The 65760-nt window shown below is 37.9% G+C and overlaps 1 protein-coding gene across 1 annotated transcript; it reads right to left on the bottom strand.

Annotated features, from left to right (window-relative positions):
* Positions 1 to 7856: 7856 nt before the first annotated feature.
* Positions 7857 to 64366, bottom strand: RHBDD1 (rhomboid domain containing 1). Its single transcript, XM_086618466.1, has 7 exons — positions 64318 to 64366; positions 54553 to 55071; positions 49181 to 49313; positions 38726 to 38814; positions 37048 to 37098; positions 32998 to 33117; positions 7857 to 8894 (listed from the first exon to the last, which is right to left on the bottom strand). The coding sequence occupies exons 2-7, from the start codon at positions 54983 to 54985 to the stop codon at positions 8776 to 8778; spliced, it is 945 nt and encodes a 314-aa protein (XP_086474592.1). The 5' UTR covers positions 54986 to 55071; positions 64318 to 64366; the 3' UTR covers positions 7857 to 8775.
* Between the last annotated feature and the right edge of the window lie 1394 nt (positions 64367 to 65760).

Below are 65760 nucleotides of genomic sequence, written 5' to 3'. Positions count from 1 at the left end.
TCTTTTGAACTGAATTTCATCTTTTGGTGTATACAGAGCATGTTAAAAGGGAGAGACTAAAGTGAAACTGAAAACGGTGATCACTCATTTTATCACAATGGTGCTGGATTGTAAAAATGGTATTTTTAAAGTGTAATTTAAATTCATTTGTGTGCAGTAGAATTTCTGGATTTTAAGTCCACAATGGACATGCTAAAATGAGGCATCAGAATGAGGTAACAGAAAAGATGCTTAAACTCCAGATATCTTCAGCTGGGGCCTGTGAGCAGACCCAGACTTGCAACTTCCTACAAAAGAAGCGCACCTGCCATGGGCCAGAGCTGCTGTTCCGAGTCCCCTGTGCGTCACATGCTGCCATATCAGCAACACCACATGCCTCGGAGCTGCTGAACCCCTGTAGTGAGTTGGCCCTGGCTGGCGGCCAAGCTCCTACCCAGCTGCTTCCCTCACCCCAAGCAGGACAGGAAGGAAGACAGGAGGAAAAAGAGCAAGAAAACTCATGGGTCGAAATACAGACAGGGAAGTCACTTACCAAGTACTTGTATGGCCTAAACAGACTCAACTCAGGGAATTCAGCTTAATTTATTGCCAGTCACCATAAATATTTAATTACTGATTCAGGTTTTGGGAAACGTGTTGATAGATCTTAACACGTTTCCTCCCATTTTCCAAGCCTCAACTCCACTCCGGACTCCTCTCCGCCCCCTCGTTATTGCTGCAGGTTACACTCTACCTTCAGTGAGGCAAGAGCTGGCGCGAAGCTTCTGGGTGGGCGGGGAGTTGTTCCAGGTACAAAGTGGCTTCCCTGTGCTGCACCTTCTTGCTTTTTTCCTCTGCTCTGACATTGGTTCTCCATCGGCTGCAGTCCTGTGGAGCGTGTACCTGCTCTGGCATGGGTCCTCCAAGGGCTCCAGTCCCTTCAGGGGTGTGCCTCTTCTGCCATGGAGCACCTCCACCTCCTCCTGACCTTGGATTTCTCAGATCAGAAAACTGCTTAAGGACTCATTACCAGAACCACATTGTGTGCAACAAGTTTAAGCAAAACTGTTCCAGGAATTCTTCCAGAGTAAACTCTTAACTAAGAAACTCTTTGCTACTTTGGCTCGTTTGTAAGCACCAAACAAACAAACAAAGCATCAAAACAGTGAAAACCCATAGAATTCTTATACCCCATACATTTTTTGCCTGTGTTTAAAGCAAATTAAAAACCTCTTTTAACCATCAACCCAAGTTTTTGTTTACTTGTTTGAAAAAGATCTCCCTGAAGTTTTAAAGCACACTATTGAGGAAAAACTAAATTTGATCTGCACCTTGCCTTCTGGTGCCTGTACAGATTGCCAAGCTCTCCAGGCACAGCATGCAAGACCACATCTACCCTCATCAATTTGTTAGGTGTTACCATGATCCAAATTCTAGAGGTAAACCATATCCCTCTGGAGAACTTTCTGCTGTTCCACATGGACCACTGTAAATAACGTCACTTTAAACCAGTGTCCCAGACTGAAGCCTGGCCTTTTCAGGTCTTACGAGGAATCCTTAATTAACTCAATTTAATTCAGTATGCCAGGCAGAGAAAAAGAAAGGCTGCCAATATGATGACTTCTGTTCTAGTGGTTTACATGCATTAGAACTGTCTGGACAAGAAAAGAGAAAAACATTCAAAACCATGGGGAAGATTTGTGATGGGGAACAGTTGTTTGCAAGAAAAACAATTGCTCCGAAGCCAGCTGTGAAGAGGAGCAGTCAGGCAAGGGCTGAGCCTGTCTGCCTTCATGCTGAAACAATAAAAGAATTCTGATGACAACTTCGGTAAAAGCTTTCCATCAGGTGAGGTAATTGCTTCATCAAAATGAGGATCTATTTCATGACTGTATCCTATTTCAGAAATCAGCATTTTAAACCAACCAAACAACAGAAACAGCTGTTGAAATTCTGCCCACCTTAACCAGCTGGAAAACTAGCTGGGTGGAGGAAAAAAAAAAAAAATCACCATCCTCATTCAAACAGATATTGCTCCTTATTCATAATTAACAGCTTTCCCCTTTTCTAGTCACTTCATCCACATGTTCCAGAAGGTACTGGAAGTTCAATTAGAGGTGATATTTTATAAGTGTAAAGTAAAGAGCAACTCCATATTTATCATTCTAGAATGAATGTATTAAACAAACGTGGTTCCTCAGTATAATGTAGATGACCTTCAGCATCTAACACCACCTCAGTACCAAATCTCACCTTGTGCTTGACCACACAGTGCTCGACTACCTCTCAAAAGATGACAGGCTTGAGCTTCATAGTATTTGAAATCACACGTTATTTCCTTAATGTTTTCCACAGATTCAGTGAAGCAGAAATGCAAAACGTGAGACAAAATTCTAACCAGTTTCTGAAGAAATACACTTAGTACGGTACCACACTAACAAACTCTCCTATGGCGAGCTGGCTGCCAAACAGAGAAAAAACACTGTGCATTAGCCCCAAGTAGTTTATGGAAAGATTTGGAATTATGTATTCAAGCCCCAAACCTATATCGTGTTCAGTTTGGAAAAACAAAGTTTCGCTACACAGAAAGGCAAGGTCTTCTTCAGAACTGAGTCCTCCATGCACTGATTCCAAACACCACTCTTACTGTAGACAGTTGCTCCTTCTTAGACAGTTTCGCATGAGGAAGACAGAGGTGTTTTTGTTCAGGTGGAGATTAAATTTTCTCAGAGACAGAAAACAATTAGATTCTGATGGGAACCAAAGAAATCTATAATAGACATGGCTACTTCAAGGCAGTTGCAACTGTAGTTTGTCAGATTCTGCTTACTGTATTTTAAAAACTCTAAAGCAAATCAGTATTTCCAAATGTTTCCATTTTATTGTGCTTAGATATTTAAGATGCCTGTGAAAAGTGAAACACGTGCAATAAATGGTACGAATGTTATAGAACTTTTGGTCGTACACAGGTTGTATCTGTGCACGTGACATGTGCTTCCTGGGGATGACATGCAGGAACTGAGACTTCAGGCATCCTGGCTAAGAAGTGTTTTATCACTACAGTGCCTTCCGAATTAAATGCATCCCTGATCATTTACCCTCCGTCCTACTCATTTCACTTACATAACCCAATTCAAAAATACTTTTCTATGAGCTAGCCGCCCATGTAGGATTTCAGATCTGTAGATACATGGAGCAGTGAAAAAGAAACAAATGATGTATTTTTAATACAATCAGAAGCCTCAGCTCTTAACAGCAGTAAAACAATTTCCATGATTCCTCCAACAGACATCCTGCGATATACACACACCTCTAATATCCCACCGTACAGGGAAAGGCAGGCGTTAATGTAAGCATGTACTTCAGTGCTGTTTTGAATCACAAAGCTTTCCAGAAGTGAGGCCGCTCTGACCTAAGCTCTGTTTTTTTGAAAATGCTGGGCAAAACGAAAGTGGGAGGTTTGACCCTTGCACACCAGATATTTTAAAGCTTTTATCAGAAGTTGCTGAATTACATTTTGTACTAACGTAAATGAAAAGTCTTCCAAAACCAGTTGAGTTACATTGTTAACACTATGGCTCAGTCTTTAACAACAACATGATCCTCCTGTTAATTGGGCAAAAGAATACACAACAGCCGCCTCAGGTGCAGAACTGCCTACATATATGCTCAGTTTAAAATACAATTTTAAAAGTCAGCAAACAGGTCATTCCATAGCCATTAATACTGCAGAGATTTAGGAGCTGTTCCTTAGCTTGTGACATGGGTAAGGAAAACTCAGATTCACAGAAGCGGCCCACCCAGTGACAGCTCTTACATGATCCCTGCAGCAAGGAATAATCCGGGGAAGGACCTAATCTCATCCAACCTTCTCCACTAAGGCAAGAAATAAACAACTGTTTACCTGCTCCACAGCCCTGAAGAGATATTTGTTTAACCTGCTCTAGAAAGACTAAAGGAGGAAATTCTGGAATATCCCTATCCAATCAGAAAAGTTCACTATCTACATGTTTAGAAATCCTTTGCCTACATTCATTTTACTGCAAATTAGCCCAATTTCTTGTCAATGGACAAATCAGATCAGTTCACCACTCTTCTCATGCAGCACAAGACTGCTATCGTACGTATATTCAATCTTCTCTTTTACTAACCCAATTGCTTTACTGTTCTGCACATCAGATAAACACAAATACCCAAACTATACTAAATTTGTATGGAAAACCGTCTTCTTCCAATTTTCACAGCTCCTGGAAGAGTAAATGGATATCAGTCTTTATTACAAGACTTAGACCCTTTAGAAAGCATGACATTGCTTTAGGAACAGTTCCACAACTGGAAGCTGAGAATTGTTAGTACTTCCTTGCCCTCTGAAATCTGGTAACAAAAAAGAATCGCCGGTCTTATTTTTTTATTTATTTTTAAAATTTATATATTTTTATATATGTAGAAAACAATTAGTAGTTTATAATAAAACCACAAAATGATTCTGTCCTTCATGTCTACACACTCCCTCAAGAAGCCACAGCACATAAACATGAGTGCCTTGTGAGCCAGCTGTTTTGTGAGGCTGGGTACAGAGGGCAGAGTTCACACTCAGCGAAAGAAAAACAGTTACAATTTACCAGTCGCAGAATCAGAAGTGAAAATGAACTGCAACACCCTTCCCGTCACATCGCAGCAACAGAAAAGGACCCAACTGACAACAGCTGGACCCAAACTGTATTTCAATTTCGTTCCAGCTTCACTCAGATGCGTTGTGCAATTTTCAGCCATTGGGCACCCATTAAGTTCCACGCTCCAGAGGTTTAAAGGTTCAACAGTTCTTTATTCTTACATGTAACAGTATATATGCTTGGCATACCTGGGTGTCATAATCAGAGAGCAAAGGATAACAAAAGAAAGTTGCTTTTGTCCAGTAGGCATTTCCAGTCACATAATTATGACACAGGAGAAAAGGCAAGGCATTTTGCCTTCATTTGGTCAGGATAACTATCTTGGACTAACAATGCTCACAGCTGCTTTGCTCTATCCTCTGCAAATTAAGCTCCTTAATATAAATATAAAAATAAAACCTAAGATGTCTGCCATAAAGGCTGCTGATACGAAGACTATCAGGTATGTTCTCTTCCCTCTTCTCTGCTTTTTTAGTGTAAGAGCTATCAAAACTGGGACTTTCTGCAGCTCAATCCAAACCATCTCCTAGTAAGGTCTGTTTTAATAATTTCCTTCTCTTCCCAGACACATTATCATTCCATGGACTTTTCTATGTATCACTAACATAATGAACCAATATTTAGGCTCTTTTTCCTTAGCTGCAAATATGCAGTATGAACAAATTACATCTAATGATAAAAGTTAAAGTCTCCCTTTCACTTTCAAACAAAGGCAAAACTTTTCTGAAGTGGCCAGTCCCTTCACTGTCTCCTGCTACACCCTTGTCCTGGTTTCAGCTGGTACTGATTTTAAATGGCATTTTTTTCCCCCTTAGGAGAAGTGGTGCTGCCAGGAAAAAAGCATACGTACACAAGAATGTCTAATTTGCCTGTGCAAATTAGAAGGACAAAACAGAAGAGGGAAAAGAATTTTGAAACTTAAGCACACTGTTCTTTTACAACATCTTAATTCTGGACTGCAAGAAACTGTATTTATTAGCAGTAATATGTTAGGTCATTCAACCATTACATTTCAAGAATGCATCTATTAACAAGTCTGCTGATTAGGATTAATTAAGGGGGTGGAATTTCTTACATGGTACCTGATCACAGAGTTTAGAGGAAGTACAAAATATTCACAAGAAATCACAGCTCCTGCAATAAAGGAATCAAACTTCACATGCTAAAATATTCTATACAAAACTGCTTTCTCTTAAGGAATCCTTACTTTATGTAGCATTAGTCAGGTGCTAAACCATGTCAGAAAATACACAACATGGAATACTCATCTATGTAGATTGTCCTTAATTTTTGTCCCTGAAGAGATAAAGTGCAGCAGAGCAAACGTCAGGAATTCATCTGCAACTTACATCTACCATGATCAGTGCTCTGAAACTTAAACTGATGGGGGTTTTCAATGGTAATAATCCTACTAAGGAACCACTCTGCTAAAACTTTCCAAAATACTTTGGAAAGTACCAGAACTTTCCAATAATCCAATCCCAAAACTTTCACTAAATTCTAAAACAAAATTAGTCCCAACATACTCAATCTAACCCCTCAGTAGCACAAGTCTTCATTTCTAACAGTATGGTGGCAGTTCTGTAATTTAAAATATAAACCTTATTAATGACTATAGTGAAAAAACACAGTTTTAAATGTAAAAAAAATATTTATTTCAATTTGGTATACAAAAAAGACAAAAGAGCTGAAGAATTATTAGCACTGGCAGTTTTTGGTAATATTTAATGGCAAGTATTTCCACCCTCACTTTACAAAAACAAGTGCTTTTAAAACTGTAATCATGTTTTTTATTTTACTTAAGTATTTTTTTCAACTGATTAGTGGCTAATCCAGTGGTTTTAAATAATTAAAATAACAGAGCTTAACAGACACAGTAAGTTACACAAACTTTTGACCAGAGCATTAAAAGATTAGTCTGAGAAACCAAGGCTACTTCCTCCTCTTTTACATGTAATTATTACCCACCGAGAAAAATAGGCAAACTGTATGCAGTGTTTTGGTACCTGTTTTTGCTAAGCATAGAAAAGTCAGCTAAGAGTATCTACTACTTTATTCTATGGCTACTGCATATATAGAAAGACAGCCAAGACCTAGACCACACCAAAAATTAGCATTCCTTATATACTTAGGAATCCTTAGGATCTGCCACAAAACACTTCACGTAATATTAACAGTGTTCTTACACTACCTGAACGAGTATATCCCAAGTCACATGGCAGTCGTGTCTTTTGGTGCTCAGAACCTCGAGCCACACACCTGGTGTAACAATGCTGTGCTACTGCTTGGCATAAAAATCAACAATAGGTACAGGAAGGGTGGTGAAAGTGAGAATGGCACAGGAGAGAAAGAACAACCTGCACATTTTTCAGCAAACAAAAGCTTACTTACCACCAGAAGGTGTACTCTTTAAATAAAGAGCATAGTAAATAAATAGTTTCAGGAATTTTTTCTGTACGAAAAATAGAGCACTATGTTTTTACATTCAAACTGTAACTCCGTAGGGAAGCAGACTTCATAAAGCACAGACTGGTGATCACACGAAGTGAAAAGAAACCATTAAATGGTTTATCCTAATGCTCTACTAAATTAGTGCTGCAGAGATTCCAAGAGCTCAGTGCCAAACGCCAATAATCAAATCATTCTTGTGCAATCACACCTCTTCAGGACTGAAAATACTTAGAGGAGCGTCCCCAGTTTCAGAAGAATTTCTGCTATTATGAGGAAAAAAGCCCGAGCAATGAGCAATTTTTGAGTCATACCGGAACAAAAAACCCTCAGGTTCTTTAGTTAACATTACTGACTAGTTAGATGTGCCACAAGCAGGACAGCCACTGTGTGGCGAGTGGAGAGTATGTCCAAAGTAACAACAGAGCTCTCTGGTCTCCTATCAACTACTCTAGAGTTGGGGAGACAAATGCTTTCTAGAAAATGAAGAATTCAAGGCAGCCTGTATTTAGGCAAGAGCTTCACAAGTCTGCAAATTCTTACTGCTGCTCATCCAAGCTGGCCTTGAACACTGGTGCATCCACAACTTCTCTGGAAAATCTGTTTCAGTACCTCACCACCCTCAATGCAAAAAATTTCTTCCTTGTATCTAATCTAAATCTGCCCTCTTTCAGTTTAAAGCCATTGCCCCTTGTCCTATCACTACACACCCTTGTAAAAAGTCCCTCTTCAGCTTTCCTGTAGGCCCCCTTTAGGTACTGGAAGGCTGTGATAAGATCACCCCGGAGCCTTCATATACATGACACAATTTCCAAGCCTTCTAAAAAAGGGAAATAGATGCTTTGAAAAAATGAAAGTTACTAAATAAATATATTCTTTATATGTATCCACCTCCACTTCCATAAAACTCCTAACAAATTATTTCAACTCTGTGAAGGGAAGCATTTTTTTTTATTTTAAACATAAATATTAAGGAACACTTTAGGAACTAGTAAGTAGCTACAACTCATTTTCTCACATACAAGCTGTAGATAAAATGGCATGGTTTAATGAAGACTGCAACACTAAAGGCTGTATTAACTCCTTAGGGTAAGGAGAGCGACAACTATTTTTCACACAGTTTGCAAGACTGCTGAAAAGCTTAAGCCGAGACTCTGATGATCTAATGTTGCCATCGAAGCAATCTTTTCAAGTGACATTCTACATGCCAATCCTAAAAACAGCTGATCATAGAGATACGCAGAGACAAGTCTGTAAGGAAAAATTGCATAGTTTTGCAATTGTATAAAAAAAAAAATAGTAACCTTTTTTTTCATCTGTGATGGATGAAGAAAACCTGTTGTCTGAGAATACCAGCAGTCAAAAAGCCAACGAGTTCTTGAAGCTACACAAAGAATTTAAGAAAAAAGACAGTTTGGTAAAACCATCAGTCTTCTTCCATATTTAAGATGTATTAGAGACTGTCAAAGATGACATTTTGACTCCTATTTTACACACTTTTTATGCAAGTTCCAATTTTGAGCCTGAACTCACAAAATTCTCTGCAGTTTTCCAACTAGTAGTAAAAAAACTGAAAAAAACTTTATGAACAAATCTACAGATTACAAAAAAAAATCTGCAAATATTTTGGTAACTTTGAATAGCACTTCACAATTGACATCAACACCTGCCAGTTTCATCGTCTCTCAAACCTACGAAGCCTTTGTCTTCTTATTTCCTCTTCTGCATGCTGCTCAGGTGGAAACCAAAAACCATAGGGTCGTCGCTCATTATTATACGTTGCTCCACCAAAATCTACAAGACACAATGAAAAACAACCATTACTTTGTTCTGTAATATGAGAAAAATGCACATATATCCCGTAATCCAAAGCATCACAACACAAAGGAAACAAGGAGTTGAATGTTTCCAATTTTGATGGTTTCAGGGCAATCACAACTTCCAGCAACTGCTCTTAAGATATTGAAAAAAAAAAAAAAGTAGAAAAAACAAACAAAAAAGCCACAAAAACAAACCACAACCAAAAGAACACCCAAACATCTAACAGGTATCAACCTGGGAGTTCATATTTTTCATGATCCCTACTTTACATGAGAAACTCCGGATTGTTACACTATTTAAACATCCTCAGTAGTTAGGTCTGGCAAAACAAGCCTTTGTTTTCGCTTTTAGCATTGCAGCCCAGCACGTGCTGACCTGTACCAGACGCACACATGGCTCCCATCCTCAGTTGGCAGCAAGCAATTTCAGAAATAAACAACACAGGGCAGCTCAGCTAGAGAGAACTGTTATCAAATTACTCTGAGCAGAAGTAGCACCCCAAGACCAAAGGGTCTCCACCCTGGCACCCCAAGAGAGGAGAAGAACAGGCAACTCCAGCAACTCTTCAGAATTCACACTAAGTCACGGAGCAAAGAAACGATTAGAAGGTTGTGGTTACAAACCACCTCTGCTGAGGGGCTGTGGGAAACAAAGATGAGAGTCTGCTTCCTGAGCATAGGTACAGCATTAAGGATAAGCAAGTTAAGATAACTCAACAGCTTTTGTAACCTTCAGTGGTTTTTAACTTTCACCTCAGGCTCTCGTTTAAATTAACAAAAGTGAATACGGAAGACCAAAAGTAGGTTTTGTACTATGAAGTTTGTTTTCAAGATGAATTTCAAATACAGCTGTATCCCGTATCAGAAACTGTTTGTAGTAAACACATAAGGCCTGTTCACGTGACATGAAGTCAGGAAGTCCAACTTATGAAGAGGCTTTGTTAGTTTCTCATTCAACTACAAAAGCATTTGAGTTTGTACAATACTTGCCAATAAATGTATGATTTTGTGAAAATATTAAAGCACGTTCATAATTTTTCTTTTTTTTTTTGCCAAGAAGTCAAACTCTTGGAAAATGCTTCCAGAGATAACTATAGTTACTCAAATTGCAGTAAGCAGCAATATTAACATAAATGTTTATAAAATGAGATGCACTGTTTAAAAGGATTTTTCAAATTCATATTAATACACAGAAAAGGAATTTAATGTATATTCTAGTATTTTATCTTCAGCTTGTCTTTGAAAAAGCTACGTCACTATTTGACAAATATTGTTCAAAATATTACAGAAATATTAACAATACCTGAAATATATAAATTTTGATATGAGTAATGTAGTCAAGACCCTGATTGTATAAATGGCTGCACCATACAGTGTCAAAACTGCACTGTAATGCTGAAGTTTGAGATTTTTTTAAATCATAATAAAAAAAATTTACACTTTTTAAAAATTCTTTTCCGTAGTCACGTCATTTACATATCAAGGTTTCTCATTAAAACCTTTTTTTTTTTTCTATATAGTATCCTTGGTTAGTTTTTATTTAAGAAATCAGACACCACTTATATGGTTGAGTACTGGCAGAGCCCCCATAAAATATGCTCAACATTTCAAACATAAGTGTGCTTTAATAATCACTAGAAATAAAGAGATATTATTTTAAAAAAAATGCAAAATGCTCCTTTATATGTTGACCCAAAAATAGAAGACTGACAATGTATTTTGAAAAGCTTTATGTTCAAGAAAAGTTACTATTTACATCAGGCAAGATGATGAGGTGTGAATTTGTCTGAATGTGAAGGTTTAAATACATTTATATATATGTGTGTGTATATTTTAATTATCCTGCTACCCAAAATAGTTCCCTGAAACCTTTTTTCTTTTCAATTACAATAGAAATATTAAGGAAGTAACACCTTTATCTAATCAAAACATTTATAAGCCACAGTGTTCAGAAATGGTAATTAGGCCACTGCTGCTACTGAAACAACACCTGGACTTCTGTGCAAACAACGAACACAATCTTTTTAACACATCAGCAAGAAACTTGAAGACTAATGGACTTTAAGACTATATTTAAAGTATTTAAAAACTGCAATAACATCAGATGATAGACAAACCCAAGGATATAGTACAAAAAAGTTAGAACAAAATGCTAACCCTTACACGGCAGATTTTAAAATTCATTTTCTTGTGAACCATGGCTGTGTTTCTGTGAATACCGAAGACAGACCCTCCACACCTTTCCTGTCACTCTGTGTGGGGGTGGTTTTTTTTGATAAAAGTTTATCATGGTAAGACTTTGGACCAAAGCAAGAAAATCACTGTAATTGCAACTAGTTTAACTAAACCTGTATTACTTAATACAGATAAAGCTTTAATGACCTTAAACATTTTCATCCACATAGTAAATAAATAAGCTTATCATGCCCAAAATACTTAGAGTATTTAGGCATTACAGCACATCACTCTGAACCCACGGTCCCCTCCACACATAACGTATAATGCATTAAGCACTAGTTCAAAGGTTACTCAGCATGTCTAAATCAGATTTGATTAATCACAGACACACAGCCTGAAATGAAGGCGACAACACTGATTGTCCTCCCTTTTTAACATTTTTTTCTCCCCATACTACGAATGAGTTTATCAACTCTCAGCTTATAAAACCAAGAATGTTTTGCACTCAGAAGAGCAGAGCCGCAGACAGCTCACCAGCTTGGACTGCCAGCGCGGACAGCATTTGCCCATCCTTCCTTCCTGGTCTTCCTTCAGTCCTTAATCTACATCAAGATTTACACGAGGAACTACTTGTGTAGTAACCATAACAACAATTTTGGAAGGAAGATTGTAAAATTGTTGATGCAGACCCATGAGACCATTTTTACTAGTTAAAAATACTCAACACAGATTTGCAGATTGTTACTCAAATTTGCACCCTTTTTCTTGGATTTAAATAATGCAGAAAAATAAAAACTATTGAGCACAAATCTTCTCAACTCAAAAGATACTATTAAGCACAGGAAACCCTCAAGAAACTAGAGACTTTGCCACAGTCTCTTGGTTCCAGTCAAGTTCCAATTCTGGAATCAAATTACTGGCGTGTTCAACACAGTTATTTTAAAAATGCAGCTGCCCAATCTGATAAAGCAGAAAGAAAAATATATGAGACTATTAGTCATACCTTATCGGATACTGGAGACTTTGCACTGAAAATTCTGCACCTGACATTAGTTCTTCTGATTCCTAAGAAAAACTTCTGGTTTATGCCTGAAGTTCTATTACCTGCTCTAATTTTTTATAATTAACAGATGTCAAACAAACAACTATCTCAATTCTGAAATTCTGATACAAGAGATGCTCATTGCCTATAAAGATCTTGTTGAATGATATTTCTGGTTTAGAACAATAAAATACATTTGAAATTCTACACAAACAGAGACAGTGCATAACAAACTCAATCAACAATAACAAGGAGTTAAGAGTGTCTTACTGGATACAAGTCTTTCCAATGAAAGACTTAACTCTGCAATACACATATATTTCAGTTCAGTACTTATGCAATTCTGGGCATTACTCATTTACAACAGCTGATTATGCCCAAAACTTCCTTAGAGACTTTATGATAGCAGAAAGAAACTTAATAAATGTTTCAATGTGCCTTCTGGACTTCTATTTGAGACATTTATGAGGTAAACCCTGAACTTCCATTTCATCGCTGAGCTGATGCTGAATAGTTCACCTTATTTGTAACAGGTGATTGGCAAGTAAAAAATTATTTCAAACTAAGTACTATCACACTAAACACTTTCATAGGACAGGCAAGAGTAAGAGATTATTATTCTTGTTCATTCCTCAATTAAATCATATTTATTGTGTAAAATGGCAAAATTGATGAAAACGTGAATATTTAAAAAATTTGGCGTCTGTTGCTATACCCATTGCATGATATATTTGAAAAAAAATAAGGCATAATCACAACACAAAATTTAAGGTGGTTTTTTTTTTTTATTCTTCCATATGCTATGGATGTTAAAGCATGGGCAGCTGTAACTACTGGACCAACAGCAGGAATTTCTAATGCAGACATTCACAGCTCATGTCACACCAAATCACTGATGCGGTCAATCTCCAGAAGCACCCTGCCCACCAGAAACTAATTCTAGTCACAAGAACAAACATCAGAAAAAGAAGAGATGTCAGCAAAGAGGCATGAGTTGATCCTAGCTAGTCTTTAAGCCTTACCTTTTCTAAAGAGGTTCACATTTGAAGCATCGTTTTGAAAGATTTGATCATCTTGTAGTGAAAAACAAAGCAGCTACAGAGTATTACATTCCGAATCACTTCAAGCAATTCAGAGACAGATGTAATTTATTAGTCAAATAATACAGCTTATAACCCATGCAGATCAATAGGTTTTAGTAAAGAATGGCCAAGATGACAGCTGCAACTGGGCCACCGTTTCTCTCCTCTTTTAAGAAACAATGCAAAGGAGCGAGGGCACATATTAGTTTGCGATATTAAATTCACACTTTCAACCGTGCACATAAGACTTCATTAGCAAGCAAGAAAGTGATTAAATAAGGAGATCTTAGCCCCTTGCACTGCATCTCGGCAGGGAGGCAGCAGGCACTGGCTCGGTGCTCCGGCGAGGCCCAGGAACACTGCGCACTCACCCGGCAGATGGCACCGGAGCCACGCAGGCTGCCACGGAAACGAGGGCAAACTCCAGCCAATAGAGCATTCCTCCTTGTAAGCAGAATTAGGCTTATTTTGAAACAGATGGGCTCCAGAGAAGCTGCTGCACTGAATATTATGGAGTTGTTTATTGTCTGGCTGGTTTGAAACCCAGGGATTATTTGCCAGCATCTAGCAGTTTCTCTGTTACATCAGGTTTCATCAAAAGGAAAGCAAAGTGAAAGCCGCTGGAATACATATCTACTTTTTTCTTTACTAAACCGCTCCTAAATTCAGAACTTAACTTGCTATTGTGTACAGTGCTTTGCAGCAGAATGTCTGTCCTGACAAGACCAACTACATAACCAACATCTTAACCCTGAACAGCTAACGCAGCTAGCTTCTATACAGCAACCCAGACTCTGTATTTTGACTGTCTTGATAACAAGTAAAATTTTTTTAGTGTTCTTCTCACTTTATGCACCTGCAATACAACACTGTCACCCCTGTACATGCACAACACACTCTTTGAGGCTTTCCACTGTAACAGTGATCAGCTCAAAACCCCTTGTCCAGATCTCTTCCACACATTCTCAACACTTCAAATACTAAAATACAGTTACCGGATCCATGATCTAGAAGAGCAGACAGGAAGAGGTGAAAAAACTAACGTTGTTAGTGACAATTCATCAATTAGAGTATTTCAGTGGAAATAGCAAGCCTCCAAATGTGAAGGAAATTTATCAGTTTTCTAGTATCAGTCGACGGGAGGGGAAAAAACAAACAAACAAAACCCCCAAACCAAAACTGTTTCCCAAGGAAAGCACACAGGTGAAAGGACATATTCAACATCATTGGAATTAGAAGTTCTAGCTACATCAGTCTAACAGATAATTCAGAACTCTCTTCTGAGTATGACCTGTGAACCTCCAGCCAAACTCACTGTAAACCACTCCACAAAGCAGCATATAGATTTCACAGAAGCTCCAGAGAGACAGATCCAGATGTGGCACAGCAAGCCTCGTTCAACAGCAAGGCAAAGCTTACACAGCCAGCTGGCAGCGCAAATGAGCCATCCATTTAGTTTTCACCTAGGCACTGCCCTCTAGTCATCAAGATCAGATGTAAGGACAATTTGAAACATGCCATCCTGTCAGTGTAAGAATAATACTTGCAGAACGTGTGTGAAGCATGCATTTTTCACTCCTCTGCATGAAATTCAGTACAAGAAAGAAAAATCAACCGGTCATCTTTCAGGGTGAGCCAAACAGACTGAATCTCCATATGTGGTTTTAGTTCTGCTTGCAGTACAAGCCACAGAAGTGTTACATCAAACGCCCTAACTTGATTTTTTTTACTCCTCTCTGAAGTAATGGTTTTAGCTTTAGGTTAGATAATAGAGTTTGCAAGAGTTTCTGTAAGCTTCAGGAAGAATTTATCAAGCTACCAAACTCTGAAAGTCTGACTGGTAGAAATACGCAGTTAGGTCCTTGTTAAATACTGATGCTGCTAGATAAAAGAAGGTGAGTGCAGCAAATAAGCAGCGATGGTATTACAAAGCACCATGTCTGTATTTTTTTGTCATGTAGCTTTAGTTGTGTTAAAGAAGAATCTAGAATATTTCAGGTGAATAGCTTACAATTTTCAGCATCACTATCTGCACTGGCACTAGTGAATGTGGTACTCACACAAAAAACAAACTATACAAACACTTCCAGACCCATACAAAGAACAAACACTTCTCAGTTCCAAACACCTCTTACTTTTGTAGAAGCTTCGTTGTAGAAGATAATCACAGCCAAGTGATAATCTCTTTTCAACACATGAGGAGCATACAGCTAACCAAAATGTGAAGAGCCCTGATCTGGATGAAAAGACTGGTCTGTGCCAAGAGGAGAGCCCTTAAACAGGTGCCTCAGATATAATCATTTCACATCCAAGCGTACACAAAGATAACCGTGGCTTTGATTTTCCCAGCCTTTGAAAGGTGTGAAAGACAGGAATTCTACCCTTAGCAGAGTCAGGTTCAGATGATATGTCATAGTTGGTAGAAAACTCATTGTGGGATTTTCTCTTCTTTTCTTGAAACAATGTTTTCTGCGGCCAACAAACTGCTCACTGAAAGACTATTAGCTTGGGTCTCCACAAATGCAGGACTGTTAGAACCGTCTCATGTAGGCATCACCTCTTTATACAGCTTAATTTCTTCCCTGCATCTTCTGTATTATCATGTCATTTGATTACATAACAGACAGCCAGTATCTCTCCCTATGTCACTGTCAAAGGAGTAAGAGAAATAAAGTATTCATTGGCCTAAGAGCTCACAGATCTGGCAAGCTCTTGCAATCCTTTTTCCAGGAACTATCTCAAGTCTAAAGATAGCTTACATAGTCCCCAAAGCTAGGACGTTTGCTCAGCTCCTTCAAACCTTTCTTCTAGGCAATACAGGCAGTATAGAGCATCTATCTCTACCCTTAGGTAACCTTTCTGTAGCTCCAAAAAAGGTTACTTTTCTCTTCCTGAAATGAAGAAAATGGAAATATGAAAAAATGTATGGGAAGATGACCATATACGGAACCCTCCAGTAGAGACCTCCTCAAGAAAAATGCTGTTGATGTCCTTTCAAGGTCCCAGAATGACATCCTTCAAGAAGCAGATCAAGATTGTTAAAATAGGTGCAAAAGATTTGTGGATAATTTATTGATACTACAAAGCAGTAGTGGTTTGAAAATATTTGATCAAATGCCATAACAACTTTGAACACTTGCTTGGCTTTCATATATGCCAGTTTTATATAATGTATTTCTGCCTCTCCTCTTGCTGGAGAGGGACTTTTTACAAGGGTGTGTAGTGATACGACACGGGGCAATGGATTTAAACTGAAAGAGGGCAGATTTAGGTTAGATATAAGAAAGAAATTTTTCACTCTGAGAGTGGTGAGGCAGTGGAACAGGTTGCCGAGAGAAGTTGTGGATGCCCCATCCCTGGAAGTGTTCAAGGCCAGGTTGGATGAGGCTTTGGGCAACCTGGTGTAGTGGAGGGTTTCCCTGCCCATGGCAGGGAGGTTGGAACTAGATGATCTTTAAGGTCCCTTCCAACCCTAACCATTCTGTGATTCTATGATTCTAAATAATATAGCCCTGCTAACCATGTTAAAATGCCAGGATATCGAGTTCGCAAACTGCTGTTGGGCATGCTACAGATTACATACAATTTACTTCATTGCTGTATCTGTGGTATACACCTGACTCACCTTGCTTTTTAATACAAAATACCAATTTTAAAATGTTCTATTTGAGAAAATGGGAGTCCTCTCTGTTTATAAACATCGAAACATATAATTTTTATGCACAATCAACTAGGTATTTTTGACACATATGGAATTGGAAGAAGTAAACTGGAGAGCAGGGAGAAGCTATAGTCAAATGTCCAGTGCTGCTATAGTTCCTTCATATTTTCCAGCCAATTAGTAGTCAAGGCTAGTTTAACCAACTACCTTCTGATTTATTGAGTTGTACAGAGAATTCTGAGGAAAGGCAGTGCAGATGCAAAATTATTTTTCCTCCTCTCATACTTTAGAAGGACTAGGAGGCTTCCAGAAAGAGTTGAGGCAAACAAAACACTCACAGCAGCCTTTTCACTGTTTTATGTTGCACTAGAAGCCAGGCAGGAACTACAATTGAAAAAACTTATAAAATGGTAAATCTGCTTTTATTCTCTCATCTCTTTCCCTGTGCAAAATGCAGACATGCTATACAGTCTGACAGTTTTGGCTTTTAACACATCACCATCCAATTTTTTCCTACTCAGCTCCAAGTAGACCACATTTAACAGCCCACGCTATTGTTTCTAACACTGCCCTTTAAGTTTCTGTCAATGTATGAAAGAATTCTGTCATGCTGTGAAGCAAACGATTTTTCCTGGTGCTGATGCCAATATTCCTCATCTACAGACTTGAACATAACAAACTGGTGAAGAAGAGAAACAGAGGTCTAACTACTGTTTCTTTGCTGTGCTTTAGAATGGCTAACAAATGAAAAATCAGATTAGCAGGAAATTAGTTGTGGCTAATGAAGTTAGAAGGAAAGAAATATACAATAAATCCACGTACAAATGGATTGTTAGAAGAGCAAGGGAGATCAATCTTGAACATAGAGTCTCTCGTTTTTAAAAGAGGAGATGATAAAATTGAGAAACACATAAAACCAGTCCCTCTAAAAGCTCTGATAATTTGTTTTGGTTAGGAGAAGAGATGGCTAAGACAATGCAGGTATCTTAATTCCTTCATGCATGAGGATTTTATTTAAATCATGCCTCAAAGTCTCCCCTCTGCTGTGTCCCTATCACCAAAAATAACAAACTCTTGATGAAGTAACAAAAGTTGTGACAAGTGCATTGGTAACATTTTTAGAGTTGCAGTTGTAGAGTTTCAGTCATTGTCTCAGAACAAGCCAAAAGCTTACTGACTACTTGGATCACGCGTTTGCAACGAGTAATCAACACTACAATGCAGAGTAAGAGGATATAGACCACTGCTGGACTTGATGCCCTTCAGAAAAGAATTAAGGGAGTTAGTTTTATAGCTACCTCCAGCTATTGTTTAGCTGGATACTGAAAATACTACAGATGACATAAAGTAATGTCCCTGCATTTTCCAATCCTCTAATAATACTCCAGATGTTAGTTCTCCTAAACAAGGCTAAACTCATTATTAAACTTAAAATGGTTGACATTTAAATAAAATATATCTTTCATTCCCAACTATTGAAAGGGATTCATTACCCAGCTCAAAAACCCCTTGACCTATAGACATGCTACTTAATCTATCTTTAGGCTAAGACAGACAGACATCTACTCCTCCTCCGAGTACTAAGAAGAAAGCTAGTAACTTCAGTTACAATACAAATTTCAGGTCAGCTGTACATTCATCATAATCCAGTAGAAGCCTTTTGTTCAGCTGCAAATAGCAAGGTATCCTATTATTTCTTTAATTTATGTTCATATATTTCAAGCATCTGCAGTACATCCTGCATGGAAAAAAATTGGAATTGGAGATATCATGTTATTCCATATTATTTTCTATGCAGTTTCTTCCCTTGGTTGGTTTGTTAGTGCACATTCACTAGTGTTTAGACATATTTTCCAATTCCACCCTCCAAATGATATTTAAATGTGCGTTACTTTATAAAATTACTTAAGTGACTTATTTTGCAATTCACGTGACCTGCATTTTATTCTCCTGGACTGTTTTTACACTAAGTTGCACACTTAAGTAAGATCAAGTAAAGAACACAGTCAAAAATGCAGTGATGTTAAGCACTAAAAATTATATCTAAGACAAGGAGTAGTGCAAGAACAAAACAAACAGGATAAGGAGCTACACAAAATAGAACTGAATGTGAGAAGTTTCTCGTGGCAAAGAGAAGGAATAAATGCCAATGGAATTTCATCACCCCTACTCAGTTGCTTAGAATTATGAAGTTACACACAAGTTATGTCCTTACCAGAGTAAAACATGCCTATTCTTGGCAAATACTTTTGTGTGATGTTACAGTACTTGGTTCAATGCTTCTGAATTATAAAGCTCACAGGGAAGTTCTGGTCCTTTCTGGATCCTCAAAACAAGACCAGAAAAAAAACCCAAACACAAAGCTCCCCTGCTCAATAGTAAGTAATTTTACATTTCATTATTAATAAAGTATTTAATGTTAATCAAAGTCCTTTGTTTGATACTGCTAATGAGCATGATGACTTGGTAAAAAACAAGCATAAAGATAACATAACAGAGTCACACTAGGAGACTTAGTCATTTCTTCTGAAACCCACCTCCAGACTAAACTGGTTTTAAAAAATAGCTCAACTAAACTAGTTTTAAATAATCTAGCTGATATCTTCCTCATTTTCTTAGAGACTCATCTGTAGCTTAATGCAGTTAGCTGTTAGGAAGATATCTTTGCAATGTTCTATGGCGTTGTTGTTCTTTGGTCATTAAACAGTTTAAAAATAATTTTCCAAGTTGTCAGGTCTTTCAAGTTCTTTAGCTGAATCTATATATAATTTGTAGTTTAAAGTGATTTGATTGTAAAATGAAACACAATATATTGCTAGAACCATAGAAACCAGAACTACAAAGAACCTCAAATCATCATCTAGTCCATCTTCATGCCCTATGGCACAGTCATGAGAAACCTGTTTAACTTGAAAACCCTTGCAGGATAAAGGTTCCACAAAATCATTTGCCAATTTATTCCATTACTTATCCTTATCAACATCTAACTTAAATTCCCACTGATGAAATAACACCTTTATTTCTTGTTTTATAAATTGTAATAAATTTACATTCCCTTCCTCTTTGCAGCTATTTTTAATGTCTTTGAAGATTTGTGTATTATCAGATACCTTCTATAGACCAACTGCCCTCTGCCTCCTCCAATCTCATACTATATGTTCCTTTCAGTTGTGTTTTCTAGATCTCCACTTAGTCTTACTGCTTTCCTCCTCGGACTCTCCAGACGCTTCCCATCCTATTTCGAAAGAAGTGCTGAAAACTTGACACAGTGCTGTGTGTAAGGTCTCGTTAGCAGCGAAGAGCACAGAAGCATGTGTCTGCAGGTAACATGCCTATTCACAGTGAGGCAAACGTTACATAACATGACACTGTTCATCCATGTTATGTCATTGGTTATATCTATTAGCAAGCAGAACTTCAAATAGAATTACTTCCATCTTTTTTGAGACAGCCTTCCAATTTGCCAAGGTAACTCTTACTTCCCATGCTGTGTTCCAGTGTTTCTGCAGCCTTCCTGAGCTGGTATCTGGTGATACTTACATTGTATTACATCATCCAAACTGCAAACAAAAGTAGAACTGCACACAGGGCAAATCATTGCATATAATCCCTACTTCAACACGTGATTTTCTAGTTAATGTTACACCCACCTAACAGTATAATCCATGTTTTATTTCCATTGTTTATTTTTAGAATACTGCGCAAGATGGTAGCAAAGGCCACAATGGTTTCACACACAGCCCAATCCATACAGTTTCCCCCTTATATCCACAACTTAGATCCCTTTATTCAGACTAATTTGCTATGACTAACTGTCATAGCAAATCCATATAGCTTTGTTACTTACCTACCTGTAAGTTTACCAGGCTTTTATAATGTATTTTTCTGGAAATTTATGCTGTCTTATATAAAACCTTGGCTACTTCTCTCATTCCAGATGAACACCATGTTTACCCCTTTCTGGTATACTGCAACCTCACAGAATATCTCAAGTTGGAAGAGACCCATGAGATCATCAAGTCCAACTCTCTGCTCCTTGCAGGGCGACCTAAAACTAAACCATATAACTAAGCATCGTTCAAATGCTCCTTGAACTCTGACAGGTTTGGTGCTGTGACCACTTCCCTGAGGAGCCTGTTCCAGTGACCGATCAACTTGCCAGTGAAGAGCCTTTTCCTAACATCCAATCTGAACTTCCCCTGACAGTTTCATGTCATTTCCTCATGCCCTATCACTCGTCACCAGAGAGAGGAGATCAGCACCTTCCACTCTGCTGCCCTCCTTGAGGAAGCTGTAGACTGTGATGAGGTCATCCCTCAGCCTTCTCTTTCCAAGCTGAACAAACCAAGTGACTTCAGCTGCTTCTCGTAACTCTTGCCCTTGATGCCTTTCACCATCTTGGTCACCCTTTTCTGGACACATTAATAGTTTGATGCCCTTCTTATACTAAAGCACCCAAAACCACACACAGCAGTTGAGGTGAGGCTGCACCAGTGCAGTGTAGAGCAGGACAATCACCTCCCTTGACTGGATAGCTACACTTTGCTTGATGCACCCCAGGACTCAGTTGGCCCTTTTGGCTGCTAGAGCACACTGCTGACTCATGTTCAGCTTGCTATCAATCCAAACTCCCAGATGTCTTTCTGTGAGGCTCCTCTCCAGCCTCTTGTCCCTCAGTTTGTATGTATAACCAGGATTACCCCCTTCCAGGTGGGGAAACCTGCACTTGCTTTCCTGTTAAATTTCTTACAGTTGGTGATTGCTCAGTCCTCTAGTTTATCCATATCTTTTTGGAAGACCTTGCCCATTCTGCCATTATTTGAGATGTCTGAGCATCATCCCTTACTATGAACAAGGACATTAAATTTGCATAAGTCCATTTTCTCCCAATTTTTATCCCTCTGAAGCATATACTACATTGTGAAGATATGCCAATTTTCCACTTCGACTCCCTCCTCCTCTTTCAACGTTATGTATTAATTTGTGTTTTTCTTTTGACTATTCCCTTTGTTTTTTCTTGATCAAGTTTCTAAGACAACTAAACTGGTATTATTTCCTGAGGCCTGGTGTTAAAAAAGAACTGACAATTAGAAAATGACAATTTTTAAACTGAGAACTTAAATATCCTTTCCTCTTTACCAAGCCTATTTGAAATTACTAATACTTGTTAAGATCTGTATTTATAATCTGTTGGTTTTTTTTTTTTTTTAACTAAAATAACAAGAATTAAGAAATGTGTGCTTTCTGCCACAGGTAAGCCAGTGAGCTATATGAGACCACTTGCTCAGATCCTAAGATCAGAATCTGACAACAGCTGCTGCTCTAACATATCAAAAAATTCCTGTTGAGCTCATGCTGTGTAAGAGATTTTACATTTTAGTTTATTCAGATATCAAGTTGTTCATCTAAAGAAATAAAGTTAAAAATTAAAAGGAAATCTTTATATTCATCTTCAAATAACTGAAAAAGAAAAAAGTGCTACCTAATGAGTCTTAGTAGCTCCAAAAATCCTGAATACCATCAGAATCAGTAATAATTTTGGCAAATTATTTAATTACAAACAGCAATTCTTTTATTAAATAAAACAAATGGGCTTTGTTTTTCCATTTAAAACTGTTGTGAAAGGTATCCTGAAACCTAGCTGGATATTTATTTTTTCAACTAAATCAGAATTTTTATCCAAACATTGCTTCACATGAAGTTGATTAAAAAAGTACTAAATAAATGCATCACTCATCCTTTATAGTATCATCAGTCATAGCTATGTGTTAAAAAACTGACTAAAGGAACCTTTAAGATATCTAATTACTTGAATGAATAAAGACAAAACGTTATCAAGTTATGCTGATATGAATCACCATTTTTCCCCCTTGTAAAAAACCACACAAAGCCAGATTTAAATTATTTCAGGTTCATCAAACGTAGGTGCTAGCCACACCTTTTCATGTACTACAGGATATAAATCCTCTGCCAAGTCACTGAAAGACAACAGGTACAGACATTCACTACCATCGTGCAGCGCTCTGTGAACCATACCTGAAATACGTAACTGAGGCTATGATGTCTAATGAATCCTTTGCAGAAAGAACCATATCTGCCCTGTTGAGGCTTGCTAAACGTAACTAACTGCATTAGCAAAACTTCTTGAGCTAAGGAAACTAAGACTTTTTGATCAGAGCTAGCTCAGGTCCAACCAGCTGAGCTTGCTCACGTGTCTACAAGATTGCACAATCTTATTAGATTGAATATGAAAGACAAAATTGTCCCATATACTCCTATATAGCACTCTCTTCTAAAATCTACTGCTGCAGATTGACAACAGCAGGGAATCTATCTAATGCACAAAATAATTAGAGATTTATTTTGAAATGCAAGCTAGAGACTCCAGATAGAAAATAAAAAGTATAGAAGTAAACCAGAACGCAGTTGGCCTTACAAACACAAGGATGCAGCTATGATGTTGGCCAACAACACATAAGAAGATACACAGTTTTCTTTAAACTACTAGAAGCAACAAATTTATTCAGTCAGACATCAGAAAAAGGTTAGGAACATCATTTTTAAGAAAGTCCCAATGAACAAAATGTAAACTATACCCTGTCTACAGAATTAATCCAATGATAAAACAACAAGAGTTAAAATAATAAATCATGGGTAAATCTAAGATTAGGAATATCCACTGGCCTTAGTTTACCACTAAAAGCATTTCCAGACTAAGTTTGTTAACATTCCTAAGAATCTTAATATGGAAAAAAAAAACCAAAACCAAAAACACCACACTTTGTTTTTCCTTTACTGCATTTCTGCTTGCCTAACAAAGACACACAACAACAAAGAAACTCTGAACAATATCTATTTCCCAATGCCAAGACTAAAAAACCCAGATGGATGGAGACACCAATGCAGACTGGAGCCACTCCACAGCACCCACCACTTTCTCCAAAGTGGAAGACAGTGCTTTTAAGTAGCCCACACACAGCTGCTTCTTATTATGCCCACAGCTGTTAAGCAGAACTGCCTGTTCTGCAGCAAGGTGACCCTGCCAAACCCACTGTGAAAGGAACAACATTTGTTCCTTTAAGAAAAAGTTCAAGTTACTGAGAAAAAAATAAAATCCGGAGACGACTCAAGTCAGTGAAAAGACTCCCATTTGTATCACTGAGTCTTGGATCAAAACACCAAGAACAGACTCTACCTCCACACGAAAACCATGCTTTTATAATAGCTGTAGAGTGAACATAACAAAAACATCTCTCGCTACAGTCAAAGATTTAACTATTTCTTTAATGAAGTGTTTTCTTCCTATTTAAGTGTCTTTGGCAGTTGAAGCTTTTGCAAGAAGGAAACCATCCAAAAGAACGCTGCATTGGCAGTACCTTCAAAAATGTTTGCATATTTAGGAAGTCACAGGAAAAAAAAAAAATCAGCATTCTGTATACGTTTTAGCCTGAAAACCTGAATAAATATTTTGTGTATATATATACACTTTTTAAATGCAAACGAAAGTAATCATTATTGAAATTCTTATCTCAGAATCTTTTGTAGCAATAATCAGAACCTAACAACAACTGTGTCACTGTCAACTTGTTGCATAAAGACCAAAGGAAGTTAACCCTTCAGACAGTGTTTGCAAAATTACCCAATACAGTACCAAGCATTTGATGGAAGGAATGAAAGATGTGCCGCATCTCAAAAGAGAGCCATCACCTCCAGAATGTTAAACACTGCACACAGTGCTACAACTCAGGGCAAATCAGAGAAGCAAACATTACCAGGAAAAAACACAGAGCAAAATAGCCTTTAAAGGCATGCTGTATTAAGGTATTTAAGGTGTCAAACTGAAGCTAAAATTATGTTCTAAACTATTCTTAGTGTACTAGTGTCATAGTTCTTCAGTATTGCCTATGTTCAAACTTTTTCACTTTAATGATTAAGTGCAAACACATTATCACTCATATGGAATGAAGCCCTACTTTTAAAATAATAGTGTCTGGTCTTTTTATCCCTATAACATATAACTCAAGAATGCTACATCCAAGCAAGTTCGAAACTTTAGGCAGTATTTTATGCAACAATTGACAGAACTTTTTCAGGAAAGGCAGCGGAGAGAACACAGTTTCATTCATTTGCATAAACAACTTTTACATAAATGTACTTTGGATTAACAAACAGTTTCTGTTAATAATTTAACAGAACACATCTCAGCTCTTCCAATTTACAAATGAACTGTTGAACTAGATTTCTTCTGCATGAAGAAGTGTTTCAAAGGCAGGAGGAAAAGGATGCATGCACAACTCCTGAATAATGGGCAGGAAAGGTAGTAGAAAAGGTGAAAAAACAAACTACTAAAGACCATACTAGCAGTTTGCAAAACATTTTCTAGTGTTGATTGGTCCATCAAAAGCATTCTCTTAGTACATTTTCCTCCAGATATCTGAAGGAATGCTCTCCACACACTACTCCTGAAAGGAAATCATCCCTCTCCTAGAAAAATGCCAAATCGTCTGCATGGATTCACATACAATAGTAATAACAATCCTAAAAACAGGAGAAATGAAGAAAAACGTGTAGCACTGAGGACAAGAGGAAGAGACAGTGGAAATAAAGCAGAAACTAATTTCCCCACTTATGCTAATTCTACAGAAGTCTTTACACAATTTAAAATCTGAAATGCACTATCAGCATTGAACAAAACTGTATCCAGTACCCCTGTCTCTTCTCGAACAAAGCACAATTGGACCTAAACTATTTATTACCTGAACTTTAGTATCTGAACCAAGTTAGCATTGCTTTAGAGTAAAAAGACAACACCCAAAACTCACCAAAATACTCAAAATTTAAGACATGAGCGCATTCTTTTTTTCTAAGTACAGAGACTAAGTCTAACCCAGTATTTCCAAAATACTTGTGTACTAAAGATACACAGCAGTATATTGAAAAGCCAAGTGTGTTCAAAGATTAAAACAACTACTATTACACGTACTGTAGCATTTCAGAAGGAATTAACTAGATGATATGTTTTAAGATCTCTAATCTAGACCAAAAAAAATAGTCTGTTGACATACAAGTACACGAGACCTGGATTTGAAGAAGTTGCCAATTCTAGTTGCCCATCCCATCTAACTTTCCCTACTGCATTGCTACTGAGGCAGAAATAGTTGAACTAGGAACAAAGATGTTTCTGAGTTCTCAATTTTCAGTCCAATATTTTTCATTCAGTCCAATATTTTTTAGACAAAGTTAAATGAACACCAGTTCAGATAACAAAGGACAGTAACCACTTCAGTTGTCTGAAGCTAACCTGTTTGCCTGTGTAAATGGAGGTTTTCCAACACAATGATTTCACTGATATACAAACTATTCTTTACACCACAGTACTTCACAGGTGGTAATGGGCTGTAGTTTTATTTTAAAAGATAAGCCCTGATGAAAGGCTCAGTGGTGTTTTGTCTTACCTATGTGCTGAACTTTTACCATCATTATCAAGAGAATCAGGACTTTTTTGATTCAAATCTTCAGTAAACCTGCTTCATCCTTTACCAACCACTATTTTTTATGAAAAGACAGACAGAATACTGCTATTCATTAAACATTTATAACAGAGTTCTGGCTATGCTTCTTGTTGCAAACAGTCTGCTACTTACACTGAGCATACACCAAAACTGTCTGTATGGAAATGATAAAAATGTACTGATTTAATTTCCTGGAAATTCGCCTGAAGAAAGTGCTGGTGTTCAGGATCATAGAGCACAGTTGCTGTTTTAGAAAGATACTTGGAAAAAAAGCTCTAGTTGAGATCATAGAATCATAGATGGATGAGCTTTTTGCTAGAAAGTGTTGTTGGGTACCTGAGACCATACACAGGCTGAATTAAAAAAAAAAAAGACTTTAAGAATCAGATGCAAGTCATCGCATATGACTTTATGTAATGTATTTTAATCTCATATCATGTACTGCACATTTGAGCATATAATCTATTTAAGGCATTTCTACAGAAAACCATCACAGTCAAGTGCCATGACTGCAATTCCTGCAATTGCAGAAGGGATAGGTAACACTAGGAAAAAAAATAAATTATACAGCATTTCTCTATAGTCTTATCACATCAGTTTCATTCTTACTACAATCTTCCATGGATTTGGCAAATTTCATAGGCTACTACTCTCAGCAGAAAAAAAAAAAAAAAACGGGAACCCTTATAAATTCAGAGTAGAGGTAAGCCAGATGCCTAGATATTTCCTAACTACACCACAAATATACCTATGACTAGCCCATACTTGGCCTTCTAAAAATTTTGAGTGGATGGAGGTTTTTTGTTTTGTTTTAAATTAGAACTAAAGAAATGCATATATAGAGAGTTTCATTATAAAAAGAGGAATATCTATATATGTATACTTCTAAGTATTTCCTTTTAATCACAAACTATAAAGACTATCATCTACATGTTTAAAAAACTCAGTCTTAAGAAAAAGAGGAAAATTCCTTTGTGTAGAGATATGAGCTTGCAAGGGATTCTTAACATTATTGAGATTGAAAGACAGATACTTAAAAGTTCAACACACAAAAAATCCCAACACCCACCACAACAAAAATCCACATCCACATCCCACACTAATCAGGATATTTCTTCTGAGCAGAACAAGTGAGCTATAGATAAGAGATACAGTATACAGGGGTTACATTAAGGACAGCTGCTAATACTAGTATTAAACAAAATGGCAGCCATATAGAATCATAGAATGGTTAGAGTTGGAAGGGACCTCAAAGTTGATCTAGTTCCAACCCCCCTGCCATGGGCAGGGAAATCCTCCACTACACCAGGTTGCCCAATATACCTTAACTTCATAGTAAAACCAAACAGTTTAAGTATCAATGGCTATGATTTTTTTAAATCCAAAATTATTTTCCTGACTTAACTAAAGGAAAAATTATTGCAATGTGTAACTAATACAGAATTATGACAATAGGAATGAAAATTAAAAAAAAAAACACTTTGGAGAAAAAAGAAAAATCAATGCTGTTTAAAACAATTCTTATTTGAAGCAACAACATATCTAAAACTGGGAAAGGAAAGAATGTAAATAACAGTTCCTTTTAGTAAAAAGGCCTAAATCATTATTGTGAAATATGTTCATTTGATTCCTGTCAATATGGGACAATAGACGGATAGGTGGTGAGGAGTAGGGTGTGCTTATTCAAGATAAGTGATTGTCTTAGTTTAAGATCTCTGTGAAATGCAAAAACGTAGACCTGCGAAATGCCTCATGATGCTGCTAACCAGGGGCCCTAATTGTGAAATGGGTTCACCTGATACGTATCAATATAAAACAATGTTAGGGTCACATAGTAAAATATGACCTTTTTGTATATGTAACCTTTAACCATTCTGTTTGTTCTTGTATAACCATAGCCCTAGAGAAAGCAGAATGGTATGTATATAGCTCTCGCTTCTTGCAAAAGCCACCTAACATTTTGGGTTTTTTTTTTCTTTTTCTCTTTCTTCTTCTTTTGCTTTACTGCCAGTTGCAAGGTGTTAGACAAGAGGGGCCTAGGGGCCTGTATGCGCTTAATCTCTAATCTCGCTTAACCACTTTTAAGTTAGCTTGCTTAAGTCATGTATCTGTAAGTTGCATAACCCTTGTGTAAGATAAGCAGGAGCCAAGATGGAGAACAAAGACAATTCTGATGACTTCGCTAGTTTTCTGGGGAGGTGAAAAAGTCCTCACGAGGAAGACATACAGCCTTCATCCCTGAGACCCCTACTCACGACCACCAGGAGACACTGCGCACGCGCAACTGGGAGGGTTAGGGGTGGAGACTATGGAGATAACTTCTCTGAGCCCATTGTAATAAGACCACCTTTTTCTAGGAAATAATTGAGAATATGTATTAGTAAAAGGAATATAAACCAGAAATAAGAACTACATGGTGTGCGTCTTGGTGGAGCGGAGACTCCCGGCGCACCCAGCGCTGTTTGCTTGCTTTTATTCGCCTAATAAATTGTAAACTTGAATTGGAGTTCTGTTTGGGACTCACTCATTTATCACAATTATGACAGTCTGATAGCCTTAAACCTGACGCCTACATAAATCCCATAAACAAGTCTAGTAATTTCTTTTGTTGCATTAGATACTAATTATTATTTAAGAAATTTTCAGGATATAGGATAAACATAGAATTGCAGTTCAGGAATGCCTGAATGTAAAATAAGCAGAAACGCAGTACCTTTACGGTGGGTTTAGACAACTCATATATGGGATTATAGAAGAGTAACTACTGAGCTCAAATTCGATGCACACCTTAATACAAACCAGTTTTCAGTTGTCAACAACTGATACCAGGAAATTCTATACTATGCCACTGATTCTTTTAATAGCTTAGTCAGATACCAATGCTGTAATCTGTAAGAATGGATCAACATTCCAAATCTGCAAAGGTACATTTTGTGGTCTAAAAACTCTAATAAATGCATTTGTCCAACTAAGGGCAGGCAGGGGGGAATAAAAATTAATCAACGTTACGGCAATTCTTTTTTTTTCCAAGCTACAGAGCAACTGTGATGGTTTAAATGTCATCGTTGGGCAGGGGGGAAAGATTAATAAGGAAAGAGAGCCCTAAATTTTGATTGTGCTACCTGTTTTTACATCTATTTCAAATTCTTTAGTCATGTTAAGTACCTGTTTCATCATCCATGTAATTGCAAGCAACTGTGAATGTCATGCTTAAGGAAAAAATGTATTGCATTCAAACCACAGTGCTCATTCAAGCTAACTATTTTTCAAACTAACTGACAGGGAAGAATATCCTAATTGCTCGTTATCACAGTAAATTTCATCTCATCCTTTGCATCACTAAAACAGGTATGATCAATGACATGCTTTATATTACCTTTGCCTCTGTGAAATAAGGCATCTGCCTATAGGCAAGCTTAACCTTTAAGCAGCTTGTTTAAGGAAATATTTTAAGAGTTCAGCTCTAAAGTCTCGCTTTTCCAAACTGAAGTGCTCCAGCAGGTAGGAGAAAGAAGTGCAAAATTAGAGCACTCCTGTGAAATCATTGAAAACATCATCTATATAAATATTTGATCACACCATACTATATTGGAAACAATATACAATGATACATTTCCCTGCTTCACTTATCTGTAAGGCTTAAAAACTATAACTAGCACTGAAAACAGACACTACCATAGCCTTAAGAAATGCTGCTGCCTCAAAACGAAGTTAAAAATGTGACTTGGTGTGCTACAGTTATCTATCAGTGAGATACACTTAGTTAGAGATGCTATTTTAAATTCTATCTCATTTTTCATCAAAGGGCATTCTCCAAATAAGAATACATTTCTTCTTACAGCTGAAAACTTATCTTTGTCCAGAAACAACAAGCAGACAAAAAAATACTCACTTACCTATAGTGATGTAGACTATTTAAGGCTACAAATGAAAGCTGTGGATATTTCACACTGATACATGAAAGCCTTTAAGGTGTATACTATCTAGATACTTTTATTATTGTAATTTTGTCATTGTTATTTGTACTACATTTCCTTGATAATTAAAAAAAAAACCATAAACATGGCTCATTCTTGCAAATAACATCTCAAAATCCATAACATTAAAAGCTTTGACGGATTTCTCTATCAAGCTCAATGTTAAAAATTACATAGAATGTCATGTAAAAACGACAGTAAAACAAGAAGTATCCATTACAAGAAAGCTCATTTTAGACCCATTCCTTCCCAAAGTCTAGTACTTACATAGGTTGACATATTGCTATGACTTTGTTAATTTTTTAAAATTCCTAAGACAGCATGAACAGTGACTAATTCACTGTGTTCTGCCGACAAACCAGATGGACTAAATGCTATTTTATTGATTTATTTGAAAGCTAAGATTCTTACTGTCTTCTCCGGTTTTCAGTACAGTTTGAAATGTGACTGCTCAGATTGCAATAATTTCTAGAACAAACATATTACAGCAATAATCTTGCTGTAGAAAATTATTTTTTAAAAAAGTTTCTAGCTTCACAGTGGTGGAGAAAGTTAGACAGAACCACGCTTAAAGAACAAAGGTGAACAAAAAAATGAAGATAACTAGGAAAAAAAAAATCACTTAAAACCCCCCTAATTTCCCTAAAAGTCTGCACTTCTGCCTCCCAGGTGACTCTCACGATAGATGCAAACTCAATAAAGCAAAAAGCTGTATTTACTTTAAAAAATAGGTTAAGGAATTTTTCAAATTGGAAAAGCCTTTGTAGTGGGTTGACCCTGGCAGGACACCAGGTGCCCACCAAAGCCACTCTATCACTACCCCGCCTCAACTCAATGGGGGAGAGAAAATATGACGAAAGGCTCATGGGTCGAGATCAGGACAAGGGGAGAGGTGTGCAGTCCTCCATGGGCTGCAGGTGGATATCTGCACCACCATTAATCTCCTTGGGCTGCAGAGGGACAGCCTGCTTCACCATGGTTCTCACCATGGGTTGTAGGGGAATCTCTGCTCTGGTGCCTGGAGCACCTCCTCCCCCTCCTCCTTCACTGACTTTGATGTTTGCAGAGTTGTTTCTCTCACATATTCTCACTCCTCTCCCTGGCTGCAGTTGCAGTTGCACAGCAACTTTTTCCTCCTTCTTAAACATGTTATCACAGAGGCACTACCACCATGCTGACTGGCTTGACCTTGGCCAGCAGGAGGTCCCTCTTGGAGCTGGCTGGCATTGGCTCTGTGGGACACAGGGGAAGCTTCCAGTAGCTTCTCACAGAAACCACTCCTGTAGCCCCTTGCTACTAAAACCTTGCCACGCAAACCCAATACAGCCTTTTCTTATCACAATCTTGCCTCATCTGCTGCCTTTTTCAAAACCATCTTCCATATAAAACATGTTCTTCGTAATAAAAAAAGAGAATCACAGAAGGTGTGAAAGTAAAAGTGATGATGATTTGTCACGATATTCATTTTTTTGCCTGGTATTTCTCTGACAGCCGTAACACAGTAGTGTAAATTAATTTTCTGAGCAGACATCTATGAATGGTGCTCTGAATTTTAAGGGTTGCAGTTACAAGTAGAGGATTCCGTATCTTTTTCCTAATGAATGCTTCCTTGCACCCAGGGAGATAGAATACTAAGATTACGAAAAAGGAAAATGACATTGATAAGATATTCAGTCAGGTTATTTTTGTTAAGATTACATGTTACAGCTTCACCAAATTTAAAAGTTAAGAAATCTGAAAGATGTCTTAAGGAGCACCTAAAGCCTTTGCGGAATTCCCAAAAGAGTCTGCATTGATATGCAACAGATTAAAGAGGAAGCAATGTTTAATATTAAAAACTATCTCAACACCAGACAACATATACTATGTTCACTTATGCCCTTTATCACTTCAATATAAAAATTTTGCATAACTGTGTGATGTTTTACTTGTGTTGCTCTAATAATGTGCTGTCAGTCCTATCAAACCGACTTTCCCTCAAGCCTTGAACTTTTCAGAAGCTGAGAAATAGATTCTACAAAGTATTCTTGCCCTCGATTTCACTTGCATTATAAAAAAATATATATCAATGTAACTAACAAATTTCAGTTAAAAATACACACTTTTTTATTTCTAAACAGTTCTATGTATTTTTTTTTTTTAGATCTTTCAGCTAGCTATAATATAAACTTCATTTAAGGTAGAAAAGGACAGTGTGAAGCGTAAGAATTCAGTACATTGCTTGTGACTTCAATTTGTATAAAAACACAAAGTTTATATACTGGCAACATCAATTCTTCTATTATACCACTTCATACTACTTTTTATAGTATTGTAAGATTCTTTTTCTAGCTTGGCAACTTAGTTTACTTAACTGTTTTTTGTTCTAAAACCATTTCTTTTACTATAGTAGTAGCAACGTAATCAAACAGTAAGCAACTATGATTAAAAGCAATTATACTAAGAGAATCATACTGCAGCCCCACACTGCATTCTCTAAAACTTGTTCCAGGAAACTGTCATCTGTTTCTGAAGATATGTTCAAAATACTGAAAAGAAATAATGAGCAATAGATCTTACCCCACCTCCACTCCCTTATTCAGTATGAATCATAATGTAAACTATAGAATGCAATACAATTCCTACCTCTTTCATTAAGACTGTTTAGCACTGCCCTTTCAAGCTGTTCTTCTTCAGTAAGTCCACCTGTATAATCATAATAGCTCCTTGGTGTTCCATATTGATAACCTGGATAGCCATAATACTCTGTAAAATGAATACAAAATAAGGAAAATAAACTGCTGCTACTCAGTAGGAAAGTATGAAATGAGACATTATCTTTCTGCTATCTTTCTTCCACAAACGTTTAATTTGGGAGAGAAAAAAATTATGAGGATTCAATTACTTATACAATATATGCCATGAATCAATGCCTAATTTACAAAGCCAGACTATGCTAATAGGAGAGAGAAAAACAACAGATAAAAGACGATCAAGCATCTCAGGTTTTTTATAATTGTTATAAATGTCATAGAACCGCCATTATTAAGATGTTTCACACAAAAATTGAAAGACATTTTTCACCAGCTCTGGTTCACCGGAAGTTCCTTAAGACAAAGAACAGAGTAATGCCCCATCTTAAAAGTTCCATAGGAAAAGCAGGAAAAATTGAACAGAGTGACTGCACACTACTCTGTACAGGAGTATATATATTCTTTCTGTGTGTATTATGCAAATATACCTACTTATATTTCATATGCATGTGTATGTGCACACAGACGTATGTATACATATATGCATTATACATACAGAGGAAAAAACATAATTCTGTCCATTTGCAAATTCATCTTTTTTGGAACATACAACTGACATCAGAATAATTTTCACACATCTGCAGTGAACACTTCGTATTATCCTCCAGTAACCTGAGATTCTACCATTTCTCAAGTGATCAGCAACTCCTCTGGTTAGAAAATACCATTTTTATTTTTTAATCTATATGAATTACAGTTATATTTTTAACAAACTTTAAAAGCTTTTAAGACATACTGGCTACATTTAAGAGATATAATTCTGCAGAAAAATAAAACTAACTGCAGGATACCATTTAGCTGTTATATATACACACTTTGGATGCAATCTTCATGTATTCCCCTCATTCCCCTCTGCATTATATTAATCGGAATAATCATTTTCTCAGCTATAAATTTATTTTCTGGAGGCTTCTAAACTGCATGCATGAAGACTATAAAAATTCTGGTACTAAAAGCATGAAATTATCTGATGAAAGAAAAAGGATGTCATATATTAGTTTTTTTCTATTACTGTAAATTTTGTATGTTTGATGTTTTACAGTGTCATCAAGTTCTAAGTGCTGAGAAAGCTGTAATCTTATTTTAAAAGAAGACACAGTTCAGTAACATTGACATGTTCAAAGTATTCCTATTGATCAAAATAGATATCCTAATATTTTATTCATGCACTGCATTTAGAGAAAATCTAACTCAGTTATTAAATACTAAATGTGTTAAAACTACATTTAAAATATTTTTTCTTCAAAAGCTGTTTCCTTGTCCTGTTTCATAAAATCTGTTCTGATCATAACTTCATCTATTTTTCTATTTAAATTAGTATTTAAAGGCAGATAGTAATAAATCAGCACTACCAGAAAATAAAAAAATTCATCAAGGTAAGGATGCACTGTATATGCATCATTAACCTATGACACTACAGAGTTTTCTTAATTCACAGATAGTCAAATTTATTAAACATATCATACACCAAGCAGAAGGTTAAGTCTTCCACAAAGACTTCTGCGAATAGGATGAAAGACAATTACGAACTATACACAAAAGGAATGAACACAACAACTATGTATATTTTTTAAATCGCAGTTGTAAGTCATTCTAATTAATTTAGTACCACAAAAAAACCCCACCAAAATGTAGTTATATCTAAAGCCAAGTTTGGAAGACAGGATAATTCAAGTTAACTCTCTCCTTTCTCTCCCTTTTGCCCACAAGACTTCAAAGCAGCAGCACGGCTACCTCAGGGATTGCCCAAGACACATAAAAACCCCCCGACTTCTGTGTTGACAGCATGCTAAAGTTTTTCTCCTCAGGTGTTATGTAGTCCCCATCATGCTAGATATGTTACATGAAATCTCTTCCCTTTTCCCTGTTTAGGAAAAGCTAGAAAAGAAAAAGTAACAGGCTATTAGGAGTCTGATCTGCTTCCGCAAGGGTGGTCTTATACACCCACCCAAGCTCCAAGAAGCTGGTGTTTGTGCAGTGTGGCTGCAACAGATTATAAAGTTTAAACATCAAATACAAATTCTTATCTTCATTAGCCATTAAAGTACCTTTTTCTGATACAAATCTTTAGAGTTTCCACCCACCCTGCTATACCAGAATACTGAAGGAAGATTTAATCTCTATGAATGTGGACTACAGAACAATGCAAGCAGCAGACTCAGGTCCCGGTGGACTGAACAGTACCTGTAGCCAGGTGAACATCTTTAACTGGGCTGAGACTGCCAGCCATGGAAACACGTAGCTTATGCTCACTACCTAGTCTATGTTCACATCTTAGTTCATTTCACAATATTACTTCTGTTTTATTTCTTTACTGGCCTTTAGATCAAGTGTTTCTTGACTTGAGAACTGGAATAACGGAAATCCTGGGTAAATATACTTTTAAGTTACAACAATCCTTGTTGCTGTTGGTAAGGAAAGTAGGTTAAGATGTTTTGGTTAGGAATTACAAAACAGAAGCTTCAAAAATATTCAAGGGTACATAATTTCACCAGTAGGAATTATTTAATGTAATAATAAAATTGGAGGTAGATCATGGAAGACAAAATTCATCATGGAGAATAAAAGCAGCAACAACCTTGACTCAGAGTAGCACATTTCACTTATAAAAGACTAAAAACAATTTTAAAATCCTGCATGACTAAATATCAACAAACAGTAAGAACGATCAAACACATAATATAGTTTTCATAGAAGCAACCACATAGACTACAACTTTCCAAACAGAAAGAAAAGATAACTATGGCGAGCATAGAACTGAAGTCTAAAAAACCATAAAGAATACAAAGAAAGTAAATAAAGAATGAAGGTTTGGTTTTCCTTCCCAGAGAAGAATTAATGTGCATCAGATGAAATTAGCAGCTAGCAGGTTCAAAACAAACAAAAATGACAGATTCTACACTGGGAAGTAAACTGTGAATTTCTTCTTCTGTGATGTTATAGGTGTTAAAAAGAACTCATGGCATTTCAAAGAGCTTTCGACAAATTCATGGAAGAAGAATCTATCACGAGCTATTAAAGACAAAATTCCCTCATAAAACTTTCTGCTGAGAACATCTTTAAGCCACAAGCCACTGCACACTGGCAGATATTTGAAGGAGTTATCACTACATATTTATCCTGTTCTTACAGCAGATGCCTAAGGAAGAGTATAAATCACTGTAGGAGATATCTCCCAAGATACACTACGCATCTCCTAGCTTTGATCCAACACATAGCCCTTCACACAGCTGGCTCCTCTTCCGTCCCTCCCAGACAAGGCCTTCACCTATTATTTCTATACACTCCACATATAATGACTCAATTTCTGCACGAGAAGTGAACCAAATGTGTTACATTGGAAGCGTGCCAGTATTTCAACTATTCATCTATATACTGTGAAGATAGCTTCAATTTATTCTGGTGAGGAGTGGGCTTTTTGCATGTAAATTACTTGATTTACAAAAAGTGTTCAAAGGAAGAAGTTCCTTGTTGGAGGGGAAGAAAAAAAAACCATCCTAGAACAGAAGAGATAAATTTGTCAGATCAGAGCAGATTTACCAAGTTCAAAGGGCTGCTTTCAGTAGACACAATTTCACCCTGCTACACCTTCTGCAGAAGGGATGGTATTTCCCAAGGGTAGCCTTTTATGAAGTCATGACCTTAATTTGAGGTGTAAAGCATCTTGTACGAAATACATCCACACAGTTCCCTAAAAACGCAAGGTGAGATATGGCCAGAGAAGTAATAAGTTTAGTGAGTATACATCTGTGCAGAATATTTTATATATTATATAAGTTTCCATTTAACTAGCTTCTTTATAGGTTTCCTATCACTAGCAAAAATTATGTCCCTATTTTTAAAGCTGGAATAAGTTTTTAGGTAAGGGGGTGAGAGTCCTTACCTGAATAGTAGTCTCTTGGCCTGGCAGGGTCAGTGAATGAAGAAACACCACCTAAATGTAAGAATAATGCATGTACAATTAGAATAAAATGATCACATTGTCTGTCTTTATAAAACAGAAAAATAAAAATTTCAAGTACTCTCTGTTTCACAAGATACAAATACGAAACCACAAGTTATCTATGAATTTTTTTTGCATCAGTGAGACAACATAGTATTGGTAAGCTTGTATGTTGTCCCAGATTTTATAGTAGCGTGCCATGTTTAAGTAACATATCCATGTAGACCAGAAAAATGCAAACCAACCTAACAAATGTCGTCCAGAACTCAAAACGAGTATTTTCTGCACTGAGACTGTGCAATGGTAAAAATGGGTTAACGCACAGAAAACTGAGGACTGGAGTAACACTGCACCGTTTCTACTCTGCTACATGGGAGAAAAAGAACTTTTCTTCAGGTCTTAGTCACACAGAAACCTTCACAGCAGCAGGATCTCCATAGCATGTTTCACTAGCAGTACCATGGGTTTTATCACAGAATCCTAGAATAATTCAGTTTGGAAGGGACCTCAGAAGGTCCCTAGCCCAAGTCCCACTCAGAACAGGGTTAGCTAAGAGATCAGCCAGGTTACTCAGTCAGGGCTTTATCTTGTCAAGTCTTGAAAACATCCAAGGATGGACAATGTGAACCTCCCAAGGCAGCGTGATCCGATGCTTGACCGTCCTGATAGTCATCAGATAGTGCCTCATGCCACAGAAACATGCAATACAAACATTTAACTACCGCGACACTTAATGTCTGTTCACCCCAGTGGGGTGCGAAATTTGACGCTTCAGTCTCTATTTTTCCACTTAAAGCTGCTAAGCATGTATGACTTACAGACTGCATCACCAAACCGCAATAACACCTCCTGTGAAAAGCATACACATCTGAAGTAACTTCCCACTATGCAAACACCATTTCCTTGGTCAACTTGGTGGCACAGTCATGAATAAAGTACACAACATAGTAAGTAATCAGACATAAAAAACAAATATTCTGACAACCAACCTCAGTACAGCTGTTGTGACACGGCTTAGACTTCCAATTAAAACACCGAAATTTATGGGAGTGTTCCTATAAAAGTTTACAGGGCTGCATTTAAAACAATTGTTAGACTAAAGATGTCTAAAGATATGATCTTTTAAAAATAAGCATTACTACAATATGAAAAGCTGTAGTAACACATTGGTGGAAACCTTCAGAATTCCAGTAACAATATCTCAAGCATGCCATCTCCTTTTTCAAACTTCCTCTAGAATGAACACAAGTAGCAGAAATCAACACGGAAACATATCGTTCTGGCATGTTTTTATGGCTTCACCACACTTCATTTAAAGTGACATTTTCATTGACATCTTATGTGAAACAGTTTACTCTAAACAAAACATTTAAAAACAAAGGTAAAAGGTATGCCTCTAAGCAAAAATATCTGAAAGACACATTTACTGATTCTTATCATCCATATTTAAGAAAAAAAAGTTGCTTTATTTCTTCTGCCTTCATTTTAATCATCAGCATATCTTTAAATGCCTAAAAACTTTCTGGAATGGCTTGAATTTCTATATGCAAGACCTACTGAATTTTAAAAATAAAAGTGTCTCTTATGCAGATTTTACAAATTGAACAAAACTATATACCTGCACAGGCTTTCATGATCTTTTTCAGAGGTCCCATAGTGTACATCAATCCAACAAGAATCCCTGCCAGATGCCCAGCAAAAGAAGTCCTACAAAAAGGAAAATCTTGTGAGTGACAGAAAGGAAGACTTTTTTTGTAGGGATCCAGAAGGGGAGTGCAGAATTTGTTGTACCTGAGAAAGTCTGAGTGAGACCAAGCACAGAGAAGTGACTTGCCTGCAAGGACATAGTGCCAAGTTTTCTTTCTCCACGACTACTTTAAAATTGGTAGGTATATACAGTTACAGAAAAGTGTCTAACAAATATCCTGAAGAAGCTGGAAACCAATCGGAGAGATCATTTTAATTGCTTGTTTAAAGGACAGAACACCATTTCCCTAAAAGCATTTAAAGACTTACTGAGGTAAGAAACTGGTTTTAAGCTATAAGAAAGTAAATCCATAGAATTACACTGAAATGTCTAGGTAGGCTCTACCAAAACCATTTACAGTTTCAAGTGAAAGCATAAATACAGTACTTTCTACTGCACTACCAATATAATCCTACAATTAGTCTGAGATAAGCATGAACGCAGATCCACTGCAAAATTTGTAACACAGCACCTTCAAAATTAAAAGAATGAGTGAAATGTTGAGATCCAAATTCTCTTCTATACATAACAATTTATTTTAAAAAGATCACTGTCCATTTGCATAAAGAATGAAAAAGTTTAAGTCTTTTGAGAAATCATCAACATGGAAGCATACGTTTACAGTAAATAAGGAGATTTGCTCCAAGTATTGCCATGACTACAGGGTACTCTAGAAATTCATAAACTAATTTTCAGAATTCAAATTAGTTAAATTCTTTTGTGTTTAACCAGGTTTAAATGTTAATTAAGAGTAAAATCGTTTGAGTTCAATCAGGTTTAAACACTAATGTGAAAATTGTTCACCTCTATTCTGATGTTAAAGAAACCAATACACCCAACATTAAGACTTCCTAGCATATGCAATTATAAATAACTCAGTTCACTGGACTTACACCGACTGTCCAAAGATTCAAATAACATGAGCTTTTTTGCCTTATAAAGCAGAAATGAAACCTTTGTTCAATGCAGAAATAGATTTAAACATTACACTTCTCACATTTCTATCAGAAATCCAGAAGAGATATATAATAGCATATGCACTCATGACAACACAACTTCCAGGCATCACTGGTAAAAGTATATAAGAAAATGCATGTTCACTAGAGGGAGATAAAGATCAAATCCAAACTCACTCTTTTGCCACCTACTTAAGCACAAACTTGTATTCTGCTATGTAGAGCTGCAGTTCTCTTCCATAAGGAACCAACCTACCAACCTTTTATTTATTTATTAATTTATTTATTTAAGAGTAACACACAAATGCTGATGTGAAAATTTGTAGGTAAGAGGTAGTTACAAAATAAAGCATCTATAAAGAACTAATTTGCCAAACAGATTTGTCTGGTACAGATTTTCCTGGAACACATTTTCCAAATTTGTGAAAAATACATACCTGACATGGAAAATGTCTGTAAACAGAAAACATTAAATACTTCAAGATGCCTTACTCTAGAAATCACCAACATGAGATTGATTCACCTATATTATTGGCAGTGTTTTAGACAAATTTTATGCTCATCTTGATTTATTAGGGCACAACATTTTTCCATAAAACCCAAAATCAAGGTCTTTGCTTGCAATACAGTGATGCTGTAAATTTACACAGTATCAATAATCAAAATCCTTCAACTTTAAGAAGTCTTTAGGGAGATAATTTCCACTTCGTGCCTACTGAGCAGGTTAGTGTACTAGATGCCTAAACACTACTGACTGTTTAATTATAAATTAAATTCAAGGAGTAGAAACATGTAATGAAAATGACTAAACAGGGTTTTCTACATGAAAAAGAGTATCAGTTACACTGTTACACATATACACTATCAGTGACAAGCAGAAAATGAGTACATTTGATAAATGACATCAAATTTTCACCATACGCTGTCATAAAATTAGAGTGTGATCAACAGTAGCACCTTGCTCCTTGTAATTACTGAGGAAAAGTAATTCTGTAGAGAACAAAAAGACAGCTTCCCTTACAGTAACAAAATGCTTAACGTTACAGCCAAGTTAAGCAAACACCACTTCATTTTAGAACATGTTATATTGTAATTTACTCAAATGATAACTTAATATCTTTTTTTGCTAATGCTTGGTATCATTTATAATATGGAAAACATCTTTACAGATATTTTCCAAATGCAACAACTAAACCATACAGATAATATACAGTTTTATATACAAAAAACCACTTTTTATGTTTTCAGAACAAATGAAAAAAAAATATAACTATGCAATAAAATTCTGAAATGGTTAACTTTTGTCTTTTCCTAGCTGTTTTGAGGATAAGTAAGATCCAGAGGACTGTAATGGTATTTCTATACCTATTCTTAAGCAGAGAAAAGAAAAGGAAAAAAAAAAAAGAGAAATAGAGGAGGAGGATTCTAGTCAGAGGACTACAGACTAATCACTGTCTTCTGTTCCCAGATAAAACTATTTGCTCAACAATTACAAAGACACATAATTTGTGGATACAACCAAGATAAGAACATCAGTAGTAGAACAGAGATTTAACAAGAATACAGCATGTCAAATCAACCTAAATTCCTCCTTGACAGGACAACAAGCCTCATGGGAAGGGAGAATTATTAGATGTCACACATGCTGCAAGAACACAGCACTGTCTCACAGCATTTGTCATAAAGAAAGCTTAAAAACCATAAGCTAAAACTGCACTAAGCAGATCCATAAGTGGTTGGTAAGCCTGGCTTAATACTTATCAATGCCTCATTATCAAACTTAGGATATGAATCGAGGAGTCTTGGATCAAGGATATGAATCAATCTGCAGGAGTCTATTCCAAATATAATTTGCAAATCACAAGCCAAGAGAAGCTGCAAAGGTCCCATTACAATTTAAAGCAACCTTGAAAAAATGAAGTAGCGGTTTGGAAAAAAAACATTCAATAAAGACAAACATGGAGTTCTGAACGGACCGCAGAAATCATCAACTATACAAGAGGCTAGAAGCGACTGCCTAGTAGGAGAGCTTCAGGATAGAACCTGGGGTACACAGTGAATTACACAATAAAGCACAGATCAACATGTCACACCACTGTAGAAAAGACACGTATTTTACAGGACATAAGTAAACAGGAGCACTATCTGGAAGTAAAATGAAGTAGCCTTCTGCTCTACTCATCAGCAGTGGTCTCAGCTGGAGACTTGAGCCTACTTTTTGCATACTGCACAAAAGGAAGAGCAACTAAAAAAACAGAGAGCCCACAAAACATCATCTGAGAAATGACTGAAAGGATCACAATCACTTAAGTCTACTGAAGAATTCCCTCACAGATAGAATAATCTTAAAACATGGGAGATTGTCACCAATAGGAATGAATACACTCTCCGTGTTCTCTATCCATAGGGTAAGGAGTAATAGACATAAGTCACTGCAAGAGATTTAAAAACATTGAAGTAGTAGAACGAGCTGCCTGGAGAAACTGAGCAGTCTCCATCCACATCAGGCAGAGGCTTCCCAGATCCTCCTGGCTTCAGGGCCCGTTCTCCCACGTTTGCCTCTGCTTTGCAAGGGAAAATGAGAGGGCTACTAAGACCCTGCAAAGAGCAATCAGAGTTTATTATAGTGATGATCTTTAAAAGTGAATTCGACTAAATATTGATAAGTGTAAATTATATATACACATGTTTATATATAAACATGTACATGTCTGTCTGTCTGACATTATCATTGAGAGCATTTTTTTTGAGATCAGATTCATTCAGATCCTCTATAATTTTTCTTATTTTATGGAGAAAGACTGGAATTATTCAATTTAACTACCTTACATAAAATGACTGTTTTATGCATGCAATTAATGTTCTTCTATCCACATGCCTCAGTCCAAAGTGGATACTTCTATTTCCAATGAACTTAAATATATTTGAATCATTAATCCCCAATAATACTTTAATGTCAATCTTCTTGACATTTTACTACATTTTACAGTGAATTTTAATTTTCAGCAGATTGTCTTTTTAAAAACTTTGCATAATGGATTTCTTGCCTATGAGGCTGTCCGAGTTTTATCTGCTGATATTAAACTTAATTGCAAAACTACATCTGCTTTCACAAGGCAGGATTATATGCAAAATTTCGAACTAAATGCCATTGATTCTGGCTGAAAAGAAATTATAAACAGCTCACAAAAAGCACAAAATAAGTTGCTTAAGGAAGTCAAGCACATATTACTAAGGCTCCTTTCACGTGTATTATAAATTCCACTCTTCTTTCTTGTCTGAACCATAAACCTGAGGCTGCTCCTACTTTTCACTTTTTAATATACATTAAATAATCCTGGATATAATTAAAAACTCTTACAGTACCAGCAATAAAGCAACCTCCATTATCAACAGTCCCAAAAAGCACTTTTTTAAACGCTATCCATAAGAATAGCAATGTCTTGACTGGAATGTATATTTTACTAGGTAAAAATTGACTGTTATTTGTCAGTTAGATTAATGAATAAACATTCTCGCAATTGTGACATGATAAACTACTGTCTTTTTTCCTGTTGGTTAATAAATAAAAATTAAGAGATAATTATTTTTTTCACAGTACAATTTTCAGTTCTATAATACAAGCTGAGCTTTGAATTGGAATAAAAGGAGGGTTCTTGACTTTTTAAATTGCATGTTTTTTCTCTAAATGCCAATGAGCTTTATCAACATTAACTAATGTTCTCCCTGGTTCAAAGAAATTCAAATAATGTCTCAATTTTTTGTTTGAAAATGTAGCTATCCCCAGAGATCTTATTTATCTCAACCATTCACTTCATACTAATGATAATTCTGCAATATGTCTAAATACTGTTTCCTGAAGACGTTTGCCATCAAGCTGATGTGCTCATTTCTTCAGAAAAATCTTCTAAACAGAATTAATTATATTTTTTCATTTGGCTGTGTAATTTCCATGCAAACTGGTATCACAAGAAGGAAAACCACTTGCTTTTCACATACGAGAGATTCTGACCCAATGTTAACAAGACTCTCAGCATTAATTTTTACATTCACATTGCTCCATTATCCTTACAATAAATTTAAACAAATTCTTCACTGTTGGTGAATTTATCCTGAGTTGTTTCAACTCTGTGGTGTCAGTCCTGACTCAACAAATGAAAATAGTGCAAGAAAGCCTATACCTACCACTTAATAACTTCTTCCTAACAGCAAATCCCAAAGTTTGATAGGCATTATTATTTATGCACACAATTCTACCACAGGACAAAGCCGCTTTTTTACCATAAGTATGTCTTTAGCTTAAGCCATTGGTGCAGTCTTTTGTGAAAAAATCTTATTTCTATGCATCTCCTACTCCAAGGCTAGGAAGCGTGTGTTCACTGAACAAGCAAACAAAGGAATAATATGAAAGTGATATACAACAAGAATCTAGACAAACTTTATTTCTGAAAAACAATTAATTTTTTGAGACTATAGGAATCAAGTCCATGTATTTATACACAGCTTATTTCCAAATTAACAAAAGGACAGTCACCTGCATATCGCAATTTATACACTTTGCTACAAAATTTAATCTTGCTAAAATGTAGGCCATGTAGTCAATTTACCAGTGCTAAACAACTTATCCGAATGCAAATTAAACCAAATTAAATGACTGCATAAAAATCAACTTGTTTTACACAGCCCTATACAGGAAAATGTCATTGTTTCTTTAAATGGAAATGGGAAACTTGTTAGCAATTTTGTAGCGTGTAGAGAAAATATTACAGAAAAGTAAAAGCTAAGTTGGACAAAAGATTAAAAGGCTATAAAATAATTCTCATCATGTAATGCCATTCCAGTCAAGTCTAGGTTATTTTCGTTCGTTTGTTTGGTTTTTCTTAGCACTTTTGTTCCTGAGGGACAGTTCTTGCGAATAAACAGTATAATAAACAGTTCAACAGTCAATCTGACTGATAACCAGTGATATCCCTAAGCATTAAATAAGTGAGAAATTAAAACAGATGAAATAGGAAAATAGATACATACAAATGATCTCATGAGGTTAAGTTCATTAGAGCTATGCAAAATATTTGTATTCACACCAGATGTTGTATCGGCATTGAGACTGAGAAGGCTACAACACCATATAATCAAAATTTAAAACCAGATTTGTCAAAATATGTTCTTATACTTTCAAATATAATTAATTTTTGTGTGATTTGGGTTTTTTGGGGGAGGTGAGGGTTGGTTGGTTGTTTTGGGTTTTTTTTATTAAAAGCTCAGTATTTCTATTATGTTTACTTGTTTTGACAATGATCTGCTTTGAGATTTTGAGTTGCGATGGATCCTTGAGCCCAGGTGAAATGAAGCAACAACTAGATGTAATTATTGATCCATTATACATTACAACTGTATAACATTTTCATTTGTCAGCTATGAATGCTTATGACAATGATCTGCATCTCTATTGCCAAATGTGTATCTGTTGCTGAGCTCTTGTTCTTGTGTGCAATAGTTCTCAGTTTGCAAAGTCTTTTTAAGATGAGGAACTATCGATGTAACTTATTGCTATAAGCGCTGAAGTTGCCAAAAAAAGAAAAAAGTCAACAGAACTGGCTCAGATCAACACTTACCAATACAGTTGTTACACGGACGAGGAAAACTTAAGACACCTGAAAGTCAGTAACTATAAAACCTACCAAAACACAGAGCAAAAGGAAGTCTAGAGAAATGCCTAAGTCAGTTTTCAGAAATGCAGTAACTACTGAAATGTTAGACATCTTTGAGATTCTCTGAACTCCAGAATACCATATCTCACTATTTCTGACAAACTGCAAAAAGAGAAATTCTGGACAGTCATAATATCAAACCTCAACATTTCTGAGTGCTGAAAAAACATTCTCTACTCTTCTCCACTCCTAGTTTTCCAATCTCCCATTATTTTCATCATTTGCTACCCAACTTTCTGAAAAAGAAGTCTGAAAAAAAACCTGCAATGTCCAGCTTCCAACTCTAAAGTGTTGTCTTTGTCAATCTGATAGGTATTTTGAGTTAGTTCAGAAACAACCTGAAAGATAAGCTTTTCCTTTAATAGTGAGTATCGGTAAATCATCTCCATGCAAAAGGGATGGATGACTTAAGAAACCACATGCCCAATTCTGGAAGTGGCATAGAGATTAAACTGAAATTAACTTTTCACGTGCCTGCCACTGAAGAAATAAACCCGAGGATTGCTATAAAAAGCCTAAATCTCAATATCCTTACTTTATGGAAGGCAAAGATTAAAAGCATATTACACGTGTTTCAAAATTTCCCCATAGCAAAAACATTACTGAGAAAGAGAACTAAAAGATACCAGAAAAACTCTAAACCCTCTCCTAGCACACAAATCAAAGTTTTCAATAGCCTCAATATTACTTTTGAATCCTTCATGGCTTATGGATTCTTAGGGGATAGATACATCATTCCACTAGAGCAGGTCCAAATTTATTGCATATCTTTCTGACTGGACAGAATTCTGCCCAAATTACTGACCTCTTATCTATTCAAAACTAAATTATGCAACTCGGTCTACAAAGGGACACCATTTAATCAGACACTTCAAATATTGCAACATGCCCTGAGCACGACTATGAGCACGTTAGGAGCAATGCTCTCAGAGCTACAATTGTTATGGTTCATTTCAAGGCAGTTGGCAGTTACTAATTAAACATTTTGTGTTCTCGAACATGAAATTCTGCAGATTACTATTTGCTTTCTATGGCCCTCATTATCATTTAAGTGCTGTGAAATTGTCGTATCAGGATTGCATGTAACAATATAGAAGTTCTTTAGGCCAGGCAGCAATCTAAGCTTCCATAAAATTATGGAAAGGTTTTTGACATTATTTCTGGATCTTCTATACACTTTCCACCCTAAACACATTTCTGCAGTAATGCAACTGAAAAACAACAGCACCCAACCACTAACCTCATACTCTTCTACCAGAGACAGTACGATATGCTCATGGTTTTACTTCAGACATAATGTTCTTTCATTATTCTTTAATAATAAAATGAACGGTAGTATTAAACATAGATTCATAGATTTCTAGGTTGGAAAAGACCTTAGAGATCATCGAGTCCAACCATCCCTAATCCCCATTAAACCATATCCCCAAGTAGATCATCCACCCTATTCTTAAACACATCCAGGGATGGGGACTCAACCATCTCCCTGGGCAGCCTATTCCAGTGGCTGACAACCCTTTCAGAGAAGAAATACTTCCTAACATCCAACCTGAATCTCCCCTGACTAAGCTTATACCCGTTTCCTCTTGTTCTATCACCCAACACTAATGTAAAGAGCCCTTCCCCTACCTTCCCACCATCTTTTCTCAAGTATTTGTAGGCTGTAATCAGGTCTCCCCTCAGCCTCCTCTTCTCCAGGCTAAACAGCCCCAACTCCCTCAGCTGCTCCTCATAAGTTTTATTTTCCAGCCCCTTGACCAGTTTAGTTGCCCTTCTTTGGACCCGCTCCAGGAGCTCAATATCTCTCTTAAAGCGAGGGGCCCAAAACTGGACACAATATTCCAGGTGCGGCCTCACCAGTGCCGAGTACAGGGGCAGAATCACTTCCCTGCTCCTGCTGGTCACACTATTCTTGATACACGCCAGTATCCCATTGGCCTTTTTGGCCACCTGGGCACACTGCTGGCTCATATCAAGCTGGTAGTCAACCAACACCCCCAGGTCCTTCTCCGCCAGGCAGCTCTCCAGCCACTCTTCCCCAAGCCTATAGCGATGCTTGGGGTTTTTATACCCCAAGTGAAGGACTCTGCATTTGGCCTTATTAAAGCTCATGCCATTGGCCTCAGCCCAACGATCCAGTCTGTTCAAATCCCTCTGAAGGGCCTCCCTACCCTCGAGCAGATCGACACAGCCTCCCAGCTTGGTGTCGTCCGCAAATTTACTGAGGGTACATTCAATTCCCTCATCCAGGTCATTGATAAAGATGTTAGAACTGGACCCAGCACTGAGCCCTGGGGAACCCCACTGGTGACCGGCCTCCAGCCGGATTTAGCCCCATTTACCACCACTCTTTGGGCCCGGCCATCCAGCCAGTTTTTAACCCAAAGGAGGGTGTGCCTATCCAGGCCAGCAGTTATCAGTTTCTCAACCAGAACACTATGAGAAACTGTATCAAAGGCTTTACTGAGGTCAAGGAAAACTACATCCACAGCCCTTCCCTCGTCAACCAGGCGGGTCACCCTGTCATAGAAGGTGATCAGGTTTGATTGGCAAGACCTGCCTTTCATAAACCCATGTTGATATAAACATATCACCAAATAAAAACCTATGTTCCGCTAATGTGACAGTTTGTATTTTTCAGAAGAATATTTTTAATGCACTGAAAACTTTGGTTTTATACCTATAGTAATGTCATGCAAGTGGCCTCTCAGCTTACACTTAAAATTGCATGTGGCACAAAGCACTCTACAGTTCGTCTGTCTTTTAACCTAGGATTCCTTGCTGCAGTCAATCAGGCAGTAAGTCATAAAGAAATAAAACCAGTGTTCAAAATAAGTAATATTTGAATTCTCATTCTGGTCTAGGAAACATTTATCTGATTTACTATAGTATCTGATGAGGAGTATATCAGTATTGCTCCCTCTTTTTTTTTTTTTAATCTTTCTGAAAAGTGGCAAATTGTATATAAACTGTGATTTGGTAGTTTGTAAGTTTAGTGTCTGTACTTCGCATACATTCTCCAAGATGATTGACAGTTATAAGATATTATACAAGAAAATTACTGATTTGAAACTAGAACTCCAGAAATCAACTGCCAAAGAAGAGAAAGGCATTATTGTCACAGAGGTGGGGGCAGATGAACTGTGCTTGCCGAACTGAGCACACAGGAAAATTGAAGGAGGCCATCAGCAAGACTGCAGGACAGCAAAACTGCATAAAACTTGCAAAATACTGGATGGTAGCTTTATCATAAATTAGAGGAGTGACCACAACAAACGGACAGAAGAGAATAGGATAGAAATAGCAAGCAAACAGTGGAATGTTGTTTTGCACATGAAGCCCTTGGCGCTACAGTGTATTAGTTTGGTTACTTTGCTGAAAATGCATGTCCCTTTTCCTTGTCCATCAACTTTTGTTATCTTCCCTTAAATACTTAGTGATATCTTCTGGGCACAGTATTTCAGCTTTTTATTTTGAAAGGTGGTGAAAATAGAGAGTGTTAAGGAAAAAAGCAGACTGTAGCCGCAACAATTTATTGTAGCATCAACACTTGATTTGGATACCAGCTAACAACACTACACATACTTCACGATACATTTCAAACTACTTCAAATAGCCCAAATCTCTTCTCCTAACTTTGAAATATTAAATGCACTTACCCTGGGGAGATTAAATGAATAGCCACCAGCTCCACCCAACAAGCGTATTTACTGGATATCTGCAATCCAAGGACACTGCTAACTCTTCCTGGATTGTAATGGTTGTTAAGAACTTTCAAAGCAAACAAGACTCCTGCAAACAAGAAGAAATCACATAATGAGTGAAGTACTTGTGTCTAAATAATAAAAAAATGCAGACAACTTAACTACCGGAATTGAAGTACCATGCAGTTTCACAGCACCAGGAAGCATACTGTTGCATATCAAATCAACAGTTTTGAGTTGTTTTTTCAGTGATACTTTTCAGTGACTTGAGAAAAAAAAAAGGATTAAAAATTACATATTTGCATAATACCAATTCTAAGCTGCTTTTTAATAAGTCTAGTCAGGGTAGCTATTTGGGTATTCAAAACAATACAAACACAATTTTAAAATGAGAGTTCTAGTTGAAATAATTGACAAAATTATTAAACTCAAAAAAAAATGTTTTGTGAATTGAGAAAAGCCATTACTGAAAACAAGAGAGAGATGCATGTGAAGCTCAACAGTAGGCTCAAACTCTGAATTAATGGAAAATCATCTTACATATAATCCAGAATCGCTGTTTCTGAAAAAAAAAAGTAGAAAAACCACCTTTAATTACAATAAATAATAATTCATTTCTAATTGACTGCAACTGTTTTAGCCATGCAAGCAATAGCCAATACGACAGAATGAATTCACATAATTTACTGGAACTTATAAAATACTTTTGAAAAATTTCTTCTCAAGAGAAAGCTCACACAGTGGTTTGAAAAAAAAAAATCTGAAAAATCAACAAGCAAAAGATTTAACATGGAAAAGACAGCAGAGTTGAATGTCAATACAGATATACTAAATAAAAACATGAAAAAGGTTTCCGTCCCCTTCTAACATCATAGAAAACGGAGGAAGTAAAATTCCTTAATCTAGCCAGTGATATAAATATTGTTACTCTAGGATCAAATATAAACAGGAATGCATGCATGCACATACACACACGTTCAACCTATTTGCTACTGATAAAACAGGACTTGTTGAGAAACTATTAACTACTAAAAGGGAGAAATATTCAATAGCAGCAGCATAGTTTAAGAGTCATCTCCATCCAGTCCACCGTTGGCTCACCAGAACCTTGTCTGTACAGCTTCAATTTTTATTACTTCTGTTGTGGGGTTTTTTTTGAGGCTTAAGTGTCCCTTTGGAACTGCATGACCTGGTGTATTGTCAGGTTCCACCCAGGGAACAAGGGCAGGTCTGTTTCACCCATTTAAAATAATATTTAAAAACTCTTAAAATCTCGTAAAGTGAATGGGTCATAAATGTGTCTACAGAGTGCCTCTTAAAGAAACAGTTATTATCAGGAAAATACTCGTATTTTCTTCAACAGCTATTCCATATACATGCCACTTGCCCCAGCTGAAGAAAAATTACCTATGCTGAAGGTCATGTCGAGAATGTTGAAGGTTTAGAAAGATCAACTATGGATACTAACTCTGTCAGAGCTACTTGAATCTGCTGCCTGAATAATGGTCAAATGCGCAGGCCCATAGGCTGCAGTCCCACATTTCCAAGCTTGGAGGAATACTCAGAAGATGCTACAGGAAGTCAGCCACATCAGAACAGGCTGCAATACTCAATGCTTGATCTGAACTGTCTTGCAGAACATGTAAATTAAAACCCAATTAGGTAATCCTTAAATTGACAAAAAGCTTGACTTTTTGTCCTCTGCACAAATACCTTAACAGATCAGAGGCTCAGTCCCACTCTCTATTTTGTTCACTAAAAAATCCAAAATACATGCTCCAGCCAATATTGTAGCACAGCTGAGAGGAGTCTCTTGTAAGGAATTAAATGAGGACCCACCTGGTCCATCACCAATGCCTGCCCTGCCTGCCAGCACCACTGCTGTTCAGTAACTTGGTCCCTTTGGTAAAGCATGGGAAGCCATAAAGCTGCATCACCTGGATAATCATCCCACTACATCTAACTTCCTTTGTGTTGGTTTGAGGAAAGGGACATACAAGTTGCTCTCTAAGTGAGAAGCTGGAGACAAATCTTACAGTGAAATCTCAACACTACTCAACTATATGGTACTATTACATTCCCAGTCATATAGTGCAAATAAATTTCATCATAAATTCTTGAAATATTCACTCTTCTCATTCCTAGCAAGAACTGCTTTAAGGTATGGACTGACAGGAACATACAGGACAAACTTGACATGGATGGTGCATTATATAAGTGAATACCCAAAAGGGATTGCTTGTTCACAACTTCTAGGTCGCAACTTCTCATCCTGCAGTCTAGGATGGTACAAGAAAAAATGGTCAGAAAAAAAGCTTGATGACAGCACCTCTCAGTTGTTCACAGAGAATATTATTAGAGAGCACATTTTCCCCATGAATCGTCGAGCAATAGTTGGAGTACCATGTAAGAGTCAATCCTAGAAAATCCAGCTGAGACTGGAGTCAGGGAGAAGCAAGAGCCAGCTGCTCCACAAAGGAAGAGGATCCAAAGGCAGGTAAGCAGCAAACTCCCCAGTAGGGCTCCAGTCCCATAGTCCTCGGGCAAAGTACACAGGGCAGGCAGATGACAGTAAGTGGGAGCTGGCCAGGAGCCCAGATCACCAGGCATCCTCCTGACAAAGCAGGGCCAAAGAAAGTCAGGAAGTGAAACCAGGGCTCAGGTCAGTGTCATGGTTTGATGTAGGGGGGAGTGGGGGTTCTGGTGGCAGGAGAGCGGCTTTGCTGCCTGTGACCTCCCTGGTTTTGGAACCAGGTTAGACTTGGTTCTGGCCACCAGATCAGACTCCCATCCCCCTCGGGGTTGAGCCAATCAGCACCTCTGCGAATTGCCCTATTTAAGTCGGGACAAAGGAACCGGAAAAGGTGCTTTGCCCAGGAGCGAGGAGAGAAGGGAGGAGGGCACTGCCCCCGCTCCCTGGCTCCCGGCCGGGCAGCTGCCTGCGTCGGGCCGGCACCGCCCACTGAGGATGGCGGCGGCGGAGCCAGCTGGGGAACTCGGGGAGCGCCCCACTCCCGGGGTGCCCACTGGGCTGAGTTCACCCAGAGAGGACTGAGATCTGAGAGAAACAGCTGCATCGACACCAGGTCAGTGAGGATGGAGCAGGAGGAGGTGTGCCGGAGCCGAGTTTCCCCTGCAGCTGGTGGCGAGATGGCAGGCGGCCCCCCTGCAACCAGGATGGCCTCGGTGGAGTAGAGACCCACTCGCAGCCCGTGGAGAGGAGATGCCTGAGCCTGAGGATGGTCGTGTTGGCACACACGACAAGGTAGAGAGGCATCTGGAGTCTGCGTGACGACCCACACTGGAGCGAGTGGCTACAACTCCCTACGAATCCAAGACCGTGGTAAAGCCCACACTGGAGCAATCCGACGGTGAAGGATTGCATCCTGTGGGTAGGACTCACGCTGGAGAAGTTTGTGGATTTTTCCTCGTGAGTAGGTGATCCACTGGAGCAGGGGAAAAGGGTGTAAGGACTCCTCCTCCTCCTTTAAGAAAGAAACAGCAGTAACAGCACGGAATGAAATGACATGCACTCCCCCAGTCCCTGCCCCCTGTGCTGCTGGGGGGAGGAGGTAGAGCTGGGACGAAAAGGAAAGAAAGGGGCGGGGGGAGGAGGAAGGTGTCAGTTTTAAGATCCGGCTTTGTTTCTTTTTATCCTCTCAAGTAACCGGTTTTGTTTCCCTTTGTCCTTTTAAGTAACTGTTAATAAATTGTTTTGCTTTAAGAAAGCCAAGTCTGTTTTGCCCGGGACCAGGGTTGGTGGGTGCTCCCTCTATTCTTGTCTCAACCCTCAGTCCCTTTGTTATATTTTTCTCCTCTCCACTTTACTGGAGAAGGAGCGACTGTGTGAGTTTTAGTTGCTGGATCGGCCTAAAACCACAACAGTCAGAGAAGCACATGGCCAGGCACAGATGCAACATAGCTCAGACAGCGACTACACAGGGCTTGAGCTTAAAAGCAGCTGCTGAGCAATGGGGGAAAAGGCCTCCAGAGAGTCTTCTCTCAGCCATCTCACATACCCTTTTTCCCCACCAGTGAGGTGGGTCACAGCTGCCCCGTATCAGAGCTGTCCTTGAGCACAGGCAGCCAAATCCCTCAAGGGAAGAGGTTGCACTCAGGGCCCCTACAGCCACCAAGGCCAATAGCAGAACGGGGTATGTCTCATTACCAAAGGGTGAGTAACTAGAAAACATCTGAAGCCCCAAATGAGCAACCACCAGGATGTTCCAACTAGCACCAATTTCAATACTACAGGGAACTCTCAGATGTGTTGAAGCACCTGAGAGGTTGAAAAGGAGGGCTTGCCTTCTAATGCTTGTCCCAACTACAGCAAGGAAAAACCCCATATATCTAGAAGAGCAGTGCTACTTAACCACTTGACTGTAGATTTTTTTAGATGAGTTCATTGACTTGCAACTTTTACCTCCTAAATGAGAAGATCATTACTGAAAGGTGACCAAAATAAGGTGCTTGGATGCTTCTAGTAGAAGCAAACCCATCTCTAAAGACAGGCATGAGTAATTTGAAGATAAAAATTTTAAAGCGCACACCTGGTACCAGAAAAGATGTTCAGAAATAATAACAATAATAGTAAAATGGTAGGCTTTTCTAGAACCCACCTAATGAGCATTATTGACATTAGAAAATGAAAACCTTCAGACTTCAAATAGTCAGTGACATTAAACACAAAACATGATTCTACTGGAATATTCATATTTTTCACGTTCTCACATAAAGACACTGCTGGTCACAAGAATATGAACTCAAACACATAATGTTCATACTTAGAGTACAGGCCTTAAATTAAAAAATAAGATAACTTTACTGACATAACACTCACACACATGCATATGTGTGGACAGAGAAGAGGATTCTGAGCTGTGGGAAAAGATGGGGTTCTCACAGCTGTTGTTCATCTCTGAGCCCTGCAATAATATCAAGATGCTCCAAACAAAGGATATTGCTGTTATTCAAGACAGTGAAGCATGCAGCAAGGTCGGCATCAAGGCCGTGCACATCCCGTGATAACAACACCTGGTATAAGCAGGGAGCTGTGTACATACATGGACTGCTGTGTAAAACTTAAAAATACAGAAATACACGATTCCACTGTTGATTGGAGCACGGGAAGGGGCTCTGTACGCTAGAAAGATGGTAAAGGGAAAATAAACTTCAATTCAATCCCTAGCATTTGCAGAGTCCGTGTGCTTACTACGCTACACACATGGATGCACATCTATCCATCGTCTGCATTCAACAACTATGGCCATATAGTACCTAAAAATATTAATTCTACGTATGTAAATTGGACTATCTATGTGCCTTACCTGAAAAACCTACAGCACAATTCATTTCATATGAAGGATCATCCAGAATTTTCACAAGCATGAATTCCAGCACCATATAAACAACTCCAATCAGCACTGAAAACACTGCAATTATGTATGCAAACCATATGCTCTTAAGCTTTTTTTCCAGCATTATCCCCTTCCAAAGCATGGAAATCATGTTATAATATAAATGCCAGTCATCTGCATGGTGGACAGGAGAAAGCAGTAAACGCTGCCAGTTCTTTTTGTGGAAGCCTTCATTTACACTGATACACACTTCAGGCAGCGGCCTCACAGGATTCAGATAGAGAAAAATATTCAGTACAAGTACCCCAAGGGTAACAGAAGGAATGTTCTGGAGTCCAACTTGAGAAATTTGATAGAGCAGCAAAAGCAGTCCAGCATTGACTCTTCCTTGCCTTCGTTGCATTATTACTTCTTATTCAAAGAAACGTGAAGATTATTTCAATTTCTAGGCTTTTGCTTGAATTCAAAACCATACAAGTTTTGGAAATTCTGAAAGAAATAAAAAGATAACTGTGTTATTATACATATAGAGAGGTGTTTTCAAGCTCATCACTGCTTTTTTTTTTTAATAGCCAATTCTTCAAGCTAATGAGCTGAGATCTCTTTTTTCAAATCAGAACAAAAATTCAAGTGAGAAAAAAATTCACAATTTTTAAACTGGTATAATACACAAATAAGAGGGATTAATACAGATAAACTAGACAAGTACTGTGGGAAAAAGGAGTCTGCAACCTCTTTTTCATGTCTTTGGACAGACTTTAATTAATCCATAAAATTCCTGTGTGTTCTAGACATGTTCTCATTAATATCCTGATTCACTCAAAATTATTAGAATTTCAGGAAGGAAACCAGTTTGAAGTTCTTCTCTAGAGTCTCAGTTTTCATGCTTCCCATCTTTGCTACACATATAAATTTTTTCATGACCATTTTTACAACTTTCACAAATATTCAACATAAGCTAAGAATGAAAATTAAAACTTACAATTTCAAAAAGTAACAGAGACACGGCTAAGTACTCCTACATGTAAGCTTTAAAAATTGTTATTGCTTTCCTAGTGATTAGAATTCAAAGTTTAGTTTAAAAGCATGCAATGGAGAGAAAAAAAAACTGTAGGAGGAAAGCATATACAAGAACAGCACATAAAATTTCCAGACAGTCATAGCATTAGTGTCTGCCTCATTTAAGCCAGATAAAACGAAGGCTAGAAAAGGGCTATAGAAGTTCTAGATGTAGCCAGAAATAGGGTTACTATGACAGAAACTAAGAAAAGGCATGAAGCTAACCTGTGCAAGCCTATAAAGAGAGGAGGGAGAAAGCTGCATTGGAGAATAAAGCACAAGGTGATGTGGTTTCTAGAGAGTGGAACCACCTGCAGAAGACAGGAAGAAACACCAAATTTCAAGCAGCTTCCGAGGGCTGCCTCAACTTGGCCAGTGCTATTATCAGTTCTCAAAACTCTCCAAAGTGGCACAACAAGAGCATGGCCACTCCTCTCTACCTGTAGGATGCCAGTTCTTTGCTGAACTATTGAAGATACACAATACGTTTTGTCACACGTAAGTATCAACTATGCAGAGCCAGCAAAATACGCTTACTCTTCAAAACTTTGCCATCAGATTTCAAATGAAACTTCCTGAAATATCTTGATATATACAAAATTCCCATCTCAACACCCCATTCATCTCCTTTTCCATTATATTATAAAATGGTTAGAATAAGTTGCTAACACGCTAACTTTTTACTTAGTTTAAAATCCTTTCCAGTTCATCAGATCAAATAAATGCCTCCTATATAAACATTTTTATCAGATAAACAAATAATCTAATTCTCCTGGAGGACAGCAGAAAAAGACACCTTTATTTGGAGAAAGGACAACAGCTCAAGATGCAAAGTTTAACATTCTGTCGTGGTTTAGACCAGCCAGCAACTAAACTTCACCCAGTCACTTGCTCACTCTCCCCCACCCCCAGGGGATGGGGACAAGAATTAAAAGGGAAAAGGGAAAGAGACCCGTGGGTTGAGATAAGAACAATTTAATACTACTGCTACTACTATGTGAATATACACATACATGTACAATGATATATACAGACAAGTGATGCACAGTGTAATCGCTCACCACCCCTTGACCAAGGCCTGTCCCATCCCAAACTAACGATCCCGAAACAGATAAACCCTGACATTGCAATCCTGGACAAGTTAGAGGCCGAAAATAGACAGCAAGAGAGAGCACTCCGAGAGTGAGAGTCCCGGAAGAGCAAAGGCCCTTCTTTCCGGCTGTCCCTCATTTTTGTACTCGGCATGTCGTTGCATGATATGGAATACTTCACTGGCCAGTTTGGCCTCAATCCTAAGTCTAAGTACAAATCATAAGGGGAGTTGTGGACCCTCTGTCCTAGCTAAGCTCCCCCTATCCTGTTGTGCTCCTGCACACTGGCAAAACAGGGGGAGCTTGAGGCCTCAGTGCCAACGATAAACATCTGTGCACTGTCAACATTCTTCTCAGAACAAGTCTCAGACTAAAACCAAAACACAAGAGCTCTTCTGGCTGCTAAAAAGAAGAGCTGACTCTGTCCCAGCTGAAACCAGGACACATTCCACATTATATCTATTAGGATTTACTAAATTTCACATTTCTAAAGACCATTGGTATTCCTGCAAACACTTTACTTAATATTTTTCTTTACGTATTCAGAGTATTGTTAATAATTTGATCAAGTTGCACTGCACAAAGTAAGGGAACACATGCAAAAGAAGGAAATCACCTCTGAATGATGTTATCCTATAACAGCAAAGGAACTATGAAACCTGCAGAGCATTGAACATCATCATCTAGGGGCCAGCATACCTCCTCTGCTTCTAAGTGAGAGAAGCAAACACCTCCATGCTAGTTCACACACATAACTACAAGAGGTGGCATTAATTAATTAATCCAATTAAGTTATTCTAGTCTTTGTATTTCTCTTTAAATTGCATTTATGCTTATTACAGCATTTTAAGAGAAGAAAAAAAAAAAAAACAAACACCTGCTAGCATCTTCAAGACAACTGTAGCAGAACAGAACACAAGTAAATTTATTTGCCACACTAAAAGGAAATTCACAGCATTTTTTTTCTCCATGGTCTAATCTAATAACGTATAAGTCTTGCCCAAAACAGAGTGGAAACAGCAGAAACGTTCTTTATACCAGTGCTCTTGAACATGTAACTCTAGCTACACTGTGCCTTTAAAAAAGTTTCTAAACCTCACAGTTTAACTACAGAGACCACAGCTGTAGTGCCTGCAAAGTTCAAATGAGCTGAGTCTCTTAAAGTGTAAATTGATTGTTGCACATGATAATTAACATCATCAGCCTTTGTCTTTTTAATGTCAACATTACAAAACAGGTACTTAGACAATCAAAACTTTAATCAATGTCATTCTCTTCTTCCACACTACACACTCTGACACCAGGTATTCCAAAACCCCCAAACTGCTCTTATAAGCATCTGTCCAAACCTCTGACTTTTCTCCTACCACTGACATAGTTATATTTTTTCCCACCACGAAACAGTTGACATAAAAACTGTTAGAATTTAAAAGTCAACATCATTTAAACCCAAGTTATGTGGAAACCCCAAAATCTTGCCATACCACGTTGTTCAAATTGCCAAATACTACAGCCTTAGTTTTTAAAGTTCCCCCCTCCTTTTGATACTCTAATTCCCAATTTAAATACTTTTAACATACATGCCCCTGGGAAAAGTAGCCCTCATACAACACATATCTGTACAATAATCATGTAACATGACTGGGAACGGTTCACACCATGATTACAATGGTGCTATGTATTATAAATCATTCCCATAATCGAGAGCCATCAAAAATGTCAGCCAAGACACATTATATGTTTGATCATAAAGGAAAAAGATACAAGAAAGAAAACAGTAGTTATTTGAGAGCTGCCTGGAATGCAACTCACTTAAAATACATAGGGCTTTCAGCTGTTGGAACATTCTTCCTCAGCCTCTACTCTGTTTATTAAAAGCCTAAGGAGGCTTGAAACAATGAAGCACTTATTCCCTTTTCTTATTAGAAAACATGCCACCCACTTCAAAATGTATAAATTTCCAGAACAGACTTGAAATGGACATTTGTCTTGCATCTAGGCTGCCACGTGCCTGCATATTTGTCACCTACTCAAGATAAATGTCTGAACTAAACGTTCTCAGAATTTGTTTGTTTTGTACTAACCAAGTGCAAAGCATTTAAAATAAAATAAATAAAAACTTTTATTTTTACTGTGACAAATTCCCTTGCTCACTTGGCAACCATAAATTATTATGACTTCATATTACTGAAAAATCATGTAATAAAGTAAATATTTTAGTAAATACCAGTTAAAATGAAAAGTTACACTGTCTTTTCCTATAGCTGCGCTTCGAACTTGGAGGAAAAGAATCTCCCTGTACCTTTGCTCCCTCCAAAATGGACAACACTACTCTGAAGTTTTGATATATTTTTATGTGAAGGAAAATCCAGTCCATTGCCCTTCTCCTAAAAAAAAAAAATAAAAATAAAAAAAACACACTGTGACATAAGCCTAGATTTTTATGAAACAGACAGAGATGTGTAACATCTCATTGCCGAGGGTGAATGCAGCAGTGATCTACAGATTTTGCCATTACTTGCACAGCACATCCTAATCTTCAGATCTGTCATCAACCTTCTCCCAAGAACTGCTTTGTTCTTCTGGGTGCTTTGCAAAAACGATTTGTAACAGAGGCACATCAACACCGTATACCTCTGCACCCACAGAAACAAACCACAGGGTTCCTCTTTCGGTGCAGGCTGGAGCATGACTTGAGGGAGTTTCTCTGTTGCCACCACTAACTTCACTGTGATTCACACTGTAGAGTGGCTTGAATGCGCATGAACCAGTCCCTTTTCAGATGAAACCAAACCAGGAGATGTGTCCCAGGAAAGAACCCAGTGCACTTAAAAACAACTAGGCATTCAGTCTGTATTTCCAGATTGGAGCCAGACCAATGTAAAACCCTATACATCCAATGTTTGAGTAGCAGATCCTGAGCATAAACCATTTCACATTACAGAACTATTTCACATTACAGATAAGCCTCAACAGGCCCACACGACTTGTCTATGAGGATACAGCCTCAGGGTACAAACACTTATCCAAGCAAAGAATGAAACAGAAACTGGTTTTAGGGCAAAAGAAGAGTCCTATAACTGTAAACCCTTTAACCATTGCCCTCAAAGTTTGGAAGGGGAGCAGAGGAGAGGAACGCATAACAAAAAAAAAAAAGAAAAAAAAAGGCAAGGCAAAACCCAAAATTTTGAAACATACTGAATGATCCTGTTCATACTTAGTAAGCATGCAAGAAGGTCAATCACAAGCTGTCAGTTACAACAAGCTTGGAAACATATAGTCAATTATGCCGTTCATAACAAAAGACAAGGTTCTGACATAAAAGTAATTACTTTGTAAAAAATGACTTCTGGATTAATAAAAAATGCCTTTAATAGGTGTAATGTGCTTTCATTCACAAAGGAATACTGAACTTTAAATTAAAAAACCACAACATTTCAGAGTTTGTTATGAGAAGTCACACATCTGTAATACAAATGTTTCAAAATCCTTTAAGTCAATAACTACCTTGCTGAAAGAAAACAAGACAAAGTTAGGCACCAACATAAAAGGACCACATAAAAGGCTATGTCACAAAGTCTTTTTTTTTAATATGCCACATTTTATTTTAAATGTCCTTCAAAGTTTTCCGCGAGAATAAGGAAGTTCCTCTGCCTCTTACGTCTGCTTCAGCACGAAAATTGAAAATATTTTACAGTTCTTTAATCCTTTTAAGTACTGCTAAAAAGAAGCCCTTAACAAAATAAGCTTTAAGGCTAACAACTTCAACTTAAAATTAAAATTTGTGTTCTGAAGGGTGTGACAATTACTATTCACTATAAAAAAATATATATCTTAAACAACACATGCCAAGAATACTTTTGGACACCTTACCCCAAAATAAAAGAGCCAGCTTTCAGAGGAAAGAATGGAAGGGACTAGGTCAAATTTCAGAAATTCTCCTTCTAGGGTATCTTAAACTCTGCCTCACATCTTAAGTATGAACATCTGAGACACAAAGCACTTAGGCTCATTAGTTTGACTACTGCTATTTAATCTAAAAAGAAAAATACTTAAATTGTATTTAATAAAATACTGTCCATGCTTTTGTTAAAATACAGAGTTATTCAGATTGTTTCATTATAATTATTAAATTGTAGTATCACTAGAAGCCCTGCCAATTTTGGACTCATTTTCATTCACAAAAGAAAAATCATTTTACTTTATATATTTATCATAAATTTAATTAGAAACAACACATAAATCCAAACATTAGAATGAACATCCACTAGACTTTTCTTTAAAGCTTATCATTGTAAAGACCAGTTATATTCTCTGTCATCATGTGAGACTAACATTATCTCTAAAATGTGCTTAAGATAACCATATTTTGTCTGTCTACCTTCATTTCCTACATGGCACCCACTTTTAATTCGAAGTCTTCAAATTGTTGAGTTGGCTGCAATGACACTGCAGTCACAGCAACACCTCCTCATGCCACAGAAGGACACAGCATGTAGAACCAAAAAGCTTCCTTGGGCTGCTCCCAGGGAAGTAAAAACTTGAAAGTTTTAATCCTAGCAGAGGTCAGTCTGGTTGCCCAAACAGTCCTTCGGTTCTAAGGAGTTACTCCACCACCATGTACAGCTATAGCCAGTTGTACATTTGCTTTGTCAGAACTTCCCTCAGCTCTAACGAAGCTGACTAAGCATGGACTGGGAGACTTATCCTGGAAATCAGATTCTGCATTTCACACACCATCTCAACCCTCAAGCTGACACGATGTGCCACAGGCAATTTATACATCGGGCATTACACAGCAGAGACTTAAGCAGACAGAATCTGAACAAAATCAGTGTTTCCAAGTTGTAAGGAGAGAAATAAATTATAGAAGTTAAAAAAAAAAATGCCAAAAAAAAATCCTGTAGTAGCGATATGCGAAACATTACTTTATGTAACAAAGCCTTCAAAACCTCTTCAGTTTGTGAAAAATCAGAACAATAATTACTGAAAACTTCTTTACATTGTGATCCAGGAAATTACTGAAAATATGTTCTTTATGTGACTAATCCACTACTAAACTCATCCCTTCCTGACCTTTCAGTTTCTCCATTACCTTTGGTAGGCAACCACTGTGAAAGTAGTTTGTTCATGTGCCTCAAAAACCTCATCTATGGTGAAGAGGATTTACCTGTGATACTCCCTGTTTCCTACTCTGGAGACAATGATCACTCCAGTCTTTTCATAGTGCAATATACATCAGCTCCTGAAACAGAACAACCTAATAAAAAGCTTTTTCATGATTATAGCTTATTCTAGTCAAGAAGCTGATTACAGACACATAACCAAAAACTACTCCTTTTGACAGTGTAAGTTTTACATAATAAAAAATTCTGCTGCAACTGCCAAATCAGTAAGTCATTTTAGTGTAGAACAGACAGAAAGATCATGAACCTTTATAGATTTTTATAATTTACACTTCTGAAAGTCAACATTTTAGCAACTTTCCTCAGAAATTACTAAGTTTTTCTTCATTAAAATAAATCTGTTATGGAACTATACAGGAGTCACAACAGCTGTGTGTTACCGCTACTTTTTTTGCTTAGAAAACCTAAAAGCAAGAGAGAAGAGTTTTCTCCACCTTTAAATTTATATGCCACATATAACCAAACAGATAAAGCATTTTTTACCAAGCGAGAAAGAAAAAGAATGTACCAATAGATAGTTTCTTTCTTTGAAGCATCAGCTCTTGCTGGTCAGCAGTCAGAATTACCTTATCATAATATTTTGCGGGTAGATAATAGACATATTACGTCCCTTCCCAGTTTTATGGAAGGAAAGAGACACAGAAAGGTTTGATAATTATTCTTACTATTACATAACAATGGTAATTAGAAACTACCTCTCAAAATGCTAGGATGCATCTACACATAATTCAAGTTAAGAGAAGTAAAATAATCACAAATATTTACAGTTATATCACCGTATTTGTGAAGGTGAGGGGATGTCACAGTTTAAAAAAATAAAAATACATGAGAACAACAGTGGACTTTAGATTAGGCCACAGTTAGAGCTCTAACTTCACAGATGTTTAACTACTTTATTTAAGGTCAGGGGTTTGGGGAATTTTTTCACTTGATTACAATACTTACACTTGTATAATCCTAAAACTGGGTCATTATACCAGAAGAGCATCCTCCTTTATTTATCTCAATAATTTTGTAATATAATTAAACAACCAATGCTTCCCTGACTTTGCTTCCCAAGTGTGAAGCACAAGGGCTCTTACAAGTTTAGCACTTAGTTTGTGTTGCTCCAAGGGAAAATTTGTCTGCAGTTTGTAGGAGAAAGGAAGCTTTCTTTCTAATGAAATCAATTTTAAATAACACTGGTTAAATATGCAAACAATTCAGAAATATACACTTTCTAGTATTGGTGTTAACTCTTGTCAAGACCTCAAATCTCCTGGAAGTAACAAAATGCAGCTCCAGGAAGAACACCACCACACTATCTCAGGAAATTAAAACAACTCAGGTAGCATTACATATATTTTATAAACACTCGAATTACTTAAACTCAATATTTACACAAATGTAATAAAGTTTACCAAACATACTTGAGTACATTTGTCACTGTTTTCCTTTGGCACAGGTGCAAATTATTTTCAGGTTTGGGCTTTGTTGTGTTTGAGTTTTTTTATCATTTTAACAAGGAAAGAAAGGGATATAGGTCTGCTTAGATTTCTTTTTAAAAAAAAAACTAAGTCAGTTGATTATTTACATAACCTGTAAAAATACTGCTGTAGGGAAACAGCATAGATAAAGGGATGTTGAAGCCACCCAGCCGTAAGGAGAAGCAGCACATATTAAGGCGTCACTGCATTTAAAGTGAATTCGCTGCAGTTCGCTGATAAGACAGGCATATCTGGACCTTGGGAACGGCCCTGCCCCATCCCTGCCCTTTCTCACCCCTTCAGGCACTGCTTCCTTCTACCAGCTCAAAAGCATTTGGAAGAGCAAAATCCTACAGAAACGCGGCCAGGGAAAAGGGGGGGGAATACTAAGAGTTGCTGAACTGTGAAATATTCGGTATTTTTGCGGTTTCTAAAACTCATTTCACAGCCATAAACTTCGCTCCGCTTCCCGCGGCGGCTGGCAAGCTAAGCTCGGCCAGGTGAAACTGACTAGAAGCCGGCTCTGGAGCGCCAACGGCTCCGGGGAGCCCTTCCCAGCCCAGGCGCCTCAAAGTGCTTCTGTTTCGCCGCACTGGACACCCGCCAGGACTGGAGGGCGGCGGCTCGGCGGACGCGACGCCCCAGCCTGGGCTGCGCCCCTGGCGCCCGCCTCGCCTCACGGCCGGCTCCCGCCCTGCTGCGGGGAGCAGCGGCTGCCCCGCGCCGCGGCCCTCACACCGCCCCGCCGGCCACCGCCGCGACCGGCCTGAGCCCCGCCGGCCCCACAGCGGGCCCGGCCGGGGCGGGCTGCAGGAGTGGGGGAGCCGCGCCCGCCGGGAGGAGGCGGCAGGAGGCGGCCGGGCGCCGTGGAGCTGCTCCCGCCTCCCCGTCCCCGCGCGGCAGCGCGCGCCCCCGCCCCGCCCGAGCACTCACTGTCTCCGACGCGCGCAGCGGCAGCCCCGGCCCTCGCGCTGCACCACGTGACGCGGCACCACTCAGCGCTGAGGGAGGCGGTTCCCGGGCCTGCCCTCGCGCTCGCCGCGGCCGCGCATGCGCCGGGAGAGGCGCGGCTCGCGCGCGCCGGCCGGCCGCTGCCGGATGGCGTCGGGACGCTGGTGTGGGAGCTGAACTGGGCGCAGAGTAGCCGTGACCGAGGAGTAGCGCGATGGTGGCGTCGCCCGGAAGGGTTCCGCCCCGGAGGCGAGGCGATTGCTGAAGAGGGGGCGAGCGCCTCCTGTTTTTGGCTGCTCCGCAGGCTTTGGGTGTCGGTAGGAGCACAGATGAGCGAAGAGAAGGGGGTGCCCAAGAGCGGGCGAGGAGTACACCGCATCCTAAGCAAAACCCCTCAGCGAATATGTGCTGGGGAATACCGGCTCCAGGGGCTAAAAGGTGCCGAACTTCCCAGCTGGAAGGCTCTGACTTGTTTATTCTAATGATGTCTGTGGAAATACCGGTTGCTGGTACTACTTACCTTTAAAATGCATATTCAGGTTCCTTTTGAAAATGACTTACTGCATATGCAAAACAGTAACTGGTTCTCTAAGTGTAACAGTTCCACTGCTTTAATTTTCTTCAAGCATTAAAGACAATTAGATGAAGACATTAGTTTCACTTGTGTGGAGTGCTCGTCACTGGTGTTATTTCCTGAATTTGACACATATTTAGACTGGGAGCTTTGTTAACAATATTCCCTGGGGAATACATTGAGCAAATTATAAATGCCTAAAATAACAGGTTATCATAGAAATGTTGGCAAGCTGCTGGTGCAAGTATGTGACTAGAAATGAATCATACAAAATCCATAGCCAAAGCTACATGTAAACGGCCCTATTTTGTCATCATTTATGTGGCACTTAGGTTTCATAGAACATTTTGGCAATTTGCACAAGAATCTCATAGAATTTATAAGAAAATTGTATTCTGCCCTTCCAAAAACAGCACACAGCTCAGCAGACTGGCAGGCATGAAAGGGGCTGAATTCCTAGAAATAGGGTGGAGATCAAGTTAAAGGAGCAGACTTTGCCAAAACAAGCAACTTCAGCATAGTCTTCTCTTCCAAGAATGACCAGAAGCCAAAAGAGGAGGGCAGATTCAGTGTGTGCCACCATTTAGACATGTTATCTTAAGCTCTGTAGTTCTGGCGCATCCAGATCTTACCTCAATTAATGCTAATCAAAATAACTCATCGAAATCACAGGATATGGGAGTTATAAATGCCTAGACCGATAGATTTTCTAGCCTATACCAGGTTTCCTATAATTGGCACCATTTTCTGTAATAGCGTACTTCATTTTCATACAATCATAATTCCAATCCATAATTCTTAACGATGCACTATTTGTTGCCTGAATACAGGTCCAGATCTTGTTACTGGAT

Source organism: Tauraco erythrolophus, chromosome 11 (assembly GCF_009769465.1).
Source record: "Tauraco erythrolophus isolate bTauEry1 chromosome 11, bTauEry1.pri, whole genome shotgun sequence".
NCBI lineage: Eukaryota > Metazoa > Chordata > Aves > Musophagiformes > Musophagidae > Tauraco > Tauraco erythrolophus.
The sequence above is the reverse complement of the archived record's forward strand: the minus strand, read 5'-3'. Positions and strand labels throughout refer to the sequence as shown.

Coding starts and splice junctions, on each gene's coding strand:
- RHBDD1 (XM_086618466.1), bottom strand. CDS start 54,985: ATGCAACGAAGGCAAGGAAGAGTCAATGCTGGACTGCTTTTGCTGCTC. Junction 49,314..54,552: donor TTGTGCTGTAGGTTTTTCAG/GTAAGGCACATA, acceptor TCTTGTTTGCAG/GAGTCTTGTTTGCTTTGAAA. Junction 38,815..49,180: donor ATTCATTTAATCTCCCCAGG/GTAAGTGCATTT, acceptor TCCTTTTTGTAG/GACTTCTTTTGCTGGGCATC.